The 72,089-nt window shown below is 38.5% G+C and overlaps 3 protein-coding genes across 3 annotated transcripts; 1 reads left to right on the plus strand and 2 right to left on the minus strand.

The window, feature by feature from the left end:
- Nucleotides 1-2,797: 2,797 nt before the first annotated feature.
- Nucleotides 2,798-6,320, minus strand: LOC139729834 (mitochondrial fission process protein 1-like). Its single transcript, XM_071640758.1, has 4 exons — nt 6,257-6,320; nt 4,670-4,801; nt 3,621-3,843; nt 2,798-2,931 (listed from the first exon to the last, which is right to left on the minus strand). Exons 1-4 carry the CDS (start codon nt 6,318-6,320, stop codon nt 2,844-2,846), a joined length of 507 nt encoding a protein of 168 aa, XP_071496859.1. The 3' UTR covers nt 2,798-2,843.
- A 930-nt stretch (nt 6,321-7,250) lies between these two features.
- LOC139729865 (uncharacterized) lies at nt 7,251-8,427 on the plus strand. Its single transcript, XM_071640788.1, has 2 exons — nt 7,251-7,445; nt 8,185-8,427. Exons 1-2 carry the CDS (start codon nt 7,251-7,253, stop codon nt 8,425-8,427), a joined length of 438 nt encoding a protein of 145 aa, XP_071496889.1.
- Nucleotides 8,428-11,963: 3,536 nt separating this feature from the next.
- On the minus strand, nt 11,964-24,105 carry LOC139729867 (G patch domain-containing protein 3-like). The gene is made up of 7 exons (XM_071640790.1): nt 23,625-24,105; nt 22,165-22,613; nt 19,305-19,485; nt 18,163-18,222; nt 15,824-15,951; nt 14,072-14,199; nt 11,964-12,337 (listed from the first exon to the last, which is right to left on the minus strand). The coding sequence occupies exons 1-7, from the start codon at nt 24,103-24,105 to the stop codon at nt 12,139-12,141; spliced, it is 1,626 nt and encodes a 541-aa protein (XP_071496891.1). The 3' UTR covers nt 11,964-12,138.
- Nucleotides 24,106-72,089: the final 47,984 nt, after the last annotated feature.

The raw sequence follows: 72,089 nt of genomic DNA on the forward strand, positions 1-72,089 counted from the left end.
CATGGCATTCTCACTGCATCTCTGTTTGATGAAACACAAACCCACATACATACATAATATGATATTGACCTATGCTTTTTAGAATACACATTTTTATACCTCAAATGTCTTCACGGCAGCACAAAGTTTGGACTGGTATTTTTTGAAAGATGGCAAGTCCCTCAGTAACTCTTCCAACCCAGGGTAGTTTATACTTTTTATTGCAATATGTGACAGAAGTAAAATGGAAGTGAGGGAACATACCATTTTGTTTCTAATGTTTAAGGGAAATGACAAACAAATGCACATGTGCATTGAGTGAATGCAGCAATAATAGTAGAACAAGATAGCAGGGTTTGATGAAAATCAGACAATCTGTTAAAGAAAAATTTTGAATTTTTTAAAGCTTTGGCACAGTCATTCAGAAGAGAATCTACTGCAGTTCATGGAGACTACAACACTGTTGTAAAGTTTTGAATTTTTTGAAGTTTTGGTGCAATCAGCGCTAGAAGATAACTACTGCACTTCATGAAGACTACATTCTGTGATGTATGTATAGACAATACATGTATACAGAAAATACAATGTACACTGTATTAAGAGAATTCCACAAAATTCAATCTAAAAAAAAAATGCACATTCCCTCCACTTGCAACTGACTTCTATCAAGGGTTATGTATTTCCCTTGCTATCTGAAAGAGTTAAGATTTACACTCTTTCATTATGCTAGAAAAGTGAAAATATGTTAAAGTTTCTCCATGTTTTCTTTATAATGTTGTCCATATATAACATCACAAAATATTGTAGTCTTCTCTGCCAGTAATGGCGGCATGAAAACTTATAAATTTGCAACTTTTGAACAGATCGTCTGATTTTCCCAGTACTTTGCTGATGTGTTCTACTAACACATGTGCTGCTGCATTCCCTGAATCCACATAGGCCTATTTGGGTTTCCTTTTCCTTTAATTGCCACATACAAGACCATTTCTGAGTCCAAAGAAACTCTTTACAAAGTGCATCCACATTACACTGGATAGATAGGCACATCACTCACATTGATTTTGTGTTGAGAAATATAATATATATTTCCTTCATAAATAATCAAACAATGCTTGACAATTTGTGCTTTCTCATTCACACACTTTTACTTGACTGGCACTCTAGTTGTGCCCAGCAGAATTTACTTCAGTTTCACATACACACCCTGAATTCCAGTACAAAATACCTCATATCAGGGGGTGTTACAGGAGTGGAATCTTCATCATAATTTGAGCAAATTTATGTAGAGGTTTTACACTGTGACAATATTGTACACTTAATAGCTCTGATGTTCCATGCTCTAAGCCACTCTTCCATAGAGGTCGGACATGGCAACCCAAAAAGTGGTTCGTTATTTCGACAATTTTAGGACACATTTGAAATTAGGAGGAACTGTTGAAATCCTGTATGGAACTTGGTGGTAATATTTTTTCAGAAGAAATCATTTGCGTTTTTCTTCAAATGTACTTGATATCAGTGCCCCAGGACTGAAAAATACCCTAAAATATTAGAATCTTTTAAAAATTAACATTTGACGATCTTGTGCACATTTACGTTAATTTCTGTTCGTCAGTTTTAACACCTTATATGCAAAATCTTAGGGATTAAGTAACTGGCCAAGGCATATTTCTGTCTGTTTGTTAGCATTTTACAGTTAAAGAAATACAATTACTTTGCTGTTCACTTATTTTCCTTTCAGCATCCTGTACTTGACACACCAAATAATTTCTGCCAAAAATATTGACTGGAACAGCAAAACCACTCCTCACTAGGATTGTTGTGATGTAGGAGCGATTCATATATCAATAGAAAAGCTCTTTTTTGTCAATGCAATCAATTAACACCAGCAATACAGCACATAACTTCTCTGTGGTTTTTACTCCTTCTATAACACCTCCCTGCTAATATGAATGTCTTATACATTGTACTGTATACGCCGAATATTTCGCGAGATTTTATTTTCACGAATTTTGCGAGACAGGTGCAATTCGCGAAATTAAAGACACACAAAAATATTCTGATCCCAATGTAGATGTGATGCACGCGTGTACATTTCTCTGTTTAGTACAGGACTCCAAGATCGCAAATTTAACCACTCGTGAAATTGTCGGGAATTCCCAATTCGCGAAAATTTAGACTCGCGAAATATATGGCGTATACAGTACATGATACTGAGTAAAAGATGAGTGCTGGGACAGTAATCATGCCTCAAAGGGCATATGAAATAGTACATTCCATTTCTGTTACAATAGTCACAAGTAATATCTCTTTGTCCATTCATCAATCTTCACAGAATGATTGCACATTCACACTTATCTAATCAGATAATCAGATGACTGACCTGCAATGTGTGAAAAACACACACCCTTTCCTCCATCTGTAAATATTATAATTTTTGAATACTGTTTTCTTGCTTGTTTGTTTGTTTGTTTTTTCCTGCGAAACACAAAAGGAATTACCACAGAATCCTATCAGTGCATCTACTCAAGAATGGTGCATATTAGGGTGTGAAGTTGGTGCACAAGCAGGCTTTGTTGCAGGTACACAGTTCACACTGGTGACAAAGTGAAGGTTATGATATGGAAATCAAAGTCAATAAGATGGTAAAGTCACGTATTGATAACGGCAAAGTCTCTGTCAACTCCAGATCTTCCATGTTTTTACATGTTTGATGTATTCTGCATCTATTCACTTCATTCTTTTTTTCCCCCAAGGGGCGGGGGGGGGGGGGGGGGGGGGGGGGTGAGGGGAAGAGAAGAATTTGTTGGACTGTCATACAGCATCCTAAATCTGCTTCCAAACGGAAGTAGCCGGCCATCCCTCTGCTACCTGCGATGGTGGACTAGCTTCTGTTCGGGTGGTTCTATGTGATACCACCTCCTCACTGAGTTGTTCATCATGTAGTCAACACTCCTACAGTGGAAACAATTCAAGGTGAAGTTAGTTTGTTCATCATGCATGCCAACATTGAATGCATCAACTGAAAATACTTGGTGTCAAAGAAAACTATCATGGAGAATGTTATTATTATTTTTTTTTTTGTAATAAAAGCCTGCCAACATATTTGAAATATATACATACAACCTTACTCTTTCTCTTACTTCATGGTTAAGAGAAGGGAGGTTTATACATCTGAAGTTAGATGATTCTCAGTAATTTCTTTCATATCATTAAGCACTAATGTCAGTCAAATTTTGGTTCTAGTCACCAGATCATCCAAACGTTATACTAATTCTGATCATTTTTCAAACATTCAAAAAAAAGGGAGAAAAAGAAAGCAAAATAATAACAAACATTATGACAGTTTAGTACCATCATCTCAAAGATTTACTCATCTTTTGACTTTTGCAGTTTTACAAATAGAATGAGTATTGAAATATCAATCTTGGAATGAAATTACAAAAAAGACCAAATTGAAAATTTTTGTGTTCCGTTGGTGTAACTACAGTGATAAGACCAAATTTGAGAGATGACGCATTCCAAAATAATCACAATGACTGAAGCCAACTTTAATTTTTTGCTTTTTGAAAATATGGATTTGATAGTTGAGGCATAGACAACATGGAGAAAATATATTGATTTAATATTTTGGAGTGCCTTACTTGTCTATTGGCTTGACAATGAAAGGTATGACGGCAAGCCCTATGGCCGTGGTTGTCCACTTTCTGACCGGCTCTGGAAGACTGGACACTCGACCGAGTGTGAAGAGGGAGAACTTGCAAATCCTGTTGATGGTGAATCCCGGGATTGCTACCGATGCCAACCCCTGCCACAAAATGGTATCACCCACTGCATGAGCCACCTTCTGCTTCCTGGTCGATTCATCTTTCCATTGCAGCTACAAAACAAAAACAATTTAAACAAAAAGTATTTGGGGTTTGAAAGAAACAAAATTTGTGCAAAAACACATCTGCAGTGTCACACTCAGCATCACTAGTCACTACCTGTACACACATTTTTCATTATTCCACCTCTGCCCCCTTCCCAATAGGGGGAAAATACTCACATATATCATGATCTTTCCCTGGGAGTGAATTGTGTTGTAAATTATCTGTTTTATGATTAAAAGCAATCATCTGATTCAACGGTATGTGTGCATACACATGCAGACTGGAATTTTGCTTGAGTTCTCTGATTTGGGTGAAAAAAAAACAACACACCATTCTATTTTACTGCAAGAGAAAGTTACATCAAACAAAATGCAGCTCATGGTCAGTTTCAAGAACCTTGAATTATTCTTGTTGTTACTCCAACTACATGTACCTTAAAAGATTGCTCAATAGAAGCTCAACATGAGTATATAACTGCAACTGAGAACACTACCATGATAAGTCCTTGAATAAAAAAATTCACACTTTATACTTAGTTTGACATTCATTATCCAGTTGATGTTGTATAATTCAGAACAGTGACTATAAGACACCCTGTCTAAATCTTTGACTTGCTGTATCTCTTCTTTCTCATTGTCCCTGGAACATCACACAAAGCCCACCACAGAGTGTGCTTGGTTATCAATACACTTGTTTTACATCAAAGGAACCGATTCAATTGTATCGTAACTTTTACTCAGCCATCAGTCTATTACTCATTGACATTACAACTGGTGTAGCAATTGAGTATAGAACAATAATAAAATAACATTAAATTTTACATACTTCTGCTGCTTGTTGACCCTTGTGCCTGGCATCAGCTAGAACGTATGCACTCGCAATGGCGTAGGTTGCCCATACTGCTGACTTTGGGATCAGGGCACGGAAAGACTCACCAACTTCGTTGGCATAACCTGCGGACGGAGAGAGGAGAAATTCAACATTGATCATAGCATAGTGAGGTACCCGCACCTTGCCATGGCCAGGGACCCTATATCCGCCACCCTGCAAAAACATTGCTGTAAGCGCACTGAACAAAAATGTACAAGCAAGACTGTGCAGCAGTACGCTTAAAACTTTGCAGGGTTACACTTACAAAATAACCATCCAAGCAAACAAACCGATGTTTACACTGGCCAGTTTTACCTTTTTCTTGAAAATCTGAACTTACACCTAGCATTTTCTAACTAAGGAAGAGGAGGAAATTACCGAATACCGGCTAAATAAGCATATTTGTGCGTATAAGAGCCTCTGGCGGCTCTCCCTCAAAGATAAATTTCAACCCATTAATTTGTCTTTCCCGTCATCTGGGGCCCTAAAAAGGCGAGAAACGGAACAACCGTAAAAAAAGTAGGCTGACCACACAACTTTTATGAAGACTGAGTACCTTTTAGTAGTTTCGGAGGAAAACTGCTCTAAATCAAGATAACTCGAGTAAATCGACGATAAAGAAAATCGAGCCGATTTTGACGGAACTACTTTACAGGTGATGACGTCATCACAGCTGGCATCCTTCTTGCTTCATCTCTTTTTGACACAAGTCATTCACGATCCATATCAATCACACTAGTTTGGCAAGGCAGCGCGTATACAGATATTGTCAAGCGACAATTGCACGCTCAACTACTACGTACAGTACACTGTACTAAAGTATACTACTAAACATGCGCGCGTTCTGCAGACTCAATACACGCTATACCACTGTCACATACAAGCACGTACACATACGTACACAACACACTAGCTTATGTTAGAGTACTGCATTGGGTCAACATGGTCATGATGGTGGGCTATCGTATCAAATGCACCCGCACAGTGCATAAGCAAGCTCTAGCAACAGCAATTAAACTTAGTTAAGAACTTAAGTGTTTTCTAAATAGTCTCACCTAAATTTTGATCGTTTTCTAGCTGCCTATACATGAATACGGACTATCCCCAGCTCGTAAAAATGTGAGTAGACGTCCACTACGGTGTGGACTCCCACCGTTCATGAGCGATGACGTCATCATGTCTCGCTCACAGAATGTGTAAGAGTTCTGTGGTCTCGCTCAGCGCACTGCACGCGCCATGCTGTTGATCCCTACCAAGCAATAGCAGACGACGGCAAACTAGTATCGGTTGATGATCGGTTTGCTTGGCCGGTGGCGAGGCGAGGTGCAGGCCCCTTCCTAAAAGAGCACTTAAAATAATTTACAATTAACAATTAACGTTAGATGCCAAGTAAACTTTACTAGAAACAAACACAAAAGTCAGTATATGGGGCTGCACAGTATAACGAAGATGATGGTTATTCATTCATTGCAATTGTACATCGACATACCAAAAAGACTGGACAACAAGGTAAACTCCCTGAAAGTTTATCTGTTTACCTAGATATCTCACTGGAGTGTCACGATAGATATCGACTTCCTCCGCTTTGCCACTTTCTGTCATTTCCTCGACCTGTGAAGGAGTAGCCATGTCTAACGAAATTCTCCTAGGGCGCAGCCATGTTGATGCGGTACAGACGCGCACACAAAATATTCTCACGCACGCCGCGCCTCATCATGCACTTGCGTGTCATGGGGAGGTTGGATCATCGTGCCGAGCTTGTTTACTGTGCGAGCGCCCAGCTGATTGGACGCAGATAAACAGAAACCACCGTACGGCGTCTGTAGCAACGACTCATGCGTGTAGATTTAAATGTCTTGTGAAAATCTCTAGCTGCATGATCATGCATTGCAGCTGCGCTGGCCTGTCGACCACTGACACAGCGGGTACATCGATTTAGTAATAATGAAGATCAGACTGAAGTAGGGCCTACACATCATCTTGTATAGTCTAGGAGAAAGTGACAACGAAGACGTAACGTTAGAATCTACAACATAAGATTTAACAAGGTTGGTACTTATTCCACTTCCTGATCCTGCCTGCCCTGACGACCTGAGTGAGACGTGATGTGATGACTCAATGTCAGTGATGAGGGTCTGGCGTCTAACTGTTAGTGTTATTGTTAATAGCTGTAACACGTTGAGTTAGTGTTACTGTTCCGTGAATGAAGTGTTAGAGTCTACTTATTTAGACCCTACTAGAAATAGATCTATGTCTATAGATTTTTTAAAAAAAATTCTATTAAACATTAGTTAGCAAGAGGGTTGTTTCTACTAACATTACAAGAAGTGGCCCATAAAATTTCTTAATCTGATGTCACAAGAATGTCTTAATAGAATAATACCGAGGTGTTCATGCCATGACTATACTTTGGCTCTACGCTACGCTAATTCCATGTCTTTCCAATTCTGTTTCACAGGAGTTCTAACCCTTTGGCCTGACCACTGCCCCCCCCCCCCCCCCCCCCCCCCAGCATCATCTAACATCATCATCATGGCTGTTGCTATGGGAGATGTCCCTCCGGCACCCGTTGCCTTTGACATTGACTTTGAACCGGGGGAAGCCCTGTCGTTACCAACCAGCGTGAAGATTCCGGCAAAGTTTGCAGCACGCCTGAACAGGAGAAAGAAGGCCTACACTGCTGAGCAGCTGGAGGAGAAATTGCAGAGAGCTGAAAAGAGGAGGAAGGTATAGTGGGTCTAGAGCTAACCTCTTAATTGCTTTCATTGTGATTATAGGACCAAGGTCCTACATGTCATTGTAAAGCTATAGAAAAGCACTCGGGAGAGCGCAGACCTCTTCCACCCATATGCCCTTTATATCCCAATCACTACCAAAATTTAATCATTTATTCCATCATGTGTCATCAACTTTTCCAATTAGTTTCATCCCAATCCGTTCACCACTTGTTGAGTTATTTTGCAAATGGACAGATAGACAAAAAACCAGTAGCGACAAAAATATAAAACCTCTTTGGTGGAGGTAAAAAAAAAAGATCCACTAAAGGAGTTACCAAATTCGGGGTAATCAACTCTCTACTCCATTATTCAAATGTATTCCAGTTGTCAGTATTTGAATGATATAAAACTTTACCCTTCCACTGTTGTTATCTCAGTGATTTTCTTATATTTTCTTTTCTTTTCTGTATTACAATGAATTACCTGTACCATCATTCTTTTAATACCATACAGTAAGGTAGGTACACAGTAATTGCTGTGTAGCCTATGACAATTGTTATGACTGGTAGACTGTTATGCTTCCAAGATGGCTTTAGTTCACTGTAATCTAAAAAGCAAAGCGGTACAATCAGCCCCCCACCCCTATCCCGCCCTGAAAAACGTTCTGTAGCCCCTGATGTAAAGTGAGCAATGATTTACCAGAATGAGATACACTGTACATTTCATGCTCGCTCTTATCACTCAACCAGGAACAAGAGATGGCTCGTCTGGATCGCATCCACGAACGGCAGGAGCACTGTCAAACCATGGCCCTCAAGATGGCGCTGTTGATGGAGCAGGATGCAAAGCGACACCGAGTGCCCGGCACGGAGAACATTCCTGCAATGTCCAGCCGGCAGGCGGCTGCCATGATTAAAAGCGTTGCCACGGACTTCAAGAAGATTGGCATCGACCTGGTGCAGGGACATACCACGCCCTGCGATGAATCGTAGCACCCCCAGGTTGTTTCAATCTCCTCAAATCTTGCAAGTTTGCCTCTTACATTCCGAGGAATTGATTCGCATAAGTTTGGACTAGGGTGCTTCTTCAATCTTGGAAAGCAAAATTGAAATTTCTGTGTCGTTTTCATACCTTTTAAAAAGCTCTCAGTTTTTGGTTTATTATCCTTTTATCTTAGGGGTGTGGTTTAATCACTTTTTTTAGTACTTAGCTATTGTACAGTCTACTATTTTGATACATTCTGCTGAATTTAAGAATACAGTGGTTGGATATTATCGAGTGCTATCAATCCAACTTCTTTTCTCAACAAGACCAATGTATGCATGTTTTCTTGTACCTCATCCAAACCTAGTATGTTTCAGATTTTTCATAGGATTATGCTGAATGTGCAAAGTTTATAGATTGATCTACCATACAATACTGTGGCGAGGTACTACATTGACACATCGTCATTTGTACTTTCCAAATCATGCAGAGTCAACTTTACAAACTGTTCGAGTACTTTCAAACAATTAGGTTTATACGAAAGCACATTCAATCTTTCCCCCCATAAAAAGGTTTAGGTCACTTTTTTTTCTGTGAACTTAGATTTAAGTTGAAGCATCAAGAAATAATCACATATTTCACACATAATTTGTGTCTCTTGGATAATAGCTGAACACAATTTCATTAATAGTTCTTTTCATTAGGTTTGACACTTTTTCGATCAGCATTCAGTTTCAAAATTTGCAATTAATGAGATAAGATTGCACACCTCGCTTGACTGCATGTTCTTGCCATTACATGAAGAATATACTTATCTAAATATTTTTGCTAAATGAATGTATCTAACAATATATATATTGTACGGACATCATACTTTTGTGTTAGCATTCTGTGTGTAATGCAAGGTGTGTGAAATAAATGTATGATTCATATGACAGACAGGAATTTACTGTGTTCATTCACTTCTGTTCCTGACTTTATGATAGCCCAATACATGTATCACTGTACATTTCTTTTAAGAGAAAGGAAGACCATTTGTGAACCTGAAGTGCTCAATCACTGTAAACTGCATTTGCAGTTACAGGAGAAGCTCATTATAACAAGGTGTTCTTTACCACTGAAATTCCCTTTTATCAGATGTATGTATCTTGTCATATCAGAGATAAAAAAAAAGCTGGGCCTATTTCACTTAACTCTAAAATCAATCCCGAGTTTAGTTCAACTGATCTTGGGGACAATTTTGAGATCAATCATACCTCAGAAGTTAGGAACTGTTTCACTCAACCATTTGAGAACAGCATCTTGTGCCTGCCTTGCCACGTTATAAAATACACTTACTTGATGTATACATCTTGAAGGTCTATATATCCTTCCCAACTAGATCTAATCTGAATCTGTCCCAACTTTGGGTTCATTGTTTCACTACCACGAGAACTATACTCGAGCCAAGCTCCTGCTACCTTCTATCTAACCTTGCGTTAACAATGTTCCACACTGCACTCACAAGTGGATGTTTCTTTCCTATCTGCTACGACAGGAGTTACATTGTATTTTGCAAACCTCATCATGAAAATGGTACAAAACATGGGACATTGCAGCTCCATTGTCTTCCTGATTTATAATGCTACAAAGAGCTAGTCTAGTCTGGGTAGTTTCAATTAACCAAACCTGTAATAGTGATGATGGAGAAGTTATTGAGGCAGTACAGAATGTGTGAATACCATTTGGATTCAATGTGATTATTTTGATTAAAATGTCAACATCGTGAACCGACTTGCAACTTAGACTGATCAGACAGCAGAACTATAATGTACGTATTTGCTCAGGTAGAGGGCAGCCAGTCGAAAGCAAATCACAAGTTTGATGCCTTTTGGTGAAATCATAGCTCTTGATTACTGGTATTTTGCAGCAAGTGACACTACAGTTGTACTTTGTTCTGCTTTCTTGTTGGTACAGTCAAAATTCACAAATACCAATCTGCAGCCCAAGGTTTCAATTAACTGTTGTTAAAAAAAAGAACAAATCAAAACTTTTACAAAAGTAGCACTAACATACAAGTACATTATTATTGCTCTAAGTTCAGCCATTAGATTAAGATGTTCTTGAGCTAACTTTTAGTCCTAGATGAAAAAACTAAAATACAGTGGAGCCTCGTTAAAACAAGGTCCAATATAGGGAGATATCTGATATGACCAGGTAAGTTTACAGGTCCAATTCCTGTTATATTTTCTTCTTTGTTTTTATCCCTGATATAATAAGATACAGGCAAGTCCTATTGTTGCAAAGTCCTTGGGACTGGCAGTTTTTTCGTTATTGAAATTGCATTATAACTGAACAAATAAAGTACTTAAAGATATATCGTCGCTGGGGTGACAAGACCTTGTATAGATCTGCAATTTTGGTGAAAATGACTTTTTTGGATTAATGGTCAAATATTGGGTTAAGTGATGTCCTGTCTGAATCCCCACTGTCTTACTCCAAAACTGAAGCCACCACGGCATGTCAAAGGAAAGGCTTTCCCACTCGCCACAGTGCTTTGGCCGCCGTGTTTTTTTGCTCTCCTGAACATTTGACATTTTGTAGATACGAGGTCTTGTCGCCCCAGTGACGATATAGACAATTATCTTTTCTTTTCTTTTTACTTTTTTTTACTTTGTTATAACCATGTTCATTATATTAGGAGTGCACTGTACCTGATATAACGAAGAAATTTCAGTTTTCCCAAGCAGCTCATTATATCCAGCTTCCTCTGTACCACATGAAAACCCATACAACTGTATAAGTTGCAAACTTACCACACAAAGTATCACTCATAAGCATGTCAAGTCTATTAATTTTGTCTTCCAAGACCTCTGTGATGCCTTGCAAAACATACAGACAAGCAAACAAATCACCTCTTACCTTCACACAGCTACATACCGAGATAGACAAGAACACACACTATCCAGCAAATCTCTAATAGCAATATAAAGATATTTATTACAGTTCTTTCATATTACACATGCATATAACGTTGGTTGGTATGTGAGTTTGACTGCTATCATCATTATGCACCACACTTTCATTTCATGTTGCGTGAAACAAGCTCCAGTTTAACAAAATAATTATTTGGAAAGTTGAGATTTTGCCTGTGTCCACATTTATCGTTTACAGGACCTTGCAATAAGACTTGTGGGCTCCTTGCAGTGTATCAAAGCTTTGGTATCAAAAATTAGATAATTTTTACCCTGCAAGTTGATAGGAATCCTCTTCCTCTTTTTCTCCCATGGCACTACATGCCTCAGTAATAGTATTTGTTGACTGTTGCTTGTCACCTCGGGTAAATCACAAGGGGTCAGCATCTCTTGACAGTTACCGGGTATTTGTGTGCACACTGTATGCGGCGTGGAGCATTTCACCAGGGGGGCATTTCATGAAGCATTTCGTATGACAAAGTTGTCGGACAAATTTGCCCTCAGCCAATCAGATGCAAGGATTTCAGTAGCTTGTAACAGTTTGTCAGAAAAATATCCGACCAAAACGCTTCATGAAATGCCCCCCAGGTTTACACCCTGCTCTAATTTGAGAGGAGCGAGGTAAAATCTTTTATGTGCATGGGTTGTGACTCCTCAAACAGACAGGATCTCTACACACAAGACTGGAGGGGATGGGGTGGGGCAGGGGAGGAGAGCGGGAAACTGGGGTGGGAAGTGGCGTGCAGGTGACCTGAGTTGGTCGTGTCATCTCGGGTCGCCCTTCACAAACTCGATCTCGTGCCTGTACTTGAGGTGGTGGGGCCCTCGGGATCTCATGAGGGGCTCCTGGGGGTCCGTCCTGGCGGGGTCATCGTAGATGGTGGAGATGATGACCTCTTTGTCTGCCACACGCTGCCTCTTCCACGTCCCTCTTCCACCAGACTGGAGTTTCTCTCCATAATATCTGGTCATCAAGGATGCAAACAAAAATCCCTTTTAGATGATGAACATGGACGACATGGAATTTCATCACAATGAACATACAAAGTCTTTTTTCTAGCTCACAATTCTGTGCAAAAGATTAGTACATTCAACAATGCTCACTTCTTGGCACTCCTAACATGAATAAACATAATAGCTCCTAAAGGTAGGTGCTTTCTTGGGCAAGCCCTTCTGATCTGGAGAGACTGAATTTAGAATCGGCAGAGAATATATCAAATTCACTCTCATTCTGCTAATGTGTTCAGATGTGTGGAAACACACCATCTCCCGAAAATTCTGAAATTTTTCTCTGGATATTAAATACAGGTATCTTTAATCCACCATAATATTAAGAAAGAAAAAAATTGAGAAAGTTTTAAACTGTGCCTCATGCAAGAGTCTTTCCAAGACATTTGCCAAGCATTTAGGGCAAAGTATGTACAATCACAATCGGTATGCCCAAGCTCTCCCTTCCCCTATCAGCCACCTCTATGGGTGCGTTCGGAAAGCGAACTAAAGCGTACCATACTGAACTATGCCAGTTTTGGAGCACTCTGTGGAGAAAGCGTATCTTATTATGAGTTATTTTTAGAGGAGGTCACGCATTTTGTAGCAAAAGGGTCATTCACCTGACGCGCTTGAATAAATGTCCCGAACAAAGAGAACGATGCCTTTGCATTATGACGTATGGGCATGATACGCGCATTCTTCACATGCGAACTTTTGGTACGCTTTTGGTATCCTTTTGGAGCGCTTCGGGAAGTGGTCCACTTTTGGCTCGGTACAGTACAGTACTCTACAGTTTAGGAGCTTTCGAGTGCTCCTCTAGCACGGGTGCAGTACAGTACAGTTCACTTTCAGAGAGCACTCGAATGCACCCTATGATGGTGCAAAATATGTGCAACTGTAGCCTTCTAGACTCTGTGATAAGTGACATACTAGACAGCAATCCACTTCATATCAAATTGGCTTAAATAGAAATGAGAAAAGCAAAGGAAGGAATAGTCAAGGTGTCATCAAAACCTGCTCTCAAATAAACTTAAGCCATTGTAGAGTTCAGCATGCCTTTACAAATCAGTGACACTGATCGCAACCATTACTGTAAAACATGAAATGCTCGTGTGCATTCTAATTTTGAGAATTTCGCAAAGAGCCAAGATTTGCGAAATCATGCATGCTGAAGTTTTTGTCTACACTTTTTGCATTGAATGCCAGTGGCAATTTGCGAAAATTTGATGCCGTGAAAAAAGCCGCCGCAGCTAATTCGCAGAAATTTTATGCCGCGCAAATATCTTGCTTTGCAGTACTCAGGGGGAGAGGTGATGATGGCATAATCATAACCTAGGTCACCAGCTATAACTGTAGACTAATCTTCTAAAAATTTCCTTTTTGAAAGAATATGAAAAGGGATAAGATAAGGAGCAGATCCTTCACATCAAATTATTGTCCTTTTATAACCAAACAAGGATGTCTCTAAGGGGGGTAAGAGGTTGCATCATTAATGATCACCATGATCTTTACCATAGTTGTGTGTACACACCAATAGGAAAACTGCGAAGTGTTGACATCATTGCTTCTTCCAGCTTGCATGCATTCAATTCAACGTCGCAATTTACGTGTCTTTAGCTTGTAACCAAAAGATCACAACACAAATTTATCACATCTGAGATTTCAGCAATTTAAGGCATTTTGAAGTACATGCCTAATGGGCACTCACCCAAAGCCACTCTTGTCCCGCGAATGCTGGCCAGAGTTGTCCAGAGCATCCGCCATTCCCTCCGCCGTCTTCCCTAGCCCTTGGCCGTCGGACCAGCCTTGTTTCTGGAGGACCTTACGGCCGATGCCCTGCATGAAAGAGAGAGAGAGAGTGTGTGTGTGTGTGTGTGTGTGTGAGTGTGTGAGAGAGAGAGAGAGAGAATAAGAGCTTGATGAAGTAAGTTTTGAGATAGAGAAATAGGGGGGGGGGGAGCTAGAATCTGACAGACAGAACACAGACAGTTGATAAGATCCGAAATGCCAACCTACTGAGCGACTACTCAGTACAGTCAAACTTGCCTGAGTCAAATCTATTTGGACTGAAGAAATAGCTTCAACTTTGAGAAAATTTGACTTACGAGGGATTAAAATGGACATAATATAAAGAGAAGAGGACTTGAAAAGACATTTAACTTAGGTGATTATTCGACTTATGCAAGGTTGATTGAAGAAAGGCCGACCATATTTAGAACTTTGGTCAAGCTTGCTCAGCTCTCGTTAAAAGCTTTCCAGAGAAAATACAATTAATAGTCCTCCTCAGGCCTATCACATGCTGACAATGCAAACTCTTCTCACACAATCCATATAAACCTTATAGTTTACACTACCAGACCATAAATACTTAAACCATCATCATAGGCACACTGCATAGCTGAAAACATCCAGAATCTTTTCAGGCTACTAAACATTCATTCATTCATTCTTACTACAATGCATACAACTTGTAATATGGATGTGAGAGGGTTCTACAAGTCACTGAAAGTACAAAACATGTATAAAGAAGTATGGAGTTAGTAAATATCTGCTGATCATAAGAGTCTTCTCATTTCTAAGGAATGATGTGACTGTATGATATCCTTGGTCAATTGATATACAAATAATACACAGGTGAGAGTGCGTTAGTGGAGATGTAGCGCACTCGAGGGTATTTACAATTGTGAAACATGCACTACATTGTAAATACCTGAGAGTGAGCTGCATCTCCACTAACGTCACAAACTCAAACCTGTGTATTATTTGATTTATAAAATTGGTCGAAAACTAACAGCATTTTTCATGTACCTTTGTGGGTCAATACAGTCAGCTACATGTAGCACTCGCTCAAAAGTCAAGATGTCCAAAGATGTTCGTCCCAAACATTTACACACGTCGCACTCGGAAATCCCGCACATGTAAGTACTGTACATATAAGCGTACATACGTATGCCACATGTTATGCACAAGAAAGGCCTGCTGGCAGCCCGAACTAGAAGTTGTTTACAGGATTGACAGCGCGTATAGTAGCGCGCGACGCACTTGTAACAACTGATTGAGTGTGCACTGCTAGTGTAAACATTGTGACGTCAGTGAATTTACGCTTTTTGCAGGGCCGTGCAATAGTAAGAAATCATGCACGCACACGTGACTCATTTCAGCGCTTCCAATTGGCTACGTTCTTGAACCCATTTTATAATAGTTGTCATCTTGGATGTACAGGGGAACCTTGTTATAATAAGCTTTAAAAAACCATGACACATACTTCGTTATATCAGGTTTCTCACTATCTCAGGGTACAAAAACAAAGAGATATAAAAAATTTGGGACCTGCAAAATCACCTTGTTATATAAAAGATGGTCATATTATATATCCGACCTCTTTATGACAAGGTTCCACTGTACTGCAAAGTGCAAGAGTGCATGAATGTATGAACTAGTGAAGTGATGCCATCATTACCTTGGTGTGTTTTTCAAAGCGTCCGATCCTGTCCTCTTTCTCAAAGACGCTGGTATCCTCCAGACCCCTCTTCATCCTCTCCATCCTCCTCATCGCCACGGAGTCTCTCGCATCCTTGTCTCCGCCATCTGTTGGAGGATTCATAGTCACTGTGGTGAGTTTTCATTTGTGGCAGCCCCTGGACTGTAGGACCCTACATTACATTACTGGGTCACAATTCTCTTCAAACGGAGGGCTACAGTATGGATTATTACTTGCAAATGGCAGTGGCGGATCTATGGGGGGTTTAAGCCCCCCCCCCCCCCCCCCCCCCCCCTTGGGCTGCACAAAGTTTAGGGTTTTGTTTTGTTTTTGTTTTTGTTTCAGTTTCTTTTTTTTTTTTGCTTGTTGGCCGATTCGGGGAGAGAACTGGCAATAAAAACTGTGAAGACCCTTTTTCTTCTTCCTCTTTCTTTTGCTTATCAACCTGTAGCACAACCCCATTTTTCACACTGACCAAAACTGGTCACCCCCCCCCCCCCCCCCCCCCCCCCAATGCCCCCTTTAGCACAAAGCTAGATCGGCCCCCTGAATGGTACAGGAAATTTAGCTACTGCATTCAGTTTGGGCAAACTCTCTGAAATAACTGGTAGCTACAAATATACTGGATTAGTAAAAGATGGATTCAAGATTCAAGAAGAAATTCAACAACACTGTGACAAAAAGCCATGAAAAGGCTATCAGCAGCACTTATTATACAGCACTGCAACATTTACAACATGAATCCTTTTTTAGTCTTGTATGAGAACTGAAAAATGTTCCTCTGTCATACATCCGAAACGAATTTGAATGCACACTCTACACACAGTATGACACAAGCTAGCAATGTCTTTTCTTGCTGTTTTCAAGTATTCTTTGACTCTAAGCCTCGAATATACAAACGCGCATAAATGTACATGCATAAAGTAACACTATACAAATGTAAACATACTGGTGTATCAAAATGAACAGGAACAATGGTGATGACAAAATTGAAAACAATAAAAGATAAATAAATCATGCCAAATCTTGCTGACAGAAAATTATGTCATTGTGAACATGTGATCTTTGGTACAATGGGAAGGCAGAGGTGTGAGAAATGCCAAAACATTGGTCTTCCCACAGTGTTACAACATGTCTATGTTATACAAGTCAGTCAAAATAATTCTCGATAACTGGATAAACATGATCATGTATTAGCGGACCAGCTACGATGTTTTCCCAAGGGCAGAACGCTTTGTGTTAAACATGTGGTATGCGAAGGAAGCAGCACGTACAAAAAAAAAAAATCAGAATATGCAATTTAGGTATGCACTGCACACATGAGCTACAAGACACAGATGCTGTGTGCTGTATTTACCTGTGAATAGCTACTATCTAGGTAGCTGTAGGCTTGCTGATGATGCTGAGAAGAGGACTACCACAAAGAAATTCAAGCTGACGGTTTGTATTATTCTCACAAGAACTTTGACAAACCGATATTACAGAGCAGATGATGACATTTGCCACTGGGAAAACTCAAAATATTTTAACCTCAGGGATTTGAAATATCACTTTAAAGGACAAGTTCACCTTCCTAAACATAAGGATTGAGAGAATGTAGCAATATTAGTAGAACACATCATTGAAAGTTTGAGGAAAATTGGACATTCCGTTCAAAAGTTATGAATTTTTGAAGTTTTTGTTCAGTAACCGCTGGATGAGAAGACTACTGCAGTGTGTGACTAACTTAGATGTCACATGCGTACAACAATATAAGGAAAATATAAAGAGAATTTCACAAAATTTCATCTTTGGCAAAAAGTACACATTCCCTCGACTCGTTACCGACAAATGTTATGGGTAATATTATTCCCCCTGCCTTTAGAAAGAGTAGAGTCAAGTGCTCTTTTATTATGCGAAAAAAGTGAAAATATGTTGAATTTTCTTTACATTTTCTTTATACTGTTGTATGCATATGACTCACAAGCTGTAGTAGTCTCCTCATCCAGCGGTTCCAACACAAAAATTTTAAAAATTCATAACTTTTGCATCGATTGTCCAATTTTCCTCAAACTTTCACTGATGTGTTCTACTAATATTGTTGCATTCTCTCAATCCTTATGTTTATGAAGGTGAACTTGTCCTTTAAGGAGAATTAAAGTCCCTGGAATTCATCTCAGGACTTATAACCCTTGCTCGTCAGTGCTTCAAACTCTACAGACGGATCAGCTTGTATGTTCCCTGCCTTGAACTTTCCATCCATGCACAATACAATCATGTCATTTTGTCATCATTTCACCAAGCATATCGATCGATCACTCAGTTTGTCTAGCACTTACGTTCATCGTAGTAGATGCTCATATCAACATCCCAGTCATCTGATGTCTTCTCATCAAAATCTGTAAGAAATAATATATAGAGGAAGCAAAACAAATGAAATGAAACTTCAAATTATTGAATCTACATCTGTACATGGAAAGGACTAACAACAATCAATGTCTTTTTCACTGCTAAACGTCTTCCTTATCCATGCTTTTGTCTCCTGCACAAATATTTGAGTTGAATATTTTTGCATTCATTCTCTGAGACTTCATTCAAAAATGAAAACAATGCAAAACACTTTATCACCTCTACATAAGCACGTAAGGGACATTAGTACAGGCAGAATTGGGAAAAGTTGGCAGCTTTGCTGAATACACAGATCTGTTAGCATCCCAAAAATCCTTAAGATGAAAAAAAGAAAAGAAAACAAGGTCTTAAAATTTCCTACAAAAGTATCGAGTGATGTTTTCTCCTTAAAGAGTGTCATGAATGAAAGATATGTGTATTCAGATATAATTTAGAATATATAAAAGAAAACAAATTACGAGAATTTAATTTGAAATTGTTGTATAACTTATTGCCAGTGAGAAGTAATCTATTCAAATGGGGTTTAAGTCATGATGATTTGTGCCCGAACTGCAACGTAAAAGAAGACATTGTTCATGCTTTCATTGAATGCAAACTTAATGAAAATTTTCTTCTATACGTAAGGAGTTTGTTACATGATGTATACCATGCAACAGTAACAAATATCAACGTTTCACATTTGCTGAAAATACAGTGTAAGAGTCAGTATAGTTTGTTTTTGACAATAGCATTTTGGAGTATTTATAAGCTTATTTTGAAACGGAATGAAACCAGTAATGATAAAAGAAGTTGTTTTTTAAAGCATATGTTTACGAGAGAAATTAGAACGAGAATAGAAATACAATGTTGTATGAAACATAGAAGAACACTACGGAGAAATGAACAATTGTTACCAAACGAATTGTTGAACCTCTAATGCACGATTGTGCTAGTATCACTTTTATGTGACATCGTTACGATGATATTATTTTGATTGTGTATTTTGAATGGAATCTTGAATAAATCCTCAGGTGAGGTAAAAGAAAAAAAAAATGAATGAAAGCTTCAAAATTTCTAAGAGTTAATGCGCCACCTCCTTCTTGGGCATCCCAGAAGGCAGCATCGGTGTAGAAGACCAGACCGCTCCCTCCCTTCTCCCACTTGAGCTCAATCTCCTCCTCAAAGAGCCGCTCCTTGGTGCGCTCCTGAGATGTGATGTCCTCGTGGAGGGATTCGTGCCTCTCCCATTCCTCGCACGTATCGTCATCATCATCCTACAGTGCATCCCGAGGATGTACAAAAGCAAAACAAAACAAAACAAAACAAAAATCAAGCATCAGATGAGATTACAATATTAATATACGAATAATTTATGAGTTGTGAGTGCATAGGGCACGAATATCGCACGAGGCGCGAGATAAGCCACTGGTCTATTCAACAAGGCGCGTAGCGCCGTGTTGAATAGACCAGTGGCGAATCTCGCGCCGAGTGCGGTATTACGTGCCCCAATGCACGAACAAAATCATAAATTATTCGTTTTATACAACACCTTGTCCACAATCACAGTACTAAATTAGTGACCGCTAACTCAGGAAGGCCCAAAAATAAATGTAACAATTAGGCCGAGAATTGTAAACCACCCTGTGTACTGCTTTCAAACACTCGTCATGATTCGACCACACAGTCACAGGAATCACAAACTCCGCAGGGTCTATACCCATTCTACGCTAACATTAGATCGAGTTAGGCCTGACTGTTAAGCCTACCTGAGACGTCGGTAGATCTAATAGTAGGTCTAGACTTTCTCTATTTCCGAAAATGATTTTGTATAAAAACACAGAAAAATAATCAAATTACGGTTTCTCAACTTGAAATGAAGTCTTGATTTTGGGATCACTGTGGTCCACGTAGCAGATCAGAGTCAAAACTAAAAACACAGCAGTATAGGTAGGCCGCAATACATGCAACTAGCTAGGTAAGTAGCTGCGCGTACACGTTGGACGTTGCAGTACTCCGCCGCCGCGACTGGTCTGTTTACTGTACCGGCAGCGCATCGCAGCGCAGCCGGCCAGCACGTACAATGTAGTTTGCTGGCGCTTTGCTGCTGTGAGCCACAGAACTCTGTGAGCGGCCGGCCATGCATTAGTAGTCCCCCACGAAGCCGTGCTATAGTACCTTCGAGCCGTGCTATAGGCCCATGCCAGGGGCCTATTGTATGGCTGTCACTGTCAATGAGTTTGATAGGTATTTTCTATTGAATGTCATGTGACATGTTCTTGGCCAATCACAATTCGACATCATTCTGAGGTGTTGTATAATGACTACTATACAACGCCTATTTAGAATGTAGCTATCCGATTGGTCGATTGCCCATCACGTGACATTTAGGGAAATGTTCTACTGCACGCTCTGGCTGTCTCAGCTGTGCAATTTTGGTTCGACCAAAATGTTCTATTGCACATGCTCTGATGTCACAATAAACAAACATGTTCCGCGCACACTCAACAATTACAAGCGCATACTTTTGTCACTCATTTTTGTAAACAACTTCATTTCGCATAACAATGTACAGTACATACATACACATGTAGTGTTTACAGTGACTGTGACCGTGAGGCTACTCATTCGTCTTTCACGGAAAATGGTTGCCATTTCTGTGCTAAATTCAAGAATCTGTGAGTACCAAATCTGTTGACGTTCAAGGTGTTGTATAAAACAAATAGTGTGTGGTCTTTACTCGTGCAATGGAACTAGATTTCGCACGAGGTGAAAGATGAGGCGCACTATTTAACTCGGCTTCGCCTCGTTGAATGAAGCGCCTCTATCTTTCACCTCGTGCGAAATCTTGTACCATTGCACTCGTGACTATTCACTATTTGTAGACAATACAGTGGCCTCACACTTAATCAGGAGGGGTCAGAAAGCAAACTGTTTTCCTGTTTACCCCTTGCTACCACTGCATGCCAATGAGTCAAATGTGTACAAATTTCAAGCGCTAATCTATGGACAGGTAATCAATGAGAGGCACATAGAGGGTTCAGCAGGGTCTCCCGCTGAAGTGGAAGTCCATGTGGATCAATGCAAAATCACCCCCCACAAAAGTATGTAGACCTGTATTACAAGCCTATCATAACACTAGACCAATGCATTAGTTAGGCAACTATTACATCCTGAGATGAAATGGTAGTATTCATGAGCAAAACTGTTCTCTTTGTTTTAAAATAATCCCTTTCAAACAGAAAATATTAAGTCTAGGATATGTTTGGGAATAGCAGGTAGGAAAATGAAATCTCTGCATTTGTATGGATGTGGTAATTATTTTGAGACATTTACGGGATTGTGGCTGTATTTCATTCAAAATATGGCCCAATCAAGTAGGTTGTGATTCAGATTATGAGGTGAAAACAACATAGAACATGTGTTCCATCTAGAATGGTGTTGCACATGTGAGGGGCTCCAGCTATAATTGTAGCCTCTATAACATTTTTCTTTCCCCCTAGACAGTCCTGCCATCATCACTACACCAGCACCGTCAGATATAATATTCCGGTCAAGGATAGCATAATCAGTTTTAAACATCTTGCCCAAAGATGCATGCCCAAGGATGCAGTTTGAACTTGAGATCTCTTCAGGAGTCTACACCACATTTCACCCAAATACCAGTAACAATTATCATGTTGTTTGCTATAATGTCCATATTTTTGGAAATTCTTACAGTATTTTCATTTCTGGGAATCAAGGTTAACATTGCCAAGCTTTAGATGGTTTAGAAAGTAATTTTGGCAATATACCATATTTATGATTTACGACCCATGGGTACCTCGCATGAACTGTGCACACAATGTCACTGAATGTTGTACATCCCCTGTTGATGTAAGATAAGGCTTTGTGTTGAACAATACTAGGTAGCAGAAACAGCTTTTATCAAAGCAGCAAAACCTTCTTTTATATACCTCATCAGAAGAAGAATCTTCTCTTCTTTCTGTGGCACCATCTTCTTTGTCAGTTGTACCAGCCGTATCTCCAGATGGCCTTTTCCTCCTTGATTCTCGACTTCTGGAATCCCCAACGATTTCTTGTCCAGATGCCGTGAGTGCTACTTCCTCTTCTTCCGACTGCCCTGCGACTGTGTCACCCCCGTATACAAATGGAACGTTCCCATACCTGCGGTTTGTCCTCGTCTTCGAGAAGGTGAGTCCGAGTTTCTGGATGACTCGCGGGGGGAGTCGGCAGGTGCGGATGTACTCCAGGAAGACCGCGGTTGGCGTGCCCACGTTTCCGTTGGGCATGAGGTCCGGAGGGTTCAGCTCGGCTAGCTGGGTAAGGTGTGACCTGCTGAAAGCTTCTCGCTCTGGGGGTATCAGCTTACTCTCACCTCGTGTGACGTACTTATCAGCTTCGTCTGTGTCATGAGGAGTGAAGACATTGGAAAGCCCCATCATACTCATCAGTGATATATGATGTGGGTAAAATTTGAAGGAAAGTTGGTAACTTTTCATGAATGGGCCTTGAAGTTTGGTTTAACACAGATGATTCTAAGTGAATGCAGATGATTTCATGTCAACTCTTAAATGATCAAACTCAGCCTTATGAAATAATGAAGAAAGTAAGTACAGATGTACTTTGTACCTTGGACTTGTAGTAGTTATCCCCGAAGACCTCCGCTAGGAAGGGTAACTCGGGGCTGTACACTGTACATTAGCTTCATCAATAAGGGTATGAACGTATTGCAAAGTAAATCCATAGATGCTTTCCAAGGTAAAATGGAAGGAAATATTTAGCTGTAAAGTTTGCAATAATGTTAGGAATAATAAAAAATTACAAGTGCCATATTGCACAGATAATTGTATCCATGGAGATATGAAATGTTAAAGGGACTTTATAGTACTGCTTGAGGTGGGGATTCAGGTTTATAACATTACTGGTATCAAGTGAGATAAGGAGAGACCACTCATGAAATATATATGAAAGAGCATGCAATTTGAAGAAGGATTCAACGTTTATTTGATGAAAATTGGTTTTCAAATGGCTGAGATATCCCAAAAAGTGTTAATAATAAAAGGCGACAGGCCATGCCCTTTTTTAGGATCTGTTTTACCTTGTTTTTGGATATCTCAGCCATTTCAAACTCGATTTTCATCAAATAAACTTTTGTCGAATACTCCTTAGAATTGCATGCTCTTTGACATCTCATCTCGCAAACGCACTCACTCTTGGGTGGCTGTCTCAAAAGGAACTGGAATGCCGAAACATTAATAATATTAATAACAATAAACATTGACAACACTTTTACTCTATCTCTATACTGACATGACCAATGCCGTTATTGTACCTAATTAGACTTCTAGTCCTAAGTAGTACTAGACTAGTACTACACTAGTACTAGTACGTAGAGCCCTTTTCATGGCCTTACCACTTTTATCTTCAACTCGAATGCGGGATATGAAACATCGGCTAGACATGACCGCTCCCTTTCTGTCGATCCAGTGCTTTTTGTGATACATTCTGATAAATCTGTTCATGTTTCCATCACTAAGCTGCACGATACAACAAAACGTTCTTGGAGCAGGAGCCTTCTGCTCCTTCCCCGAAGCCTCTGGCGGCGTCCCGTGTTTTCCATCGGCGGTCTGTAGTCGAGAGGAACGGGGCGACGCCGGGGCGCTGTCAGGTTTGTTCCGCTGATTGGGGCCATTCTCCACGAGCAAGTCTGAAGAAGTTTCGGCGTCCTTCTCTAGTATTTTCGTCTCCGGGCGATGTCTGAAATGGAAGCATTTGAAGGCTTTGGCCTCAATGAACTGTGAAAAATAGTTCCTCAAATCTGAAGAGTGAAAACTGGCAGGAATATTGGCAACGATTCCATAGTCAACGTCGACGTCCTTTCCTTCTACAGCCATGATGCGACGTTCGTGTCAGGTCGACCCTAGAGCAACAACAGATCACGCCCAGTCAACCCCTGGACATCTCGACACAATACAACTTGTATTGGGTTATTTTTTATCTTTCTCATCGCACAACTACGGACATACAACATGAACTGAAACGGCGTGGAACTTAATAGACCTGATGATTGGTTTGGGTGATGCTCTTTGTGTGAAAGGGGATTCAAGTGCAGTTATAAATCGTCTGAAAAGAACATAGGGCCTAACAATGAAAAATTGATCACAATCTGGAAGAAAAATACGGTTATTCGACGTTTTGAAGTTCCGCTAATGCCGGAAACAGTTATTCAAGAGACAATATCAGTATATATAGGCCTATGCAGATTATGTAGTGAAGTGATCGTCATTTCTTACAACTTGCCATTTAGTTTGTAAATAAAATTTTGAAATTTCCAGTTTTTCTTTTAAAAGCAATTGCGCCCTTGTCTCAATTCCTATAGATGCATGAACCGTAAACTGATTCATCACCATCTGAAGTTATTCAACGTAAGTGATCATGCAGGAATGATAGACTTATATTAAGCTAAGCAATAGAAACGCTTATCTGCCATTTCTTTTTGCACATAATCAATGCAAAGTTGTGAGGTGATGAAATCATCAGCTCACTCATCGCTGCATGTTTTATCAGCTGTACGAGAACCGTGGCTCTGCAGAAATTAGCGGAACTTCACAAAATCAGAGTGCCTAATTCTTATCCGATTTTACTCAAAGAATCATTATTGTTATTATATAGCAGGGTTTAGGCCGACTGGTAAGATTTTACTCTTTCTCATCAGATTAACTGAGGCTTCATATGCCTAACAATAGCTGACTTTATGCACTAACAGATAGATCGAGCAACTTGACTCATTGCATAACTCATTGAATCATGGCTTAATTTTCTTCTTATTTTGGAAGCCCCCCCCCCCCCATCACCATGCAGTATAATTCATGGCCAAGTTAAGTCCCCCCCCCTATCACCATGCAGTATAATTGGGCTTTTATAACTTTTTGCGAGATATCAAGAAAACACTTATGATGGTACAGAGCATACCATTTTAAGAGGAATTCAAAGTTTATTTGATGAAAATCGGGTTTGGAATGCCTGAAACATCCAAAAACAAAGTAAAACAAAGCGATCATAATAAAGTGTGCATGTGTCCCACACTTCATTAGAATTGCTATTTTTTGGATATCTCAGCCATTTCAAAACCAATTTTCATCAATCCAAACGTTGAATTCCTCATAGAATTACATGCTCTTTCTTATATTAATGAAAGTTTTCTCATTATCTCATCAAAAATTTTAGAAACATGAAATTAGGTCTCAACCAAAACTATATACGATCCCTTCAAAGTGCTGCCCGGCCGAGTGCATTTTGAGCCTGCTTCTTTGTTTTCCATCTCATATCGGCCTTCTTTGTGCTGTGTTACAACCTATATACATCGTCATTTACCCTCTGCATGCAAGATGTTGAGATACGCACATGGTTTATTTTCGCGTGTACTAAATCATGCCTGACAACATTGTACAAGACTGCTTGACCAAGAATATTTGCAGTAATCTTAGCATCAAAGCATCCCCACATTTTGCCGGGGTCATCCCACTAGACCGACACTCACGAGTCATACAGCCCACAACTTCGACATTGTTCCAAAACAGGCCCATCCATACAGCCATAGCCTCCCCCTTAATTTCTAAAGCGAAAAACATAGCTCCGACGGCAGTTGTTGGACTCTAGAATGTCAAAATTTTCAAGCTCGCTCGCATTGAATCGTTATGCCATTCTCCTAATGTTGCTGACAGTAATTGCCAGTAGTTGCGCCCGATGCCCCCACCCCTTAATTTCCAAAGCGAAAGGTAAAATATAGCTCCAAACGGGAGTTTTGGGACTGTAAAATGTCAAAATTTTCAAGCTCGCTCGCTTCGCTCGCTCGCATTGAATCGTTATGCCACTCTCCTAACGTTACTGCCAGTAATTGCCAGCAGTTGCGCCCGATGCCCCCCCCCCCTTAATTTCCAAAGCGAAAGATATAGCTACAAACGGGAGTTTTTGGACTGTAACAAGTCATGTCAAAATTTTCAAGCTCGCTCGCTTCGCTCGCTCGCATTGAATCGTTATGCCACTCTCCTAACGTTACTGCCAGTAATTGCCAGCAGTTGCGCCCGATGCCCCCCCCCCCCTTAATTTCCAAAGCGAAAGATATAGCTACAAATACAAACGGGAGTTTTGGGACGGTAAAATGTCAAAATTCTCAAGCTCGCTCACTTTGCTCGCTCGCATTGAATCGTTATGCCATTCTCCTAATGTTGCTGCCAGTAATTGCCAGCAGTTGCGCCCGATGCGCCGCCCCATAATTAATTTCCAAAGTGAAAGATATACTGTAGCTACAAACCCCTTTTTGGGACTGTAGAATGTCAAAATTTTCAAGCTTGCTCGCTTCGCTCGCTCGCATTGAATCGTTATGCCATTCTCCTAATGTTGCTGCCAATAATTGCCAGCAGTTGCGCCCGATGCGCTCCCATTTATTTCCAAAACGAAATATATAGCTACAAAACTCCAGTTTTGGAACTGCAGAATATCAAAATTTTCAAGCTCGCTCGCTTCGCTCGCTCGCATTTTATTGTTATGCCATTCACCTTATGTTGCTGACAGTATATAATTTGTCGATCGTTTCACACCGTCATTCCATAATCCATGTAAAGAAAACTTACAATGTTCCTCAATGACTTCGTTGTTGAATGTATCACATTCCGTAATGTATTGTAGTCCCATTATTGCTCACGCACACACGCACAAGCATACAGACCGTCAAAATTACTTTATGGTTCCCCCCATGTTTCGACCCACCGTACGCCACTTTACATATATATATATATATATATATATATATATATATATATATATATTATATATATATATATATATATATATATATATATACATATATATATATATATATATATATACATATATATATATATATATATATACATTGTAGTTGTTCCGCGTATTGGTAGTACTAGAAATAGCAATAATAAAGTCACAACAGAGGAATGCAGGGAATGCATTGATAGCCAATCTTGATTTAATGAATAATCCGAATTTTCGAGGAACCTTCCTCTTCTTCAGGGATGACAGTGCGAATTCGCACTGTCATCCCTGAAGAAGAGGAAGGTTCCTCGAAAATTCGGATTATTCATTAAATCAAGATTGGCTATTAATGCATTCCCTGCATTCCTCTGTTGTGACTTTATTATTGCTATATATATATATATATATATATATATATATATATATACATAATAGATGTGTGTGCGTGTGCGTGTGTGTGTGTGTGTGTATGTGTATATTGTGTAACATATGCATGGTCTAATCTTGAGCCCCCTCCAATGTTTGCCCCCCCCCCCCCCCAATCCAAAACTGCTTCCGGCGCGCCTGCATACAGCCCATATGAGTTTGACACTAGAGGCAAATAAAGCCCATGAGTTCGACACTAAAACAGCCCACGAGTTCGACAGATACAACGGGCGCGTAATGTGTCGGTCTCGTGGGCCTTGTTGGCTTAGTGTCGAACTCATGGGCTGTTATGACATGTATGACTTGTGAGCTGTATGACTCGAGGGCTGTATGACTTGTGAGCTGCTATATGACTTGTGGGCTGTATGACTCGTGGGTGTCGGTCTCGTGACGTGCACCCCAACATGCGTATCCTTGAAGGGTTGAAGTGAGGATTCAACGTTTTGCGAGACACATATTTAGAAACCACTCTATCTAATGTTAAAGATCATAATGTTAATTCTACGGGATCGAAACTGAAAGCTTATTTGATGAAAATCGGTTTTGAAATGACTAAGATATCCATAAACATGGTCGTGATTGTAGAGAAAACAGCGATCCTATCAAGTCGTCTGGCCCATCGCGCAGTTTATTGGGATCGCTTCATTTGGATATCAACCATTTCAAGACAAATTTTCATCAAATAAACTTTGAATTCCACTAAGAATTACATGTTCTTTCAAATCTCATAATATAGGAGATTTCTCATTTTCTCACAAACACACAAAAAGTTGGAAACCTGCAGCCCCTTCTAAACCAAAACTAAACTATCTCTTTAAATTTTTCTCTTTTTTTGTTAGTTACGATGCATCCTTATTTCTTATCCACACTGAGGATTGGGCTTACATTGTTTTACATAATAACTCACCTCTTTGTCTCTGCAAATTGTTTCCAATTACATATCTTTTTGTTTAAAGACAAAGGGGAAAGTGTTATTGCTTTACTTTATTTTGTTTTTGGTTTTGATGTTTGTTTTTTTTTTGTTTCGCTTGTCTGTGTTTTGTTTGCTTTTTTGTTTTGTTTTGTTTTGCCCAATGGGGCACGTCACATGTAGAGAAGACTAGTATAATAGCGATGGGAAATTCGTAAAAGAATGGTCACTTTACGTGCCCCAGGAATTTACGTATGTATTTGCCATCTGTTTATCTTCAGGAGGTAGGCCATATTATAGCGAAAACTGCATGAGCCTTCTAATCCCGACTTCTGTCCCACAACGACTTCTGTCCCACGGCACTAAACAAACGTTACAAAGTTTGTTTTCCTTTTCTGTATACTATATAAGGCCTACTAATCTAAAAGAGCGTTTCTCCAGAAGAGTTGTCAAATTATCGACCTAAATATCTCCCTCCAACCTTGGAAAGCTAACCGGAAAAAAAGGACCAAAATAAATCCAGCAAATCAGTTTGGGTCCTTGTCTTCTTTCATTAAAAATTTTGTAAAATTTGTTGTTATATTTCGAGAATACAAATGACATTATCATTACCTTTATTTCTCCATTCATTGCCATTTATCAATACCGTCCATGAAAGCGATATCCACCCATGAATAGACTTAGTAGGCAAGGGCGCCAGAAGCAGGGGGGCACTTGCCACCCCCATATATATAATTATATATATATATATATATATATATATATATATATATATATACATAGATAGATAGATATATATATATATTTTTTTTTGGGGGGGGGGGGAAACGAGTTTCCTCCCCCCCCCCCGTGCCCCCTGTAACAAATAATTTATCATTATTATTTAAAGACCAAAATTAACAATAAAGGCATTTTTCTTTTCTAAAAGTTGTCAATTTCATAACTGAAAATGCGAAATTTTCGCCCCTGACGGGGCGAAAATCATGATACATTATAATATCTTTACACTAACATTTACTTAGGAGTAAATTTATTGTGTAAATGGTAGCCTGGCGTCCTCGAGTGTGCCCCCTGAAACATAATTTTAATAAACCTTACATTTTTACTTTTTTCTATGCTGTTTAGCAATATAAGAATAGTTATTATTGCTCGAACAATGCAATCACGTTTAAGCTTTTGATGAATACATTTCAGAAGAATGGAAAAGTGAGAGTGGCTCACTCGCTCTTCCCGTACATACAAGTTGTATAAGTGAAATGAATAGTTTTCATAAGTTATGATCATAGTCCTTCGCAGTGGTTTTTTACAACGTTTTATTCCCTAGAAATTTGAATTTAAATGTTCTGTAAACGCGACTTCGCATTGTGTAATTTGGCGTGAGCCTAATCTGGTTCGGATATCCCAAAGCACTTTACCAATAATTGATGCAATCTTCAAGGTCGGCATGGATTTTGTTCACAGACTGCAGTTATGTACCTGGAGGTGTTACATACATTATGTCAAGCTTCCGAAGCGTTGAGTTGCAATTCAAATCAAATCAGCAAGTTTATTAGTTTGTGTTACAACTAAGATTTGGTTCTGAATACAGTAGAAAGAAGGCAATTCTTGAAAGTAGGCCAAGAATTACATGAGACTGAAAAGTAATTTTCAAATGCAATACAGTGTATTTTTTCCCCAAAGTGAGTTGTGTGCAATTTTATGTGTATGTGACCGTGCATCACAAAACAAACAAAAAGTCGCACCCCTTGGTTTTACGTGAGGATTCCAAAAAAAGGTGAAACGGGTCAACCAAGTCAATTTTTAGTTTTCAATATTTTCTGAAAGAACTATTCTTCTTCTACCCTATTCTTGATTTTGGGATCATAAAGTGAATGAGAAAATGGATTTTCAGCAGTTTTTCTACAACCCCCTTTTTTTTTGGTATAGAGTATAGTGTGATCAGGTTTTTCTTAGATGCCCCTTTTCATATATTTTCGAAAATCCTTTGCACACTCTTCGCTTTCAACTATAATACAGTAACTTTTGAAAGGATGTTGCTACTGCTTTGAAAGTTGCCATTTATCATGGACAGAATTTGTAAACAGAATGCATTTAAATTTAGCCTAAACTGATAATCCCTTTATTGTTATTGCTACAGTAAATACCATCACGTTTTTGTCCTTTCATGGCACAGGTAGCACGGCTTAGTGAAGATTAAGCGCTTGAATAGATCCTGTATTTTAGAGCCTCGTTTCTCAGTATACATGTACAAACTTTTCCAGAGTAGGCGTATGTGCTTTCTTTCCAATATTTATAAAGGTTAGGAAAATCCATTTAAATTGAGTTATATAACATCATTTTAAAGATTAGAGTCTGCTCTTTCAGAATCTTCCCTTCACTAAAAGTCCATGTGACAAATCCAAACCAGATAACTATATTGAGCTTGCCAGAACGAATAAATTAACAAGAGGTCACTCCAAGAAACTAATCAAAACGAGAAGCCGCCTTGACATTAGGAAGAACTTCTATAGCCAGAGAGTTGTCAACGGCTGGAATAAGCTACCACAATCGCCATTGACGCCCCATCACAACCAACTCCAAAGTTTCAGAAGACAATTAACGCAACTGGATGGGTCCTATGGGACCCCCTTAACCCCGCCACACCACATTATCTGCATCATATACTGCCGTGAGTGACCGTAATAGCGAGGTGTGGCCTTCAAGGTAAATTCAAGGTAAATATACCATTGAATAAGCCAGTTCACTATACTAGTACCTGCTATAGTTCCAATCTGATGAGCATACAATTCCAGAGTCATTATGTGTGTGTATAGACAAAGGTCATATTGCAGACCTTCTCTTGAATGGATTTGCAACTGGGGTATTCAAAAGAGCTAATTATCTTATGACAAACGTGTTAAGATAATGAACCAGGTGCAGATTGGTATTTACAGGTTTAATATGCATTCTTTTCAGCAACATTAACAAAAGCCATTCAGCGCAGCACGACTCCCTGCATGGCTGTTATCAACTGCTCTTTATGAAGACCGATTCCATGTTTAGCAATTAAAGTCTGTGGTTGACGGAGAGGTCATATTGAAGACTTCCAAGTGCTATGAACTGGGTTACACCTGTACATTATTCTTGTTTTTGAATATTTTTATAAAAAGGCCCACTATTTCTAATTTTGACACCCCCCCCCAAAAAAAAAAAAAACAAAACAAAACAAAACAAATCGTATAGTAACGGGCCTGTGATATGCTATCTATTATACCATTATACATCACTCTGTATGGGGGCATGGAGCTACACGTAGCTCCATGATGGGGGTTATACATGGTTCATCCTGTGGTACATGGTATAGCTGATAGTGATACACGCTGGTTTTGAGAATGCGGCCGGTGAAAACCCTTCAGCTACAATGGACGGTTCCAGCCCGATAGGTCAAAGATCTTTATGCCCATTATACACTCAGGAGTCTAGGACCAATTGTTTAAAGTGGCACCCCCCCCCCCCCCCCCGCGAGTGACCGCAGTTTCGCACTCTTACCAAATATTTTCTCGGAGGATCTTCGCACTTTCAGCAAGGTTAACATAGATAGTTAGGTTTACATACATTCTAGAGTGTCTATTTCATGTTTCGAAATATAGGAAGTTGAATAAATAACTTTCTCCCTATAATTGTTTTGTTTGTTTGTTTGTTTTGTTCGTCTGTTTTCGTTTGATCAAAGAACTATGATCAAATTAGAGTTTATGTACTGATATTAAAACCTGTAAAATGCCCAAATCCGCCAGTAGAATAAAAATTATCTGTTATAGCATAGACCGAAGCATTCTGTTGTACTTATAGCATAGACCCGGGCGTGCACCCTCCCCCGCTCCGGTTCCGCTGCCCTTGAACATGTCCTCTGAGTTATTGATAGTAGTTAGTACAGGTTGTATTTTTGTCTGTATACTGAACGGCGGCGTATGCCTAAAGCACCTGGGGACAAAGCAGAACTTGCGCTTTCTGAATTTTACTTCTTTATTGTTGGCAGTGATAATGGTCAAATAGGCCAGCAAGATTTTACTACAAGGCCTATAGGGCCGCTATTGTTCCTTTTCGGCGCCTGCAACATCCATTCAGAGAAGTGCTGTTCAACAAGGAGGTTTTATATATACATGGAGTTCCATCTGGCTGTAATTATTCAAACAGTTGTCAGATTTTTATTGATGTACAAAAGAATTCCACAGGTGCACTTGTGCCTTTGATAATCGATGTTCGACGCCGCCGTCTTGCTGAGCAATCTGAAGATTCATTTTGAACGTTATCATAATGTTGGCCATATTTTGCCTATTTATTTATTAAATGAAATGAAATTTCACTTAATGATAAAGCATGTGAAACAAAAGTCAATTCCGCCCAGAAATTTGCCCAAAAGTGTAAATCAGAGCTGTATCATGTGAAAATGTTTAAAACTGTACCATCCTGGAAAGCTGGTTTTATCACTTTTCGGCTTAATTTCCCCAATTAAAAGTAATATGGAATAATCTTCAAGTATAATTCTTTATTGATAGATATATGAGATTAGTGCCCGGGTATGCCCAGTCGAGTAATTTTCAGCTTTATTTCAGCAGTTTTTGCTCAATTTCTGTTCGCGCATCCTCGTGTCTGTACCACCTACCTTTTATTAAGAAGGGATAGCGAAAAGTAATTACCATCACAAAGACATATCTTCCTTTGAAAGTGCAAGGCTGGTGATCATGCAATGAGAAACTAATCAATTGTCTTCCTATCTGTGAGGCAGCTCCAGTTTAGCACGTACTTAAAATATTTCTTAGTGGCGGCATCAAACGTGAGATCAAAGGGAATAAAGCTGTTGTTACTCCATGTATAAAACTTCCTTGGTTCAACCAGCTATAGCTCTATTCAGGACACTCCGTGTGTGTGTGTGTGTGTGTGTGTGTGTGTGTGTGTGTGTGTGTGTGTGTGTGTGTGTGTGTGTGTGTCTGTGTGTATGTGTGTCTGTGTCTGTGTCTGTTATCAGTATAACTCGTTGTGATGTGTACTCTGCGAATTTTCTCTCTGCTGATCAATTAGTCGTCTGGCCTGGGAATAGTACAAGAGCGGTGAAGCTTTTGGCGTATTATCCAGTTTGTTCAGTCACGAGGTGTGGTGCTTCAGCGCAGCAATACCATGTATAGTAATAAATTATTTCTGATATGGGCTTTATATCGCTTGATAATCATCCACGTCTCTTCTATTTATTCAGGTTTACCCTGTTACGCTGTTACAGCTTGCCCTTTGAACACTATATTGCATTCTTCTTCTTCTTCTTCTTCTTCTATGATATTCAAAGGGCTATAAAATGCAGCCTATCACGAAGATGAATACAACTTGTGTGTACGATGAGAGGAGGGGTGTGGGCTTAAACTAACAAGGTGGGATTTTAATAAAAGCTCCTTGAACTGTTTAAGTGAGACTGTACAAACTACAGAGCTTGGAAGCTTGTTCTACTAAGGTATGGATCTCTGGGCAAATGCAAATTTGTCGATGTTGCCTCTGGGGCGGTATGTTTGGAAGCTCATGTCGTGATTTTTCCTGGTTTTAGACGAGTTGATTGTAAAAAAATGTATGTAGATGAATTGCAACAAGGTCGTTTATGATTCTGTACACCATAGTTAGTCTGCTCACAGTACGTCGTGAAGATAGGCTGGGCCATTTCAACTTATTGATCATACTGGTCACACTGCTCGTTCTTCCATAATCAGCTGTGACAAAGCGAGCTGCCTGGCGTTGAATCCTTTCCAGTCTACTATCATAATGTCGAGAAGTGGACCGATTTGTGCCATTGTTTCTTTCTGTGTGAATTTTGCCTTCATGGGGTCGATAAAACTGGTCGGCGTCTTCTACCCGGAGCTACGGCTGAGTTTTAAGGCGTCAGCCGGCGACATCGGGTTGGCTATCGGCGTGATGAACGTTGTGATGTTCGCTCAGGGTATCGTTATGGTGTCCGTCTTTGTCAGACGATTACGAAAATCGTTCTTGCTAAGTCGTACCACAGTGAATGTATTCGGATCTTTCGTGGCCCAGTGAAAAGTCATCGATTATTGGAGAAAGATCGTGAAAATATTCACTTTTTTTCCCGCAGTCTTACCGATGATTTTACAATAAACAATTTTAAGTTAAGAAGTTAAACATGCGTTCGTGTCAAAGAAGTAGACCCTACAATAGATTCACATACTCTGCAGAGTATAGTTTTCTTAATCTCAGTTTTAAGGAAACATCTGCTATTAACAGCCATGGGTTCCATAGGCCTATCGCAGGACATCGCTCCTTTATAGTACCACCAGTGGAACTCCATGTTGGTCATGGTATCGCATCTCTTCTGTCTGACACTGTCAAAATCAAGGGACTGCTATGCTATAGCGTTGCAAGAGACCCTAAAGTCTCAAACTCAGCCACTGAAGAACAGCAAGTAGCCATACGAATACCTATTTCGTGACTCTATTTCACAACGACAATCCAACATGCCTTGAAGTCTACGTTCATCATCAGATGCATTGTGACTCCAAACATATCCAACGTAAAACATGAATGGGGTGCTGATTGTGCTTTCTCCATTATGGGACCAAAATTGTGGAATCAGTTGCCTATTTAGATAATCATCTACAGAAATATTCAAATCCAAACTTAAAACGTATCTGTTCCTCTCACACTGAGGACAATAATTGCAATCTATGATGTATTATGATAATATAATATCTATAATGTTCAGAACGATTGTATTCTTGATCTGGTATGTGTTTGTTGTTGTTTGCCATTTTCTTCTCTGTTGTTAAGTTTGAACATTGTATCTATATCTTTTCTTTTTTTTTTGAAGCGCCATGAGCACCGAAAGATGGACATGTGCGCTATGTAGCCACTATAATTATTATTATTATACTATTACACTGTATAAATGTGAAGTGACTAAAGCAGAGTTGGAACCCCCATACATCAGCTATACACGCAGACCATTTACCTAAAATGGTTGTAACCTCAAAATCAAATGGTTTAACTTCAAAGTGACCGTTGTTATTAGCAGATTAAGGGAGCTTTTATCTAACACACAGACGATTTACCTAAAATGTTGGTATCACCTCAAATCAAATGGTATGACTTCAAAGAGACCACTTTTAGCCGATTAAGGGAGCTTTTATTCTAACAAATCTCTGGAATGTTATCATCATTCCCAACTTGCTCTAGGCATTTTCTGGCGATAGATAAACGCATTTCAGTACTCATTTGCGATGTTTTAAAATAACACCTCCGGATGTCACTTCAAACTATAAAACTTTTCTTGTTCTTTTTCTAAAGATAGGCAAGTCTTTCTTCTACTTGATTTTGAACTTAATCAAGTTCGGTAACCCGCCGTTCTGAAGGCTCGTCAATCCGAAAATAGAAAAAACGGTTCATAATTCCGAAGGTTCGTTAGTTATACGCATGCTTTCTATTTCCAGATTAACGAACTTATTTTGGATTAAGAACCTTCGGAATAACAAACCTTTCTTTTTTCATTTTCGTATTAACGAGCATTCGGAATAACGAACTTTATTTCATTTCCGGATTGACGAATCTTCGGAATAACGAACATCACCCAGTCGTTGCACTATATCACAATCATGTTCTTGTACATCAGCTATCCTATCGCTCATGAAGCAAAGGGGTTTACAGTTAATTTTGCATACAGATGCGTATGCGGCATTGACAAAAAGAAAATAAAAATGTTCGCTAAACTAGAACAATAGAAAGACACATGTATGTCATGTTTCCTGTAGTCGTTGTTTTCTTGAAACTACCATTTCGTTAGTTCTGACGTAGGGCCTAATCTATCTTTTCTTGAGCGATTTTCAAAAGACGTTACTCCATCCGTTATGGTGCCCCTTATTTTCTATTACTTTTTAATTACTTTTCAATTAAGATGTAATTATAAGTAAATGTTGATTCAGTTACCTATGTTTGGGGGTGAGTGGGATGCGGAAATGCCTTGCGTTCTAGCAGGTATAAGACCCAAATGACCTCATCCGCATATACACTTCTGCAGGGCCAAACAACAACGCAAAGGGTGTTTTCTTGCATTGTTGCCTTTCAGCTCCTATCATAGCGTGCGTTTACAAACGGGTTGACGCGTTCTACAAGAGAGGACTTCTTAGTACGGGCTACTATGTCGAAATATTGGATCCCGTGAGATTTTCGTGCCAAAATTGATTTTTTTAGCTAACTTGGTCAATTTGGGGGTGCTGAATCCAAAAAACTTTGGTTCCATTTTTTTCGACCACGTCTTCAGCCGCCATTTTGAATTTCAAAATGGCCGCCACAGCAAATTGTATTTTGACTCGGTTCTCATGATGTGAGCATCACAGAAGGTTCAAATTTGATGCAAAAAGCATGTTTATGATGTCAGACATTCTGATACCCCATTTCCTGGTATTGGAGATTGTTTTAATACAAATTGAGGGCTGCCATCTTGAAATTCAAAATGGCCGCCATAGCTTAATGTATTTTTACCTGTATCTCAGGTTGTAAGCATTATGGAAAGTATAAATTTGGGGCAAAAAGCATGCTTATGATATCAGACATGCTAATATATACATTTTTGTTTTAAATGATGGATCATTTTGGTTGGCGGCCATCTTGATATTCAAAATGGCCACCATAACAAATATAATTGGGCCTATATCTCATATCGTATGCAGTGTGTAAGGTTCTAACTTGGTGCAAAGAGCATGCGTATGCTATCAGACTTTCTGAAACATCTTTTTCTGAAATGATGGTCCATTTTGATATTATAGGTGGCCATCTTGAAATTCAAAATGGCCACCATACCAGAATGTATATTTTGACCCATATTTCATGTTGTAAACAATACAGAAAGTTCACATTTCGGGCATAAACTGGGCTCATGATGTTGAACATTCAGATGCACTTTGATCTCCTCCCTAAAATTGCAGATCATTTTTGAGGCTGCCATTTTATCATTCAAAATGGCTGCTTTTCAGCTAATATCTGTGTTCACAAGCAACTTTCAGATATATAAATGTTTATATGGTGGTGTACATTGTACATTCTTTTACAAATACAGACACGTACACATAATTATATACATTCCGTAATAATGGATTATTAGCATTGGCTGCCACTCTTGAAATTCAAGATGGATTTCGACCCATATTTGGTGCTGTAGAATCTTTACCCTGCAAACTCGAGCATGCTGGAGAACTTTCATGTAGGACCTATATGTATATGTAAGTCAATTGCTTCAATAAATAGTGTTATTATTGCATAGGCGGGACTGCTTCCTGAAGGTACACTGCCAAGTTGAAATGTAAAATGGCTGCCATGGGAAACATTCTTTTAAGAGCATTGCATTTGGGTAAAACTTGTGAACGGGAAATCATGTGATTCTGGTGTCAAAGCACATGACTTTCAAAAGTGCCTCAATAACTGTGTCTGAGTGGACTAGATGCCCCCATTTAGACGACTTGGTTGTAGAGTTTAAATAAAACAATATTAGCCGTGTACTAGAAAATTTATCGGAAATTTACTTAGTTAATTCTTCTATAGGATCATTCCCTGCATGTGTTTTTAAAGTCACAGCACTTGTATAGGGCTGTATAACTACACACTGGAGAATTGGTTCGAAATTCTTCAGAAACAATGACTTCTGCATTTCTTTCTTTCTGCACTTCTGCATATGAAAATGATAATGAATTCTGTGGCTACCGTTGGTGTAGGAAGCTCAAAGCATTTAATGGCACAGTTTACGTATATCCGCTGGAAATAACTACACGTACAATGTACCATATCCGCCTGTGAGTACAGGCACAAAATAGGTTGTGAAGGTTTACGAAGTTTGTTCTCTGGATGTGTTGTATCAAGACTCTACGAGAGCACCCTTACAAAAAATAACCATGAAATTTACGGTATTACCATGGTAAAACCTCAATTGCCATAGTAAAACCATGGTATCGATGGTATTACTACGAGTACCACAGAAAAACCATGGTGATGCATGGTGATACCACAGAAAAACCATGGTAAAACCTCAATTGCCATAGTAAAACCATGGTATCAATGGTATTGCTACGAGTACCACAGAAAAACCATGGTGATGCACGGTGATACCACAGAAAAACCATGGTAAACTATCAATACCATGACACGACCATGGTACTGATACGTATACTATAGAATAACTGTGAAGTCTATGGTATTTCCATGGTTTTACCATAGGCGACACAAAATAACCATGGTAATAGTATGTTATAATTTTTATACCATAGCACTACCATGGTATTACTACCAGTACCATGGAAAAACCATGCCATCTACTGTATTTGCCTGGTATAACTATACAGGTACAATAAAATAACTATGGTGATGCCGGGTTATGGCCATCATACCATGGCATCACCACGGTATTACCACTTGTACCATAAAATAACCATGGTATATAAGGAATTTCCCCAGTATCGCTGCACTAATTAACCATGGATATACCATGTAATAACCATCATACCATGGCACGGTTCTGGCACTACTAGGCCTACTTGTACCATAGAATAACCACGGAGATACCATATGATAACCATCATACCATGTACTACAACCACAGGGTCTTTAATCGTACCGCAGCATATATAACCATAGTCTTTTTGTCATCTTCTGTATTTCTAAGGGTACACAAAAATAGCCATGGTGATACCATGGTTCAACAACAACATATCAATTATGATATTCTTATAGCTGAAAGGGACTGTACAGTAGGTACTGGTTGAGATGAGGATTCAGATTTACAACTTATTTTTTTCTGTTAGATGATAAACCTCTCATGAAATAAAGTGTATGAAAGAGCATATACAGCTGTAATTTCAAGAAGGATTCAACGTTTTGAAGAAAATTCGTCTTGAAATGGCTGAGATTACCAATCCCCCCCCCAAAAAAAAAAAAATCAAAATGAAATTGACAGGCCCCATCTTTCATTAGGAGCTCTTTGTTTTAATTTGTTTTTAGATATCTCAGTCATTTCTCAGCCTGTTTTCATTAAATAAACGTTTGAGTCCTCTTCTGCTCTTTATCATTTCAAAGAGTGGTTTCTAAATATCTCGCAAAATGTTACAAGCTGAATCCTCATCTCATCCAGTACTGTATACTCCTTTTAAATGCCAAATAATGACGAAAAAAGGTACATTCTCTACTGGTATCACAAGGAAAAAATGGTCCCATTATAGCTATCCGTTTGACCCAACTTGTTCAAATAGTTGCAAACTGGAAGTAGGCCGATACTCGTTCACATTACCATGGTGTGAATTACCATACAATTAAAGATGAAAATTAATACCAACTCACGCCATTCCAGCTGACACTAAATTGAATGAGCTGGCACACTCTGAAAAAAAAAACCCCAATCAATTCCAGCTGAATATTATGGCCTGGCTCTAAATCATTGATTATGAAGTTTTATTTATACCAACTGGAAAACATGTCGTTCAACTGGCAGACTCACTAGTTGACTCCACTTAGACAAGTTGACTCCAAACTAACATTTCATTCCAACTGACAGACTGAAACAAATGAAATAAACTAGGCAATTGTCTACCAATTAGAATTCATTGACATAACCTACAGATTCACCACTGGATTCCAATTGCAAGAAACGGAATAAAGTGTCATACTGAAATATCAACTACCCGATTCCTGTATAGATACAATAATTGTATTGAACTTGACTAGACACAACTGGCAGATTTACCAGTTGATTCCACTTGAAAGCGATGGAATGGACTGGTACACTGAGAAAACATAGATGACTCCAGTTTGAACAAATGGATCAAACTGTGATGAGTGAGTTACATGTGTGTAATAACAACATACCTAATAGTAGTAGCATAGTGGTACTGGTGATAATAATGATGATGATAATAATGATAATAATAATAATAATAATAATAATGATAATAATAATAATAATAATAATAATAATAATAAGGTCTTATCCAGGAGAGCCTCTCCAGTGTTGTCGCTGCTCTATACCACAGGGCCCTGCCATACCACTAACAGTTGAACTGTTCTAATGAAAATGACAGATTAAAAAAATTAGATCTATTGTGTAAACTGGAACATTAAAGCCTATTGGTTGATTCCAGTAGGAAGAAATAGACCAAAGTATGCCTTTAGACAAAGTGGGATCAACTGGACGCAACAAGCAGATTTTTCAGTTGATGATCCACTTGAAAGAAATTGTGTGAAATGGCATACAACAACCAGTTGATTACAGTAGAAACAATGAGTGCACATTCGAGTTCGACACCCACAAATCATACAGCCAACAAATCAAACAACCCATGAATTTGACACCTAGCGAACAATTAGGCCCACATGACTGCGACACTAGGTAAATAAGGCCCACGACACTTTTACAATAAGCCCCATGATGCAATGTCGAGCTTGTGGGCCGTATGACTTGTGGGATGACCCCGAAAAAATTGGACCAATTTGGTGCAGGTTGAATCGACTGGACACAACTGGCAGATTTACCAGTAAGAACTGGCATACTAAAACATCAACTCCATGATTCCAGCAGATTCAACTTTTTTGAACCAGGCTCTTGTATACCTGTTGCAAATGACTTGACACAACTGATAGATTTATTCAACTTCAAAGCAATGCAGATTTAACCTACATGCACTTTGATAAAGTTTAGGCTGTAACAGTTAGTAGAACCCAGCCGGGTAATGTATCAAACTGGCATGACTGGGGAAGTTCATGCCAGTTCATCAAATCTGGCAGTTTTACCACTTGATTCCACTTTTTAAACGATTATAAACGTACCAATACAGTCAAAACTATTGGACCATTATGAGTATACTTGCAACGAATGGGAAAAATCAAAATATATATCAACCGATTCTAAAGGTAAACCCCTTAAACTCTAAGGGACGTGGCAGGAGAGGGAAGGGCGGAATCCACCCTCGATGTTTCGAGTCTGCGATGGAAGAGACCCTGTCATGAGACATTTTCCTGACTTTTTTTCAAGTTCAACTTCAAATTCATTGTTGTTTTTTCCACAGCAAAATAATCTATTTGGTGAACATAAATCTCGCTTTCTTCAATGAAAGTAGAATGCATGTAATTTGTACAGAGAAAGCAATAATTGAAAACCTAAAGTAGGGGTACAATGCAGTGGTTGCTGAGGTAACAAAAGTGAAATAAATGAAATATGCATTGTGTGAAAAAAGCAGGGACCCACTAAAAAGACAAAGCTTGTGAAGTACGGTCCCTTCTCCGATTGAAAAAAAAAATCGACGCAAAGATTGATTGAAAACAGCAACAAAGAAACTCTTGAAAAATCTGACTATTCTTTATCGGAGCAGATCCAGGAATTCCGTAAATGGGGTGGGGGTGGGGATGGGGGAGGGATCTGTCATGGTGCCACTTCCGCAATTAAAGGAGGGAGACACACCCATTTTCATTTTGTTTTCTTTTTATTTATTTATTTTTATCTTATCAAAAATTAAAGAAGGGGCCCCCTGGAGCTATCACTGCTGTAACATTAATCACTGCGATTGATTGATCTTATGCTAATTATGGTATAAAAGTGGTCAATGAGAATCTCATAAGAAAACAAAGGAAACAATAAAAAAACAAAGAAATACATTTGAAACTAAAAAAAAATCATATACATAATAAATTGGCTTTTGGAAGTCCTTTAATGTCTGATGCATGGTCTTTAAACATATAAAAACAGACTTACAAATGATTAAGAAATAGACTCTTAATGCTTTTAATTAGGCTCAAATAAGATGATGGGCCTTATTTGCACAAATAATTAATTGATGAATTAAAATTAGAAATTGACAATAAAAAAAGATATTATAAGATATATAACACATAATTTTGTAGATTACAATGTGGTTGTAACTTGGGCCAAATTTCGCTACGATCGTAATACTAATGGTCGAGATCTTGTGGAGGGGGGGGGGGGAGGCGAAATTCCCTCCCAAAATGCAATTTTTAGCATTTATAGCCAAATAAGCCTGGCCCGTTAAAGATAAGCAAAGTTTTGGAACTAATTCACATTGTGCGTTATCTCATACAAATTCCAAGTACGACCCAAAATATTATACCGGTATGTTCATGTAATAAATGTACTACAGCCTGTATTTAGTATATGTGTGAATGTGTGTAGTGTGTGTATGTGTGTATGTGTGTGCTTGTGTGTGTGTGGGGGGGGGGGGTGTGGGTGAGTGCAAACACCCGGTTAGTACTAATATATCCATGGTACCAAGAACTGACTTCTTCCCATGCAGTTTAAACCTCATTAACCCAACTGGAAAATGTAACACAAGTTGATTCAAGTTGCACGAACCATGTTTTGACTTGGTTTCTGTATCGCTCATGAATATTCATGAGAGAGCATCTAACATGCAAAAGTGAGAAAATAGATAAAAGACATAAAAACCCAAAGTATATATTCTGGGTTTAAACTTTGAAGTATGTTGGGAAATTTCTCTTTTGTTACCAACTATTTTAACTTGTGTTATAACAATGCATATTCATATTTTGATAGGACTAATATTATGCATGACATGTAGTTTAAATAGTAACCATGCCTTAAACCTTTTCAGATATCAGCCCATATATAAAGAACTGATACACTAGCAATGTATCTAGGAATAGGATGTATACTCTAGGTATACAGATAGGTAGACATGTATAGATTAGGATGTAGGTCTTGTACAATAGTGTAGAAACAGGTGTATGTGATTCGAGGCCAGGTTATGTAGGTAACATACTAGTACTGCATGCTGTAAATGCACGACCATTAATGTTATTTTTCTTTTCAAATTGTAAATACCATGATAATACCAGGGTAATACCATGGTAATACCATGGTATTACCATGGTAAATCACCTCAGAAATACCATGGTATTGTACCATGGTACCGGTACCATGGTATTTGGTGAGCACAGTAATACCGTGGTAATATACCATGGTACATGGTAAGAGCAGTAATACCATGATATTTTGCCATGGTAATACCATGGTAATGTACCATGGTTTTACCAGGGCAAAATTACCAGGTTTCCATGGTTCATTACCATACCATGGTATTACCATGGTAAAACCATGGTTCTTTTTTGTAAGGGCAAAGCGGGAGATTGTCCAGGTTGAAGTCATCCACACCCAACTTCTAGAAGGCATGGACTGTGTCATTGCACATTCTGCATGATTCAAGGCTTAGATAATTCTTCATCCATCTGCTCTTTGAGACATCCTCAAATTGTCAACTTCAGCCTGTGCCATAAAAGGCATGACCAAGCAGACCTTTGTTTTTTTGCAACAACTTGCAGAACAAAATCTCTCAACAATATCGATTGTACTTTATCATCTCTATTTCCAGTGATGGAGCAGACAACATGCGATGCAGTATCAAAAGTAAAGCAAAGATCCATTAGAAGAATGAAAATGTCAGTGTCTATACGTAATAATCATCCATATCTCTGAAATTCCCTGTTACTTTTGAAGTAGCATCCAATACATGCGATGGAATGAGGATATCTGCTTCCTCGTTGTGACGGGTGACAGCTCCCACGGCATCTTTGATGAACCCTTTGTTTCGTTTTTTCCCCGTTCTGTAGATGGAATGGACTACACTGTTAGAACGCTGTGTAAAATTTCGTTGTTTAAAATATTGTTGTTTAAAATTCTAAACAATGTTGTTTAAATATAGAAAATTGGAGCTTGAATGCCTTAAACAGCGGTTGTTTAAAAACAATTCGGAATGATTGTCCAAACAATTAAACATCGTTGTTTAGAAATTGATGGGCAAAAGTCATGTGATAGTCATGAACCAATCAGAGGGCCTGCATGTATCCTTCGTCGCAATCGATCGCCGCCGGGCGGCCACCGCGCCTCACACACACACTAACACGTACACGTACATCACACGTTTATGTACGTATACAGTAGCTATACTGTAGCGCGGCTATTCATCATGATGGACGGCGGTGACGATGACTGCAATGCAGCTATAGACTATGGAGTCACGAACATTCTCAGCAAATGGGGTCTAGCTATAGAAGAACTTTGCCAGTCATTCCAAGGTATTTACTTATTTAACTGATTGTTACATCGCTTCATGCCCATCTAGATCTGTAATTTGCATGATGTATGAAGCTAGTCACGACTCACGCTTTCAAGGTTCTTGGCCGGGCTGCGCTACGCCTCGCCTTCATGCATGTAACGTTAGAAACTGTAATGTTAATTAAGTTAGGTTGTCTGTACCGGTAGGTTTCCTACGTACATTATGTTTTTCAACCATTTCGTGCTTGTATAAACACTTGCATAATTCAATCCTTACATACATTTTCAAAACTTCACATAAAATACGAATTTCTTTGGCAAAAACTAATCATCTAAATCAGCGTACAGCTGTACGGAATATTCCCATTGTTGACACAGTAGTCAGTACAGTAGCCTATTCGTTGTAACACGCTAGTTCTATCTGAACAGTAACAGCTGGCACCGTATCACATCATGTACAATTATAGGCGCAGTGTCCGAGTTCGATGATGTAGAAATCTAACAAGTTAGTTAGGCATAGGGTCTAACGTGACGGTTAGGGCCTAGCTAGGCAATGCTAGGGCCTAGTCAAGGGCTAGGGCCTATATTTTAGACTGCTGTGCTAGTGCTAAGTTCAATTACACAATGACCTGTCTCGTGACTCTCGATCATTTCCTACCTCATAATTTAGAACTTATGGTCGGCTGTATGATAGCCCTACTACATCGACCACCCTCTTGTATGTAATAAACCGACCGTGTATTAATTGGCGCACTGAACGCTTAGTACGCACTTCACTGCACGCAAAGCATATAAAAATGGATTGGCTTTGACTGTTGATCAGGATGGTGTGGGAAAACGCGAAAATTCACCGTTCATTAACAAAGTTAATGGTTTTAATCAAGGACAAAATTTCGAATGAATATTTTCACCGAATCGTAATGTCTATGGAAGTTTCTAAAAAGCTTCGTACAACACGGTGTTCAATACAACTTGGTTTGCGTGCATTGTCAATGCAAAAACAGCGGTCGATCTCAATAAGGAGCGTTACCGCGGGGAGCTGAAACGATGCCACGCAAGTTCGAAGGCGATATTTTTGCACTGAAACTTCGAATCGAAAAGGGAACAAAGGCATTTGATAGCCTAGCTCTGGATTTTCTCAATCACGTAGGTCAAGTTTTTTGCATGAATTTTAGTGTTAAATATTCTTATCAAGCAAATAAACATTAGGCGGTCGATGAGTAGTATCGATTCCTAGGTCCAACTGTACAACCAAAATCTACTGTAAACATAATGAACCCCCTAAAATCCACTACTAAAGTGGAAGTTAAGTTCTGCTACTTTTGCTGGAGCAATTCATTCTTTACTGAGCATCATTGCCATCAATGATGCTCGATGAATTAAGGTCTACGTAAGCTTCCAGTAGAAAAAAAAGGCCTAGAACCCCTATAGAAAATGAAGATAAAGACAGAAAACAGATTGTGGTGTTTAACGCACAATATAGTCTATGCACCACACGTAAACTTAATGCCTGTAGTAATAATATACCACCTTTAATAGTAGATCTCTATTTGTTTCGTGTAGGTAGGTGGTTTGGAACCAATTTTTGGCGCTTTTGTCACTTTCGAATAAGTTTCTATGCAAAGATTAGGAGCTTTCTTCTCAGTCTGTCAAGATTTCCATGCCAAACGAAGCACATTGTGCAAATTCACACAAACTTGTGAGAAAAATGTCTATAGAATGAACATTTTTGCAGAAGCTAATGATCATGCATAATTCACTCCATCATTTATGTTTTTGTTATTAACTTGAGTACATGTATTATATTTTTTTCCATGTGGTTTATAGTATTCTTTCTGTGCCACCCTTAATATGATTACAAATGCAATCTTGTTCCCTAATTTGTACAGATCAAGCAAGACTTCAGCCAGGAGATCATGGCTGAAGACAGGATGTTTGCAGCATGGCCATGTATACTGACAAAGTACTCTAGTATGGGGAATCAAGATGTCCATCGTAGCAAATGCTGCTTATTCGTCACGTGGATGACATCGATGGCCTTTCCCAAGGTACATTTTAAATAGTATTGCTCTGTGTAGAGATTCTAATCTACAGCCCCAGTACCACCCTTTCCTTTTTTGCATTTGAGTTGAGGTGAATTTATTAACAACATTAATAAAATACTTAAGTATGTACATGACTATTAAAAAAAAAAAAAATTGTGAGACCGAGAAATTCATTCAATGCTTGTTAATTAATTTCTAAGACTTTCGCAAAAACCTGCAAAAACTGAAGTGGATCTGTAATTTCAAAGCCAATATCAAAGAGATCATCCGGGCTCTTGATGACTCTGCTTTGTCCATCATTCAACTTGCATGTCATGTTCCCGTATTTGGTTTTGTTGCCGATTCGACATCATGAGCTTCCTTGGCATTTATCATGCACTGATCGAGTGACACATTGCATGCCTTTAGATCTTCATTGATGTACACACTTTTCATGTTCTCTTTTCCTTTCAGACTAGAATGCCCAGAATACAGTTTGTTCCTTTTGTTTGCAATAAAGTGGACTTTGATCTGCCTGCTCTTTCCTTCTTGCCTTTTCCCCACGATGATGACAAGATCACGAAGATGAGATGTCCTCTTTCCAAATGTCTAAGCCAACTTCCTTGGCAACATTTGAATCGCCCTCAGTAAGCTCTTCCTCTGTCTCCTCAGCCCCCTCTGGCAGGCCAGTCAGGCAGAGATTGTCCCTCCTTAGCTCATGTTGGACCTCGTCCTGCTGGAATTGAATCCTCAAGAGATGACATGCGGATTCAGAACATCTTTAATTGTGCTCATACAAGCTTCTTTCCCTCCTTGTATCACATGCGGCAGTGCAGCTTTAATGACTGTAACTACAGCTTGGACAATTATTTGGGAGAGGCTGTCTCCTGCCCCTCTCTCACATTATAGCACCCCACGGCCACACAGTTCATGTACACTGAAACTTCTGGACGGTTTGTCCTTGCCTCCTTCATCTACCATTCCCCTTTTCTTCTCCACTTCCTGATCAACTCACATGATAATCAAGCTTTTGTCATTATAGGATAACATTAACAGAAAAGTCTTTTATGAACTATTAAAGTTTCTGCATTCTTTTTCCTACTAGAGTACTTGGAATAAAAATCACTGGACCTTGAACATCCCTTGCTCTTGCTAATCTAATTAAGATACAGTATATGCATATTAACTGATCTTGCTTCATGCAATGCCAGAATATGACATGAACCTCCTGCAAAAGCCCAAATGTCATTCATATTGCAATAGTCTTTGTTAAGCACTTAACAGTAGTGCAAGATTATTCTTATTAAGGCACTGGCTGTCAACACCATTCAACTTTCTTTCATCCAAGTTCATGGTAACTCTGATTTCTGCTTTGTAGAATAGCATGATGATTATTACAGCATAATAATTCTAATGCTTGGCCTTACAAGTTTGGCTCTACTCATCCACAATTACTTGCCCGTCTTGGTAGTAAATGCCGTTGCCAGAATCAGTCCCTCATTCAAAATGTGTAGTATTTTCTACGATACCCTCCAAACAACTTTAAAACCCCCCCCCACAGTTAGTAATCCCGGTTGCAATCAAGTACAATATAAGTACATAAGCCAGCATCTGAATATGAGCTGATACTTGTCAGCATTTCTCTTTATCAGCCTTGATTGTGTTAATATTTTTAAAGGGTATATTTGTACTTATCATTAAAAATACTCCCCCTGTGTCATACATTTTGCTCCACAGAGGAAAAAGAGACGCTTGCATTCAGCATGCTGCCGCTAGTTTGCCGAGGCTGGACTGCGAGGGTGTGGGGCGAGTGCTCCTTTCAGGAGTCGTTGGAGTTATTCTACGACTTTCAACCTGTAAGTACCTAACTGTTCGGAGGCTAATCTTCTAAAACAAGTGATGTGTTGCCCTCTTATTAAAATGATGAGATGGACTTTGACATTGCAATACAAAATATAAAAATCATCAAGCTGTGGTCCATAGTTACAGAAATTCCCAGTTTATGCTGTTTCATTTGTTAGTTTAGTCCATGGATTCTACATATTTATGCAAATTTACTATGTTGCTAATATATGCTGTGAATCACAATAATTTTTTTATGAAAAAAAAAATCTGATATTACATAGTCAACATACATATTTACTTTATTTTGTGCCTGACTGCTCGATCACACACTTGTCCAATATCAATATGTCCTTTTCATTTTGATAAAAAGGGGAAAAAATTCGCATGAAATGCAAAATTGGTCCCAAATGTCGCCAATAAGGAATATTCCATTCGTCAATAAATATTGCACTTGACCTATGGTATCATTATATTCAGCAAGATGCTGGAAATATATCACATACCACTCATATACATCCAATGTGATACAGGGTGTCTCCCCCCCCCCCCGCCCATACCAAAAAGGAAAAAGACCTCGCATACTCCTTAATGTTCCTACAATGTAAGAGGACAAAATTGTTATACTACTAGTATTGGAAAGAGTAACTTACCCAAAGTAATGAAATGCAATTCAGAAGTAGTTTTTGTTTGATAATACTTTTTGCCTGGGCTTGCCAGCAATAAAATTAATTGCCTTTCAGAAGTTCCCATAGGCCACACAGTTGAAAATTCATTCAGCCAGGTCATGGTTAGCCCTTGCAAGAATAGAAAATGTAATACATGGATGTTATATACTACATAAAATACCCAATTTAGGGTACATGTTTGCAAATGAAATGTTGCAGAATTTGGCCAGGCACTTTATTATGAACTCTACCTTGAACATTGGAGAGGTGTGGGAAATATATCTGTTCTGATGGACCTCATTATACCAATGCCTCAACCCAACACTTCTGCGTAGATTATTTCAAGATTTTATCGAGATGTATAGTTATGCATGTTTCTTTTCCAATTCCATTTCATTTTACAGGAGGGCACAGACCTGGCTTTCTACATTGGACAAATTGACAGGAAGCAGAGACCACAGCCCTTCATCTTGCTGATGGGAGGATCCTGGAAGAAGCCACTGCAAACCTTTGTCATTAGGAAGTTTTGGCTACACGACGCGAAGACCGAGAATACGAGGAAGCGATCACTTGTGACAGTCCCCGTACTCTGACTCCCGTCCCCATATCTATGCAGTTTCGCTTTCCTGTGCAGGACGGAGGCGTGGGGACAAGATCGCTGATTGGTTGGCTGACTGGCTGGCTCACTCCTGCCCAGCATCGGGGCCGAACGCTATTTTGGCCAAGTACCGTACTCGTTTTCCCCCGGACAGGACGTTACTCGGATTTGATCATGTGCAGAAGCAAATTTCGCACACGACACGCTTAACTCCAGGCCGCGTTGTGCTTGCGAAAACTCCCTATTGTAGAGAGACAGGGATTCTTGTTTCCAACTTTGACAAAGGCTGTGGACTGTGCATTCAAAGTGCATTATGTCCTAGATGTAGAGTACCAGGCTCGATGTTTTGCTGCCTGGCAGTTCTTGGAGACAGTTGTGTACAAAATGCCTGGTAAAGTGACATCCAATTCTGTGAGAGAGATCAGGACATACCTGAACTCTTCAAAGCAGGAAGATTAGATGCGTAGAGTGAGATTTTCATGGTCATCAGAAGTTTAATTGACAAAGTTGACTTTTAGGTTATTCGTCAAAGCAAAGGTTTATCTATCTATGATTTATTTGTTTTTATCATTATGAATTTATTTCATTGTATAGAGTAATCTTCATTACTGCCATCTCTATCACAGGAGTGACAGAGATGATCTTTGCTGGACAGATGTGCTGTACTTGGCACATCCCAGTTATGAAAAAAAAAAATGTATGTGTTCATGGTAGCAGGTATGACTAAACAGGAGTAAGTTTCATTATAATTACAATGTACTGTATATGTTATTTGGTCTGTTCAGATATGCTGGATATAGGTATGGAGTAGAATTTTCACAAGAGATAAAACTTAGTTCTTAATGTGAATGGTTTCTCCATCTGCAGTATATTTACAGTCATCATTGTACTGTCAAGGAAATATAATCTAATAACCCCTGACTTACTATTGCAGATGTTCCCCAAAAGCATTGCAACTGAAATGATTGAAAATGTTGTTACATCAAATTGAACATTGTTAAAAATGATCTAGTTAATAGAGAAGCTGTGTAGTGCAATACCTTCAGTAATATTTTCTTAGTGGGGCAACAAAGTACAGTATTGGGACAGAAAAGCAAATCCTTAGAGGGCCATTCCCGTATGCTTCGCTTATGAGATTTCCAAGCGCATGTTATAGTGACAAACACTTCAAGAACAAAGTCAGTGGTTCTAAGAAAATCAGATAATTATTCCAGGAAATAAGACTCATTCAAGATTTATCTTGTCTTGTCAGGGTATGATCACTATAAAACTGGATAATGTGTCTGTAAGGTGTGCATTGGACTGTAAAAGCATTCTGAAAAATTACATTCTCTGTGTACTGTTCATTCAGTTAGCCCTTTTGGACCCATCTGAGGACAACTGATGGTCCCCATGCACCCACACAATATGAGAAATGAAGCAACAAAATATTCAATGTGGCACAGGTATAGATAATCTCAAGCTGAACACATCCATGTTATGCATGATAATTAATTCTTTAATTATTGCATGTTTCAAATTCAATTTTCCATTGCAGTTTAGTTGAAATATTGTGAAATGTGATTTTTACGGCGTTAAGCGCCCCATTTGTATGTAAGTGGAATCAAAATGTACATTTGACAATACACTAAAGCTTTAGATGAGTCGAGGTCAATTCAGCTGGGAAATCACTTAAACTCAAGCATAACAAAAGCTCGTGATTTTTCCTCTGCAGTCAAACTGCATATTTTTACTGAATCCGCGCAAGTCGACACATTTTTCTCGGTTCTCGAGAACTTCGACTTATCAAAGGTTAACTGTATAAGAAGAGTTGTTACTCTGTATATATTCTGAAAATGGATGAGACAGTTCTTGATTGGCTCAATTTGTTATTTGTAATAAGTTTGCACATCGATGGACAGATTGACCGATTGAAGGTTTTCTAATGATACGCTGTCAGTGATATAGACAGTGAAAATGTGCTGAAATATATAATTGGCCAAAAAGATAAACATTTGTGTTATTGTGCTTATATACAAGTGAGTTGTACAGTAATATGGGATTTAGAACTGTTTAAATTCTAAACTATAAATATTTAATATTTGCTTTAAACAACCCAGTTGTATAAAATGACTTTTAAACAACCCGGTTGTATAAAATGACTTTTAAACAACAGTTGTTTAGAGTTTTAAACAACTTTTTTTAAACAACTCAGTTGTATAAAATTACATTTAAACAACAGTTGTTTAGACTTTTAAACAACTTTTTTTAAACAACCCAGTTGTATAAAATGACTTTTAAACAACAGTTGTTTAAATTTTTAAACAACTTTTTTAAACAACCCAGTTGTTTAAATTTCTTTTAAACAACAGTTGTTTAGAATTTTTAAACAACAAAGGGTTAAAAGTTTAAACAACTACGTGTTGTTTAATTTTTAAACAACAGTTGAGCGATTCACCGGTTAACTTGTGGTTGTTTAAAATTTTAAACAACCTTGTTGATTTTTTTCTAACAGTGTAATTAGTATTTCAACTTTCAGGCTGATTATTTGGCTCAGGTTTGTGGGTTTCTAAGGCATGGGTATGAAACATGAACCTGTTTGAGAGAATGAGGAGAAAGTCATAAAAATGCGAGATGAAGAGTGATTGTGGAATTACTTAGAACAGTAGAACTTATAACTTCCTATCATTGTATCGTCCAGTAATGACTGGATAATGACAGGTCTATTACAGACTGTTGTACCGGTAGAAGTGCTATAAGAAGGTATACACCAGTCCTCTTAAGCTTAATGACTTTTGATCCAATTTTACACGGTGTATTTCAATTGCAAGAGCTGAATGTCTGGCCTTTCTCATATTATCATAGACAATTTTTTTTTGTTAATATATATTTTAAAATTCTTTCAGATACAAATTCTTCGTACAGAACATGAAAACTTCCCTTTTCATCTCTTTCTAGAATATCCTCCTTGAATGTGTCCGATACCTGATTGCCAAACACCACATTCACCAGTTTGCGTGACAATTTTTGAGATTACCCTCGTGTGATGGTGTTCTAAATTGTTGAAGAATTCTGATGCATCGAAAGTGCGACAGAACTGAGCTATTATTGTTCCTTTGTAGTTTTAGAATCATTGGCAATACAGCAGTATGCATCTTGGAAGTCTCGATAATTGAGGATGACCCACAAAAGGGCAATCAGAAGAAAACTTACTCATTGACATTCCTTATTCATTCTGTGTTATTCCAGAAATACATCCAGCAATTATGAGCTCCCTGATGAGTTGTTTCATTTTGTGGTCAACAAACAAGCTTGAATGGGATGCCTGGTAGGGTGACCATGGCATTTCTTGCAATTGCGAGACTTTTCCTTGTTTGTTTTCATTCTCTCGAGGCAGCATCAAGTTTTTGAGATCACCTTTAATCGTATCAATGCTTGCTTTTGTACATATAGGCCATGGGCTAGTGGGGGTCAACGTGCACCCCCTCTGCACCTAACATTCATTGTTGTTTCCATGTAGCCCTTGATCTGGAGAGTCAGAAAAGTGATGTTAACAAAAAAAAAGTTGGGTCCCAAGACCCGCCCCGTGACGTTTTGTGACGTCACTTCCGGAACGACCTTTTCGCGAATACGGGGGAATAGCATTTGGGTATTATCCTAATAAAGTGGTCCCCATGCCTTTATTTTTCATTGATAACCAAAGATTTTGGTATTTCTAGATTTCTGAGAAGATGGGAAATATGATGCAAAACAAAGTTTGGCAATATAGGCCCTCAGATTGTCGTCATCGACAACGAAATGGGCAAAGATGTCGACAAAATTCAACAAAATTTTACAAAATTTGGGCAATTTTTCAAGTTTCACCCTTTAAGTTTGTATATTTTTGTGAAGAATTTGTTAAATGACTTGAAATTTGGTCTGGATATTAAATGAATATCCCTTTTTACGAAAACAAAAGATTTTGGCCTAGTTGTAATTCGATTTTCTTCTGTAGACATTCAAGCGCGCATGCGCGGTATCTGGAAATAAGCCTCCCAAATGCCTTTTTTGATGTCAGGTATCAAAAATGAGTTACAACGCGACTCTTTATCATGTAAATTTACAAATTTAATCATATTTTGCAATCAGCAATCACCTGATTGAATAAAAGTTGCCTTAAAATGAGAAATCAAAGGTGACCATGGTTCTTTTTGATGATGACGTTGGTCACGACATCGAAGATGAAGACGACGTCAAAGACTATAGAAATACGACATAGCAGGGATTCGTTTCAAATCTCCATTTCAATTAATTGATTTTAGCGATAAATTTACAGTAAAGGAAATCAAGATAATGAATTTTCAATTCTACTGGCATTTTATTTCTTTGCAATAAACTCAAATCCTGCTTAAAGGGGAAATCCAGTCTAGAAATAAGTTAGTCTGATAAAAAAGAGTAAAATCTTACGAGTTTAACGGTAAGAATTTGACTGTAATCTGATGAAAAATAAGGAAGTAACTATTTTTTTTTTTGCTAATTTCTGCAAAACATTTCTTGTACAGTGGATAAGAATATGTAAATGAGTGACCTGACCATGTCATAACCTCACAATTTTCTATTGATCGTGTACAAAACATTAAGAAAATTCAATGTTTCAGTCATTGAAGTCTGACAAATGATGATATTCCTGGTTGCATAACTTGGTTATAGTGATGTTAGATATATCAGGATTTGAGCCTCGAGCATAATTGCGTTTGAATGAAAAACTGGAAATGTCAAAATTTTATGTACAAACTATATGGCAAGATGTGAGGGGATCACATGCTCACTTTAATATTTGCATATTCATATTGACCGTTCAAGAACTATTTCCTCAAAAAATAGCGAAACTTCAAAATGTCGTAACTTCCTTATTTTTCATGCGATTTCGATCACAATTTTACCATTGAACTCGTAATATATTACTTTTTTCTTATCGGACTAACTTTAATTTGGACTGGATTTGCCCTTTAGATAAAGGCTTATAACTAGTTTCACAATTAAAACACTTATCTCAACTACGTTGCACTCACTGGCACAATTCTAAATACTGTGCCAGGCATGGATAATATTTTGACATGATTTTTCCTCTATTTTCTTCAGAAATTGCATCTACATTGAACTTGTCACCGAAATGACACTATACATGATGTATAATAGAGACGATGGACTTTTAGGGATCTAAATTGTTTTAATGTCTGGGTTTTTTTTTTTACTTGGGAATGCTAACTTGTGGGTTCTTGGCGGTTCTGTGGCATAGTGGGTAAAACTTTCGACTCCCGATTGGAGGACCCGAGTTCGAGTCACGATTCAATTACGATGTACATTTCTCGATGGTAATAATTATATTAACATCATTATCTGATTTTTTTTTTATTCTTATTTTTCATTTTATTTCGAAAATTTGGGAATATGGACTTGCAGGTCATCGACAATGAAGTGGCCATACATGAGATTGACAAACTTAAAAGTCCACGCAGTTTTTTACAAGTTCTCACGCTAAAACATCTAAATATCCATTATTTGTGTTAAATCATTAAATGAAATTAAACCTAGTCTGGATATTAGATAAATAACCATGTTTGATAAAAAAAAAGAAAAACAAAAGAAATAAGGCATTATCTTAATTCAGGCATCTTCTGTGGACATTTAACTTAAAGTCAACACTTTTGTTAGATCAGGCATGGTGCCTTATATGGATGTCCAGAAGCTGACGCTGATTCACCGGGTGCACTTCACGAGTTCGACACCCACGAATCATACAACCCATGAGTCAGAGAGCCCGCGAGTTACACAGCCGGTGAGTCCCAAAGCCCATGAGTTCGACACCCTTGAGTCCGACACTAGGCAAGCCGGGCTAACGAATTTGACACGTAATAAATGAGACCCACGAGAAAAACATATTTCCGGCCTTGCGATGTAATATCGAACTTGTGGATCGTTTTTAACTTTTTTCTTCTTTTTTTTTTGGGGGGGGGGGGGGTGGGGAGTTGTTGCTTAGAAAAGTGTCAAACTCGTGGATCTTGCTTGCCTAGTGTCAAACTTGCGGGCCTTGTTTGCATACTGTCGGACTCATGGTCCTTATTTGCCTGCTGTCGAAGTCATGGGCTGTACGACTCGTTTGCTGTATAATTCGTGGGTGTCGAACTCGTGGGATGACAACTAATCACTTTGCCATCCTTTCAAAGTCTGAAATTCTTTTGAGCTCTGAATCGAATTCCAATGTCACCATCATTGTCATTTTCTGAGTGTATAGGTTTAATGAATTCATTTTTTGCTCCTGTCACTGCTTTTATGCCAGTATCGGGCTTTGATACATCAGCCATGGTGCCTTTCAGGACGTCCACAAGCTGATGTGGCATCACCTCCCCTGAGGTGAAGTCAACAGAGGTCGCATAAGATCTTCATCCTTCGTTTATCCATGATCTTTATTTTGGTCCGTTGGTAGCTTCCATATTCTTAGTTTGATAATTGCTACGGAGGACGTGCTGTTCAGAGACGTCTCTGAGAAGCCAGATCAAAAGTTTTTGCCTTTGTGACATAAATCATTTTACCGCACTTATATAGACTGTATTGTCAAGAATCGCAGAGCATTCACCTCTAAATTCGTCTGTTACCGCGCAAAGCACAGCAAAATATTTTCAGTTCATCCCCCTCAGCTGTCCTATTTCATGATTCAGCCCTTGTATGTACATCATTTCTAGGACTCCACGCATTTACTGGCTGCAATACCACTAGTGCCTTTTAGGTATAAAGGGGAAGGTAAAAAACAATGTCGAGGCTGATGAGTCATTTCATGCTGCATTTCCAAAGTTTGGTGAATCTTGAAATGTTATAGCTGAGATGATGATGAACTGGAACGATTTACCTGTGCATGCCTTGTATGGTAACAGAAGAATTAGGAAGGTGAATTCCCTCCAAACTCTTTACAGTCCAAGTGCGGTGAAATGGCCAATGTCACAAAGGCAAAAACTTTGATCTGACTATGATACCGCCCTGCTGAAAGGTGTTAGAGCAGCATGTCCTATGCAATTATCAAACAAGAATATGAAAGCTAGCAACAAACCCAAACGAAGAACATGGATGGACAAAGTATGAAGATCTAATGCGACCTCTGTGGACCTCAAGGGAGGTGCTGCCGCGTCAGCTTGTGGACATGAATCCTGGAAGTCACTCTGGCTGATGAATCGGAGCCGATACTGGTATGGCAACAGTAACATGAGTAACAATGGTTTAATTCAACATATACCGCACTCAGAAAATGACCATTATGGACATTGGAATTTGATTTGGCTCAGAACTCATGCGCAAATGAATATCAGACACTGACAGGACGGGGAAATGATTCCGCATCAGCTTGGGGACATCTCTTTAGGCACCATGACTTATGAATCGGAGCCCGATACTGATAGTGACAGTGAAAGTAGTGAAAATGAATTCATTCAACCAATAGAATCACAGAGTTACAATGATAGTGACATTGGAATTTAATTGTAACAGTGTTCATGGGCAAACGAGTGTCAGACTTTGAAAGGATAACTTAGAGCTGGTAGATGACTCCATCAATTTCAAACATCGGTATTAAGCCAGTGGTAATCATTTGAAGCATTTCGATGTTGGACTCTCAATAATTTCATCGGAAGTAAGTAATGCTGTAAAAATACATAATAATTAGCAAATAACTTTTATGAAACATCATATAACCAATAATTCTACTGTGAACAATGTTACATTTAAAAAGTTTCTTTATACTTTCAGATGGAATGAAAATTTTAAAAAGAGGTATCACAAATATAATCGTTTAGTGTTGACTAACTATGAATGCTAATAATATTTTCAAAGCATAAGTTACGAAACCTGACTAAACAAAAGAATACTCTTGAAAAAAAGGCTGGGAATTTGAGTATCTAACAGCAACCAACTTTTATCAAAGTATGAATGTATTATATGCCTCATATGATCTATGACTGAACTATCATTGTCTAATAACCATGTCAGATAATGTCCCATGAATTGGGGGATTGCTTATAATAAACATGCCTCTATAGTCACATTAAACGATTTGTCGCGGTAAATTATGATAGAATTATGTTGTCATTATGATCATCAGAAATGGTGACAAGAGTACTGTATAGTTGCCTCTAAATTTCTCATTTTAAGCCAAATTTCTCTTAGTTATTTTCTTTCATATTTTCGTTAATACAAATAATAATACTTGAAGTTTCTGATCTTTGATGAAAAACTGATTGCTAGACAGCAGAAAAGAACTCACGGCGGCTTGTTTCACACACCTTGCATGCACACTAAACATCTTAAAAGACTTCAGGATTATTAAAAAAACACATACTAAATTCTCTTTAAAGGATTCGAGTTTGTTGACAAGGCAAAATGCAGATGTAATCAAAATCTTCTTTTCCTCGTAGCTAATGGTGTTAATCTTTAAGGGTCGTCTTAAACTAATTGCTAAATTCAGTTGAATTTGGTATTTAGACGAAACTCCAATGTGAATTTTGTCATCGACGTCACTGTCTTTGCCGTCATCACTGAAGTCAATGTATTTCAGCAGGTGTTTGATGATTTAAACAAAATGATTAAAGTTCCGATTTTACTTGAAATATACGAGTTAATATATCAATTTACTAGTCACCAAAAGGGACATTTTGTTGGTTCTTATTTCGCACTCCTCCTGCCCTCTTGAACGTCCACAGAAGAAGCGAGGATTAAAATAATGGCTCATCGGTTCCTTGTTAGTCAAAGATGGCTATTTATTTAAAGGACAAGTTCAACTTCACAGATATGTGACATGTGGATTGAGTGAATACAGCAATACTAGTAGAACACATGAGTGAGAGTTTGAGGAAAATTAGACAATTCGTTCAAAAGTTATGAATTTTTGAAGTTTCTGCTCGCTCACTACTGGATGAGAAGACTAATACAGCTTGTGATGTCACAGTCATGTGTAGAACGATATAAAGAAAACAATATAAAGAAAATTCAACATATTTTCACTTTTCTTACAAAATAAAGAACACTTGACTTGTCTCTGTCAGAAGCCAGGAAGAATAACATCCTTAATATAAGTCACTGACATGTCGAAGAAATATGCACGTTTTGCAAAAAAAAAAAAAAAAAAAAAAAAGATTTTGTAGAATTCTCTTAATATTTTCCTTACATTGCATATATCGTTCTACGCATGTGCCATCACACACTATAGTAGTCTTCTCATCCAGCGGTGACAGTACAGATACTTTAAAAATTCAAAACGTTTGAATGGATTGTCCGCTTTCTCCAAACTCTTACTGATGTGGAATTCTACTACTTGCCGCATTTACTTCACCTACATGTACACGAAGCTGGACTTATCCTTTAACATCCAGACTAAATTCCAATTAATATAGTGAATTAACCACAAAGTAATGAATATATAAATTAGCATAAGAATTTGTGCTGACTTAGTTTGTCGACCTCACTAATGCCCATTTCGTTGTTGATGACCTGCAAGGCCCTATTGCCAAATTCTCGAAAGAAAATAGTAAAAAAATCAAAATAGTTTACGTCATACTGCGTATTAATCAAATGAATATCAGTTCAGTGAAATCAACGGAATAAACAAACAATCAGATATTGACATTAATGAAGTCATTACCAGCAAGGAAATGTACATATTTGACTGACCCAATTACAAACATGACTTATAATATTTTCCGAAATTTTAAAAGAGACTAAAAGATATCTAAAATAATCTCTCCCATGTCGTAATTCTAGTCTTTGACGTCGTCTTTATCTTCGATGTCGTGACCAACGTCATGATAAAGAAGAACCATGGTCACCTTTGATTTCTCATTTTAAGGCAACTTTCATTCAATCAGGTGATTGCTGATTGCCAAAATTGATTAAAGTTGTGAATTTACATGATAAAAGATTCGTTGTAACTCATTTTTGATACTGGACATAAAAAAAAGGCATTTCGGAGGCTGATTTCCAGACACCGCGCATGCGCACTTGAATGTCTACAGAAGAAGATCGGATTACAATTAGGCCAAAATCTTTTGTTTTCGTGAAAAGGGATATTCATTTAATATCCAGACCAAATTTCAAGTCATTTAACACATTTTTCACAAAAATATACAAACTTAAAGGGTGAAACTTGAAAAATTGCCCAAATTTTGTAAAATTTTATTGAATTTTGTCGACATTGTTGCCTATTTCGTTGTCGATGACGACAAACTGAGGACTTATATTGCCAAACTTTGCTTTGCATCATATTTCCCATCTTCTGAGGAATCTAGAAATACCAAAATCTTTGGTTATTATTGAAAAATAAAGGCATGGGGACCACTTTATTAGGATAATACCCAAATGCTATTCCCCCGTATTCGCGAAATGGTCGTTCCGGAAGTGACGTCACAAAACGTCACGGGGCGGGTCTTGGGACCCAACTTTTTTTTTGTTAACATCACTTTTCTGACTCTCCAGACCAAGGGCTACATGGAAACAACAATGAATGTTAGGTGCAGAGGGGGTGCACGTTGACCCCTACTAGCCCATGGCCTAATATATTCAAAAACTGGGATTAGATATAACTATTAACGAAGTTCCACGACAGCAAATAATGTTTTGCCTGAGAGGCAAAAACAAATCACATGTACGCGAACCACATACCCGCTTGGCTATTATATGATGTGGGATGTAACGCTTACACGCTTGCCCACACTTATGGGAAGTGGTATTGGACCCCTCCCCCCCCCCCCCCCCACGCAGTTTTTGCCCCTCGGGATGGCTTGATGACGTCATTGGAACCTCGTCCTTACAGTCTGAATTTATGGCGGCCATTTTGAATTAAGAGATGGCTGTTCTGCATGACATGAAAATGAATTCGGTCTAACTAGGACAATTTTGGCAAATTCATCTAAGGCGCTTACCAAAGTACTGTATGTTTTTCTATGGCCACCATCTTGAATTTCAAGATGGTGGTCTATCTAATGGTCCACAATAGGAAACAGCTGTACTGGAACGTTGAAAACCACAAGCATGTGCATTACTGAAAATTTGATGCTCCTACAATAATTCCAACATGAGATATGGGTAAAAACGCTTTGGCGGCCATTTTGAATTTCAAGATGGCAGCCTATAAATTGTATTAGAACAATCCACAATATCAGAAAATGATATATCAGAGTGTCTGACATCACAACCATGCACTCTGCACCAAATTTGAAGCTTCTACCATGCTCACTGAATGAGATATGGTTCAAAATACTGTTTGCTATGGCGGCCATTTTGAAATTCAAGATGGCAGCCTACAAATTGTATCAAAACAATCCACACTATCAGAAAAGATAAACCAGAATGTCTCACATCACAACCATGCATTTTGCACCAAATTTGAAGCTTCTACAATGCTCACTTAATGAGATATGGATAGAAATACAGTTCGCTATGGCGGCCATTTTGAAATTCAAAATGGCGGCTGAAGACGTGGTCAGAAAAAAATGGAACCAAAGTTTTTTGGATTCAGCACCCCAAAATTGACAAAGTTAGCCAAAAAAATCAATTCTGGCACAAAAATCTCACGGGATTACATAGTAGCCTCTACTATCTGGTGTTCGGGGCAGTTCTTCCTGCGATTGGTCTTACGTCTGCAAGCTGTGTCAAAAACAGCGCCCTCTTCACCGTCTGTCTTGCCATCACAGGTAAACAGGAGATGTTTGAGATTCTTCAGGGAAAAAAAGAAGAATAGAACCCGGGAAGGGAGATTATGAACGACAATAGAAGGCTGAAACGATGTTTTTGATCAAAGTTGATAGTCTGCTGGGTGCCAGAGACTGAACCTTGCTCAACCATCTGCCCAATGGTTTTTTGTGGTGTTATCTTTTTTCAAGGGTGCTGAATCCCATTCGGGATGAAACAACTCTTTCCGCATTGAGGGCTTTGAGATATTCGAGATAACCGCCAAAACGGCTGCCCAAATCTGAAACTTCTTTGTACTTTGTTATATATTATAAATGGTGAAATATTGGTTACGAAAATGAAGCTTCAATTTATTAGTTGAATCAAGAAACTGGAATCAAACTCACTTGTTGCGACGGTTCGGTGATTATCAATAATTATTGGCTTCCTCGGGCGAACCACGCTCCCGAAAGGGCCGTTCCACCATCTTGACCGTCATTCGCCCAAAGAAACCAATTAGATAATTGGCGAAACGTCGCAACAAGTGAGTTTGATCCCAGTTTTTTAATTGATTCTACTAATTATTGATCTTTTACTTCGACTGGATAATTAATGAGAACAGTTTACATAGAAGAATAAAGGGTTTTTCTTGTTTCGGGGATGCTGATTTTAAATCTGAGTAATACAACTTTTGCAGTGTTGAGGATTTCGAGATATTAAAATACAATAGCCTGCAAAAACTAAAATTCCCATTTCTTTCTTTGTAAATGTTGAAGCATATAAAGAGTTGATGGTTGTAACGCATTTTAAAGGTAATGTTTACCTTTGGGAACAGTGATTTAAAAAAAATGTTCAAAACATCACACTTGATGCATAATATTGTGTGTAGGTCTGTTGTATCACAAAACATCCTACCATATTATACTTTAGCAATAAAGCCTAAAATATGAGGAGTTATCAGTATTTTTCTTATTGAACCATAACTGTAGACGGCTTAGTCTGGCAACATTTTTATTACACTTATTGTTCGTTATTTGTCTATCTAACAATACACTTAATATTGATTGTACGGATTTAAATTTCTGCAGTGGTTGTTTCTATCCCAAACTCACATGAGGAATTATTTCAAAGCACTAATGCTGGGTTTTTGTTTCATCTACCAATGGTATAGATTATGCCTTTATGGGTGCTGGCTGAATCCAAATCTCCATGAAGCAACTCTTGCACCCCTGCTGTGAGGGTTTAGAGAGGTAAAAAATGAGCAAAATTCAAATTCCACTAAACTTTACTGAGGTAAAAAGAGTTGCATCAACCTAGATTACGATTCAGCATCTCCGGATTAGGGTAAACGCATCAATTTCTTTTCAGTTTATTAAAACAAATAGCTGTGTTATCCATAATTTTTCCGTCGTTTGCACATGATTAAGAAAACTCTGATAAGAATCTTGATGCTTTGCCAAGTTGAGCTACATGAGGTGTAGGTGTGCAAGAAATGGAGATGTTATTGGGGAGTCTCCATCTTATGTCAATTGGCAGAGTGCACTGAATCGTCCATGCTCTTTTAATGTTTCGGCCATAAATTCATATAGGGGATTTCAGTGGTTCACAGCACTTACAGGAACGATGGTAATTAAAAGAGAATGATTATAGGAAATAGAAGAAAATAGGAATCCATTTGATATTCATAGGTTAAAGATTAAAGACCATTTGTCAATAGATTTCATTTGTATTTGAAGGGCCATAATGTCGTGCAATGAAGACCAGGGCCCCATTTCATAAAAGTTTATAATGTTATATGATGCCTCTCTTGCTAGAATGGCAACTTTCCAGAGCAATAGCCAATCAGGAAACTGGATTCTTGTCGTTACCATGACAACTGGCATTCTAGCAACAGTTGCTATCATAATTATAACACACCTCTTTGTCTCCGCAAGTTGTTTCCAATTACGAATCTTTTTGTTTAAAGACACAGGGGAAAGTGTTGTTGCTTTACTTTATTTTGGTTTTGGTGTATGTTTTGTTTTGTTTCGTCTGTCTGTGCTTTTTTGTTTTGTTTTGTTTTGCCCGATGGGGCACGTCACATAGAGAAGACATGTATAATGGTGATGGAAAATTCGTAAAAGATGGTCACATTATATGTCCCAGGAATTTACGTATTTCGCCATCTGTTATATCTTCAGAGGTAGGCCCTGTGTAGCGAAAACTGAGCCTTCTGATCCCGACTTCTGCAGCAGTGGCGTATCTAGGGGGGGGGCAAGGGGGGCACGTGCCCCGGGCGCCACTCCTTGGGGGCGCAAAAAACGAAAAAAAAAAGCGAAGAAAAGAAAAAAAAACGAAGAAGACGAAGAAGAAAAGAAAAAAAGAAAAAGAAGAAGAAGAAGAAAAAAAAAAAAAACTCGCCCGGAAGGGGGGGGGGGGGGGCAGAAAACCAAATCAAACAAGATAAAAACAAAACATGATGATGACGCGGACAAAATGACAATGTTTATTGTTTTCACACAAGAATTCCATGTTCCGTAAGCTGAAATACAACAATTTTCGGCACGCTCGCTGCGCTCGCTCGCCAAATATATATAAAAAAGAAGGTAAGAACAAAACTTGATGATGACGCGGACAAAATGACAATGTCTATTGTGTTCACACATGTCATTTAATATTTAGCAGGCAAAATGTTTCACTGAGCAGCGGCTGCAATTTCTTTCGTTCTGAAGCGATCGCCAATTGGATCAAAAGGCGCCAACGGTTTCGAACATACGGGGGGGGGGGGGGGCGCAAAAAAACCCCAAATCAAACAGGATAAGAACAAAACGCAATGATGACGCGGAAGTATACAAATTTCGGCTCACTCACTCGTACTAATTTAGAGTATTTTTTCAAGTCCTCAGTTTGGTAGTATAAATCGTTATCTATAAGGCTGTCACTATATCTTGATTAGAATTGTAAGATTTAATAAGCAAAAAATGACAAGAGTTCCATGTTTAGTAAGCTGAAATATAAAAATTTTCAGCTCGCTCGCTGCGCTCACTCAAATTTATCAAGAAAGGAAGAAGAACATAAGAACAAAACGTGACGACGCGGACAATTAAATAAAAATGACAATGTCTATTGTATTCACACCTGTCATTAATATTAGCAGGCAAAATGTTTCACTGAGCAGCGACTGCAATTTCTTTCTTTCTGAAGGCGATCGCCGATTGGATCAAAAGAGGACGCCAACGGTTTCGAACATACGGGGGGCGCAAAAAAAAATCAAAAAAGATAAGAACAAAACGTAATGATGACGCGGAAATATACAAATTTCGGCTTCAGTTTGTTCGTATAAATCGTTATCTATAAGGTCGTCACTATATCTTGATTAGAATTGTAAGATTTAATAAGCAAAAAATGACAAAAATTCCATGTTTTGTAAGCTGAAATACAACAATTTTCGGCTCGCTCGCTGCGCTCGCTCGCCAAAATTTATATATATTATTATAAAAAAAGAGAGATAAGAACAAAACGTGATGATGACGCAGAAATATACAAATTTCGGCTCACTCGCGCGCACTAATTTAGAGTATTTTTTTAAAGTCCTCAGTTTGTTGGTATAAATTGTTATCTATAAGGCCGTCACTATATCTTGATTAGAATTGTAAGATTTAATAAGCAAAAAATGACAAGAATTCCATGTTTTGTAAGCTGAAATACAAAAAATTTCGGCTCGCTCGCTGCGCTCGCTCGCCAAAGTTTAATATATATATATATAAAAGAGAGATAAGAACAAAACGTGATGATGACGAAGAAATATACAAATTTCGGCTCACTCGCGCGCACTAATTTAGAGTATTTTTTAAAAGTCCTCAGTTTGTTGGTATAAATCGTTATCTATAAGGCCGTCACTATATCTTGATTAGAATTGTAAGATTTGATAAGTAAAAAATGGCAAGAATTCCATGTTTTGTAAGCTGAAATACAAAAAAATTTCGGCTCGCTCGCTGCGCTCGCTCGCCAAAGTTTATATATATATATAAAAAAGAGAGATAAGAACAAAACGTGATGATGACGAAGAAATATACAAATTTCGGCTCACTCGCGCGCACTAATTTAGAGTATTTTTTTAAAGTCCTCAGTTTGTTGGTATAAATCGTTATCTGTAAGGCCGTCACTATATCTTGATTAGAATTGTAAGATTTGATAAGTAAAAAATGGCAAGAATTCCATGTTTTGTAAGCTGAAATACAAAAATTTTCGGCTCGCTCGCTGCGCTCGCTCACCAAAATTTATCAAAATTCGCTACATTTAAATCACCCTCAAAAGACCCATTTTAAGTGCTTGAAAAAAGCATATCATGTAGACTTTGTTTTAAGTCCCTACCGGGATGGGGTTGGGGTTGAACACTTTTTCAGAAATTAGGGGCGCAATTTTCGCGCTTGCCCCGGGCGCCGTTTCCCCTAGATACGCCACTGTTCTGCAGGGTCCCATAACGTGCATTAAAACGTTTGTTTGCTCTCCTTTTCTGTACTAAGGCCTTTGGGAATCTCTCCAGAAGAGTTGTCAAATTTTCGACCTAAAATGTCTTTTTCCCCTTGGTCGGAAAGCTGTATATAACTGAAAAAAAAAAGCGGTAGCAGAACAAATCCAGCAAATAAGTCGGACTCTTGTCCTCTTCCATATAAAATGTTGTGAAATTTCTCCTTATATTTCGAGAATACACATGACATTATTGTGGTTTCTTTTATGACTCCATTCGTTGCCGTTAATTTTGAATATCGCCTGTGAGCAGGTGAGAGCAATATCCACCCAATTCTATAGGCCTATTACATAGTGAAGACGCACACGCGAAACAAGGATAGGAGGTGGGCAGCTACAATGATTTACCATTTTGCAATTCCCTTAACTATGAATTTTATCACATTTTTGATTGAAAATTTCACAAATATACTCCACCAAAAGTGTGCACCATGGCAGACTATGATTATGAAAGTCTGTGGCAGCCTGTGTGATAAGGGAATTTATAATCGATTGTATGTTTTGATGGAACGGGGCTCGTCTTGAGGCCCCTCTTGCGAAGTGGGGTTTATCCCCTTCCCACACACTCTCCCCCGCCCCCATCCCCGCTCGATCGCACACTTTTATATTTTCAAATCGTATAGGGCCTACGTGTAAGTTGATATAAGTATGAATCAGTTGAAATCACGCCACAATTTTTGTTTCAACCTACCGTTTTATCTTACACTTTTCTTTTTTATTGGCAATTTCAAGCCTAAGCTGACAGTGAAAAATCTCCCTCGCGGCAGGGGGATTGATCCTCTTCCACACCCTCCTGCTAATTTTGGCTGCTGGGTTGATGCGCTTATACATTTTGATGCTTTTTAAATGAAGTTGATAGATATTGATTACTCTACTTCAGAAATTTGCTTGTTTGGTGTCTCATCTTGCAGCTTAAAATGAACATACGTTACTTTTTTTATGAAACATTTTCCAAAAATACCACCAAACATAAGCACTCAATAATACCGTTGAATAAGCCAGTTCACGTGCGGTTCCAGTAAGCATGTGCAGATAAGCCCTTTTTACACTTGTGTTTCTTAACCCCGTACTTTCTCTGACCCAGGACTATCGTTAGTCCCGTATACCAATTTTTTCAGCTTTTTACACTCGCCAGTAAGTCCCGTACTAAGCTCTTGTCCGGGGCTAAAGAGAAAATTGACCTTTTTGCACTCGTATTTCTTAGTCCGGTACTTTCCAAACCACATGCATATTCATGATTACGCTGTGCACTGCACCCTTAGCCCCACCGTTGGTACGGGACTAAGCAAAAATTTGCAAGTGTAAAAAGTCCTATAAAGGCCATTGTACCTTCTCTTGAAATAGATTTGCAACTGAGGTATTCAAAACCTATGCTGAGTATAGGGCTATTCATGACAGAAGTTGTGTGTTATAGAATAATGAAGATGGTGCAGATTGGTATAATTTCAGCAACATTAACAAAAGCCATTCAGCGCAGCACGACTCCCTGCATGGCTGTTTTCAATTGCACTTCATGAAGACCTATTCCATGCTTAGCAAAGTCTGTGGTTGATGGAGAGGTCATTAATTTTGTTTGTTTGTTTGTTTGCTTTTATTTCTGCATTCAATCAGATGCAATTTGAATGCAAACTTCAAAAAGTACAAAGACAAAGAATAACAAGTGCAGTGAAATAAATCGATAACAGTACATAAATAGATACTCATAGGTGATTGCATTGAGCAATGTAGATACACAGAAAGATAAAATAAGATATACAGTATTTTTCAGTAAACAACAGAGATAATTGAATGCAGGAGACCACCATCATAAGCGATTAACCTTGAAATGGATGGAGGCCTCATTGAAGACTTCCAAGTGCTAACTGTGAACTGGCTTACACCTGTACACTATTCTTGGTTTTTTTTTTAAAGGCCCACTATTTCTAATTTTGACACCCCCCCCCCCCCCTCCAACCAAAAAAAAAAAAAAAAAAAAAATCGTATAGTAACGGGCCTGTGATATGCTATCCATTGCACTCTATATGGGGGTTATACATGGTTCATCCAGTGGTACATAGCTGATACAGGCTGGTTGTGAGAATGCGGCCGGTGAAAACTATTCAGTTACAATGGTATTAACAACGGACGGTTCCAGCCCGATAGGTCAAAGATTATTATGCCCATTATACACTCAGGACCAATTGTACGTCGAAAGTGGCAACCCGCCGCGAGTGACCGCAGTTTCGCACTCTTGCATTTATTTGTCCGTGGAAACATATTGACATTTCTCGGAGGATTTTACACTTTCAGCAAGGTTTAACATTTAGATAGTTATGTTTACATACATTCATAGAGTGTTTATTTTATGTTCCGAAATACAGCAGGTTGAATAAATAACTTCCTCCCTATAGTTTGTTTGTTTGTTTGTTTTGTTCATTTGTTTTTGTTAGTTCAAAGAACTATGAGCTAATTAGAGTTTAACTGATATTAAACCTGTAAAATGCCCCAATCTGCCAGTAGAATATCTGTCATAGCATAATAATAATATTATGACCGGGAGACTGAAATCCTGTGTCGGCGCCCCCTCCCCCGCTCCGGTTCCGTTGCTCCCGTGTGTACAATCATGTCCGAGCTCTGAGTCGTATAGTATTTTTGTCTGTGCTGAACGGCGGTGTATGCCTATGAAAGCACCCGGGGACCGTAAAGCAGAACTTGCGCTTTCTGAATTTTACTTCTTTATTGTTGGCAGTGATGGTCAAATAGGCTAGCAATACTTTAACGAGTTTACTAAAAGGCCTATAGGGCCGTTATTATTCCTCTTCGGCTTCAGCTGAGAGAAAAAGCTATTAAGCTTCCCCTCTGAGTAAACAGGAACAACCTGAAAATTCAAAGAAGTCAATTGTTCAAGCAGCTATATAGCTCTACACGTTATATTGTGTGTGCGTGTGTGTGTATGTGTCTGTTTGCAGTTGTGATATACGTACCCTGCAAATTTTCTTTCTGCTTCCATCGATTATGTACTGGCCTGGGTAAGTAGCGGACGTGAAGCTACTGGGCTGTTTGTTCACTCACGAGGTGTAGTGTTTCAATGCAGCAGTACCATGTATAATAATATTTCTTATGTAGGATTTATATCGCTAGATAATCGTCCACGTCTCTTCTATTTATTCAGGTACCCACGTACGCTGTTACAGCTTGCCCTTTGAACATTATCACATTCTGCCACCATAATGTCCATAAGTGGACCGCTTTGTGCCGTTGTGTATTTCTGGGTGATGGTGGCCTTCATGGGGTCGATAAAACTGGTCGGTGTCCTCTACCCGGAGCTACGGCTGAGTTTTCAGGCGTCAGCCGGCGACATCGGGTTGGCTATCGGCGTGATGAACGTTGTGATGTTCTTACAGGGTAAGATGTGTCCGTCTTTGTCAGACGATTACGAAAATCGTTCTCGCTGAATCGTACCATAGTGAATGTATTCGGATCTTTCGTGGCCCAGTGAAAAGCCATCGTTTATTGGAGAAGGAGCGTGAAAATATTCACTTTATTTTCTGCAGTTTTCAACTGATGATTTCAATAAACAGTTTCAAGTCAGAAGTAAACATTGTGTCAATTAAAGAAGTAGTTCCTACAATAGATTCACATACTCTGTAGAGTATAGTTTCTCTTCCCCCCTCCCTGGCTATAGTCATAGCGAAGAGACCCTAAAGTCCCAAACTCAGCCAAAAGAAGAGCAAGTAGCCATACGAATACCTACACAACCGTACGTGTCTCTATTTCCAATTACAATCCAACACGACGCCTTCAAGTCTATGTTCATCATCAGATGTATTGTAACTCCAAACATATCCAGAATAAAACATGAATGGGGTGCTGATCATGCTTTCTCCATTACGGGACCAAAACTGTGGAATCAGTTGCCTATTTATAGTTAATCATCTACAGAAACATTAAAATCCATTGACTTAAAACGTATCGGTTCCTCTCACACTGAGGACAATAATGTTTCAGAAAGTTAGTAATACGCACAACTACCAGACTAGATCAACAGTTTCTGACGGGCTAATAGTAACTATAGAGTTAATGCTGGGAAACAGTCTTTCTCACACATCGGAGCTCTCGAATGGAACAGCTTACCACAATAAACTTAAGGCATACCCCATCCAAACATTCATTCTCAGCCCAATTTGGAGAGCACTTTACTGTGCCCACTATAGTTCTGTTCTTTTGAGGTAGGGGCAATTTAAGGATAGGAAGATGTAATTCGATAAATAAATTTTGTTAAATTTTGAGTTTAATATATATTAGTATATAGTATGTTAAGTCGTATACAGATTTTATACTCCAAACTTGATGTTGGTATTGTATAATTATTATGTGTTTATTTTTGTGTATCTGTTCACGCAGGGCATCCAAGAACAACAGCTAGTGTTTAGGCCTAACCCACTGACGGAGCCACCCTGTGAAAATAAAACACATAAATAAATGAATAAATAAATAAATAAATTGCATTCTATGATATGGTAATATAATAATATCTATGTTCAGAACAATTGTATTCTTTATCTGGTAATGTGTTTGCTTTTGTTTACCATTTTCTGCTCTGTAGTTAAGTTTGAACATTATATCTATCTTTTTAAATTTTTTTTGAAGCACCATGAGCACCGAAAGATGGACATGTGCGCTATGTAGCCACTATTATTATTATTATTCTTGTGTATAAACGTCATATATTATGAAGTGACTAAATCAGAGTTGGAACCCATATACATCAGATACACGCAGGAAATTTACCAAAAATATACAGATGTAACCGCGAAATCAAATGGTTAAACTTTAAAGTTGCCACTTTTTAGCCGATTTGTAGCATAAGGAAGAATGTTATCATCACTCCCAACGTGTTCTAGGCATTTTCTGGCGATAGATAAGCGCAACAGTGTACGTTTTCATTCTAATAATTAGGAACGCCAAGTTGAAAGCCAATACAACAAAGGCTATTGGGAAACGCGTTGAGCAATGACACAAACGTGTTTCAGCGAAGTAGATGAAATAATGCAGTTATCTGGAAACGGCCTAACAAGAATAGACTTATAGGTCCTTAGACGAAAAGAGAGAGAAAAAAAAAATCAGCGTACTATTCAAAAGGTCAGGTGTTAAAGGGACTGTGCTGGTTGAGGTGGGGATTCATGTTTTGAACATTCCGAAGTGAGATAATGAGGAACCTCTTGTGAAATATGAAAGAGCATGTAATTTTAAGAAAGATTCAATGTTTATTTGATGAAAATTGGTTTTCAAATGGCTGAGATATCCAAAAAGTAATAATAATAAAAGGCGACAGGCCATCACGCTTTTTACTAGGATTTCTTTGTTTCACCTTGTTTTTTTTGGATATCTCATCCATTTCAAAACCGACTTTCATCAAATAAGCTTTTGATATACCCCTTAGAATTGAATGCTCTTTGACATCTCAAAGAGCGGTTTTTGAATATTTCGCAAAACGTTAAAAGCTAAATCTTCACCTCAACCAGAACTGTACACACCCTTTAAATTATAAAATATGAAACACTGACCTGGCAAGTGGCTGGGGTTAAATTTCCGTTACTCATTTGCGGTGTTTTAAATTAACACCTCCCGGTGTCACTTTAACATATAAAACTTTTTGTTTCTTTTTCTAAATATAGGCAAGTCTTTATTCATCTTGATTTTAAACTTAATCATGTTCGGTAGTCCGCCGTTCCGAAGGTTCGTTAATCCGAAAAAAAAAATGTTCGTAATTCCGAAGGTCGTCAGTAACGCATGCTTTCTATCTTCAGATCAACGAACCTATTTTTGGATCAAGGAACCTTCGGAATAACAAACCTATTTCATTTTTTTGACTAACGAACACTATTTCGTATTAACGAGCATTCGGAATAACGAACCTTATTTCATTTCCGGATTGAAAAATCTTCTGAATAACGAACATTACCCAATTTTTGCACTATTATGTTCTTGTACATCAGCTATCCTATTGCTTACGAAGCAAAGGGGATTCACAGTTGATTCTGCATACAGATGCGTATGAGGCATTGACAAAAAGAAAATCAAAATGAAGAGTTTGTTTGCAAAAACCGATAAGTCCATTTTTGAAGATTTTTGAAGTACGGTCTCTGTCATAAAGTACAAAATAGTACCTTTTAAATGATATATTGGTCACTACATATAAAGGTACATTTTTGAAGTTATGGTCAAAAGAAGCAAAAATTTTCTTATTCTCTTTATTTTTCTTGACCTTTAATGGCAAATATCTCCATTTGACAAATATGGACTTATCGGTTTTTGCAAACAAACTCTTCAAATGTTCGCTAAACTAGGAGAAGAGAAAGACAAATGTATCTA

Source organism: Diadema antillarum, unplaced genomic scaffold (assembly GCF_040938485.1).
Source record: "Diadema antillarum isolate AM-2024a unplaced genomic scaffold, OU_Dant_1.0 seq00000266_RagTag, whole genome shotgun sequence".
Lineage (NCBI taxonomy): Eukaryota > Metazoa > Echinodermata > Echinoidea > Diadematoida > Diadematidae > Diadema > Diadema antillarum.

Coding starts and splice junctions, on each gene's coding strand:
- LOC139729834 (XM_071640758.1), bottom strand. CDS start 6,320: ATGACAGAAAGTGGCAAAGCGGAGGAAGTCGATATCTATCGTGACACT. Junction 4,802..6,256: donor CACTCCAGTGAGATATCTAG/GTAAACAGATAA, acceptor CTCCGTCCGCAG/GTTATGCCAACGAAGTTGGT. Junction 3,844..4,669: donor TCAACAAGCAGCAGAAGTAT/GTAAAATTTAAT, acceptor TGCAATGGAAAG/ATGAATCGACCAGGAAGCAG.
- LOC139729865 (XM_071640788.1), top strand. CDS start 7,251: ATGGCTGTTGCTATGGGAGATGTCCCTCCGGCACCCGTTGCCTTTGAC. Junction 7,446..8,184: donor GAGCTGAAAAGAGGAGGAAG/GTATAGTGGGTC, acceptor TCACTCAACCAG/GAACAAGAGATGGCTCGTCT.
- LOC139729867 (XM_071640790.1), bottom strand. CDS start 24,105: ATGGCTGTAGAAGGAAAGGACGTCGACGTTGACTATGGAATCGTTGCC. Junction 15,952..18,162: donor GAGCATCTACTACGATGAAC/GTAAGTGCTAGA, acceptor ATCCTCCAACAG/ATGGCGGAGACAAGGATGCG. Junction 12,338..14,071: donor CGGGACAAGAGTGGCTTTGG/GTGAGTGCCCAT, acceptor CTTGATGACCAG/ATATTATGGAGAGAAACTCC.